This window comes from Plecotus auritus (assembly GCF_963455305.1).
Source record: "Plecotus auritus genome assembly, chromosome: 1".
NCBI lineage: Eukaryota > Metazoa > Chordata > Mammalia > Chiroptera > Vespertilionidae > Plecotus > Plecotus auritus.
This window is the reverse complement of record NC_137770.1, coordinates 226,106,543-226,178,631: the sequence shown is the minus strand read 5'-3', so window position 1 is coordinate 226,178,631 and position 72,089 is coordinate 226,106,543.

The window sequence follows — 72,089 nt, the reverse complement described above, 5'->3', positions numbered from 1 at the left end:
GCCTACAGCCTGTGCCCCAAGCTGTAGGCTTGGGAAGCGGGCATGCCCCGCCTCTCCAATGGCAGGCTCCGCCCCAGGCTGTAGGCTTGGGAAGCGGGCACTCCCCACCCCTCCAATGGCAGGCTCCACCCCAGGCTGTAGGCTTGGGAAGCGGGTACCCCCATCCCCCAAGCTTAAAGCCTCCGCAGGATGGCGGCTGGGAGTGACCTGGGTGCCGAGGAGGTTCCCGGGACCCAGGTATGTATGCAAATTAACCACCATCTTTATTGGGTTAATTTGCATACTCACTCTGATTGGCTGTGGGCGTAGCAGAGGTACGGTCAATTTACATGTTTCTCTATTATTAGGAAAGATGGTAAAAATATCATCCGACTCTTCACATGTGTGCTGGCCTTTAATGCTCATGTTCCAAAGATGTATAACATTTGAATGGCTTAGCAAAACACAACTTACCAAAAGGGAAATCAGTGAATAGAGCCTCTCCTTAATCCCTGTCCTCTTTCTTATCATAAAATTTAGGAAAATTACAATCTCAGATGTCCCTCCCTCTGCCTTTGTTTTTTCTTATTCTAAGATGAAGCAACAGAGTTGAACAGTGTCTGCCTTCTCTCCCTGGTGTTCATGCAGAATACCTCTTGATCCCTCTTAGAGTTCCAGAGTGAAAATTTCTTTTCTATAAGAAGACAGCATAACTGGATATCATATATGAAAGGTTTTATCACTATAAGGATATTTTTTTAATTCATCTTACTTTGTTTCAGTCTCAGTAAGGTTTACCTTACGACATGCCACCTTCTTCAGAAACCCTTTACAGCAAACATCCTAAAAATATATTCTGATTTCCCACATTGTTTCCCTATGCCCATACACTAGTTAGGTTTCAACTCACCTCATACAGCTGAAACTGTTCTTATTAAAGACAACTACAATATCCATACAATAACCTAATCTCATTTTTACGCACTGTCTCACTCAGAGTTTGAACAGGAGACAGAACACTATAAAATTAGTGTAATTCAAGGAAGGTTGAATGCGGGATTTATTTACAAACTGTAGGAAGACTCTAGAGAAACCACAGGAATAAAATAATGCCCAAGCTGTATTAATAGTGGAGCTGCTATTGACCTTAATTCTGGAACAACAAACGGAAGTAGCCTTTTCTAACCAGAAAGGAAAGAGTCCATCAGAGGAATCTACCTTGGGAGGGGCTGTGTCTTCCAGTGGAGGAATATAGCCAGCCTGAGGAAGGCCTTCAAGAAATGAGATAAGGAATAAATGCCTTTACTCTCTTCTCCCCATCAGATCACATGTTAGAGATTCCAGTTTGCTGAATTGACAAAAGCCAGAGATCAAGGAAGCTCTTAATTAGTCCACACATCTCTGCCTCCTGGGACAGTCTGCAGACAGGAGGATAGAGAGTGGATCAGGAAGTTTAAACAGAAGATATCATACATACACCCCCTCCTATTACCATACCTCTCAGAAGCATTCTGAGGAGTAGACCACTCCCTACTTCCTGAAATGCTTTCTTTACTTGTCCTCCATGCCAGATATCTTTCTAGGTTTCCTCTTAAGCCACTAACCACTCTTCTTCATCTCCTTCTCTACTCAAATTTTAGATATTGTAGTATTCCAGAGGTAAATATCAGGCCTCTCTTTCCAACTGACCCTATTATGTGACAGCTTTGTATATTAAAATTACTGGTGATGTGCAATTTATAGCTCCAACCTGAAACTCTTCATTAAAATACAACTAATATACTAAACCGACTTCTTGACACCTCCACTGGATGTATATCTAAGAAACTTCAGATTTAACATAGGGGGAAAAAAAGAACAATTTCCCCTCGCCTCCTCACACCCCTGCCCAAATTGTTACTTTCCTATCTTACCCATCTCTGTAAAAAGAGCCACCATCTATCTACTAGTTCAAGCCAAAAATCATGCTTACTTTTTTCTTTCCCTGCATGCATTGCAACCAATCCATTAGTAAATCATATGTGCTCTATCTCAAAAAGATATACCTCAGGTATTTTTTTTTCTCTCCATACATCACCATTTCTTGTGTAGATTTCAGAAATAGCTTCATAACAGATTTCTCTGCTTGCTTTTTTATCCCGTTCCACTCTCTATATAAAATGCCAAAGAACCCTAGAATGACCTTTAAAAAAAAAGCAAGTCAAATAATACCCCTGCTTGGAATGTGCCCAGACCTTTCCTTTGCATATGGACTCAAATCCAAATGTTTCCGCATGGCAAAAACTTCCTATGTGGCTTGCTGCCTGCTGAGCTCTTTAACCTAACCTATTCTTCTCCCAGTAGTTCTTTGTTCTCTTGTTTCACGGGCCTTCAGACTATTCCTTAACCAGAACGTTTGCTCTCACTGTTTATCCCAATTGATATCTTTGTATTGTCATCCCTACAGATCTTGCTCTATTACATCACTGCTCAAATATACCTCTTCCCTACAGCCTACTCTGATCACTCAAAGTTACCACTCAAGTCATATTGTTTCATTGTCTTTCTAACATTTATCAATATCTGCAATTTTCTTTTTGCTGTACATTTTTTCCTGTTTCCTCTCACTAAAATATCAATTCAATAAGATCAATGATTTTATCTGATATTTGTTAACAACTATAACCCCAGCATTTAGAATAAAGCATGGCTCATAGTAGATATTGATTTTGCTTGATGTGGAATGAATGAATTCTCTAGATTTAGTACTCAATTATAGACTCAAATAAGGGAGAACATGGGAATACTCTGAAAAGAAAAACCACAGGACGTAAGCAGGAAGGAATAATTAAAAATAGGCTTTTGTATTAGATGATCTGAAGGAGAATTCAGAAGAAAAAGGATGGGAACTGTGAAATGTGTCCTAAATTCCCTGTCTAGGTGGAAACTCTGAAGCCAGCAGAAGCTAGAAATAGATGCACATGGGAATTGTTTATCGCTTACAAGAACACAAAATTGGAAAATTTTAAGCATTTTAGAGAAGTGCAGAGTCCTCTGTTGCATTCCAGATGTCATGAGGCAAATGAGGCATTCCCTGTAGAGCAACTGAGGACTATTAAATGTGGCACAGGATGGATATCACAGAGCTGAATCCAACAGAGTCAAAAGCCATACTAGGTGAGCTAAGAACTGCAGCCAACAGAGGGCAAACACATGAATTTGATGAGCCACAGCCTTCAACAACAGGTGGCAGTACCTTGGCAAAAAAAAAAAAAAAAAAAAAAGAAGGCCGGGCTTATTCATCACTAGACTCATAGGAAAGAGAAGACCAGGCAACTTCTTGTCAGAGACTGGGGTAAGGCACCTAAACAATCACGCAACCTTGAGGCCCTTTTCACCTACTGCAATGAGAATATATGATTTTAACTGCAAAGGGCTTTCCTAGGCGCAATAATCCTGAATTCATGAGACACAATAACTTCTTTCTGCAATATATTTATGTAGCTTTAAGAAATTAGACAAGACACGAAATGGCATAGGTTATTCAGCAACAGTACAGAAATAGGTTCAGCATCTGAATATTTCCAAATCATTCTGTCCTAGGGATGTGCATGGTCAGAGGGTGATGATGATGATGTTTAGGTGTATTCAACCTCAGTTTAGGAAATTTAGATTTGGGCTTCTTATAGTTTTTAATCCTAGCTGGTATTCTCAGGAATGCATGACTTCTCCCCTATCTTGTTTAGGTGCATCCCATCAATACCAGTTAGTCATTACTTAATAGTCAATATTAATATTGATGTATAGATGCCTACTCTAGTACTCAGTTGTTGGCCAATTTCTCATTTACCTTGGATTCTGTATCCTTCTATAAATTTCATGATTAAATGTTGCAAGTGATATTTGACCAAAAATCTTTTGGCATTCTAGAAGATAGATGAGAGTAAAAAGAGTCAGCTATTTTAACCCTCCACTTCCCCCAAGTTCACTTACTGATCATTGGCAATATCCAATATTACTATTTCTCAACATTTTCTTAAAACTTGTATCAGAAAAACTTCTACAGGGGTTATCAAAGGTAGATTTACAGTTGTTCATATGGAAAATGATACAATAATTAACAAATAATAATACAAGAATAAACTGTTTCTTGCATACTCACAACTGTAAACCTACTTTTGCCTACCTATGTATTTAATTCATGATAAAAGATATACAAAAATACTATCAAACATTATCATTTGTATATAGTAAATATGAGGCCAATTCAGATTACCTACTCTGACATTACGATTATCTTCTGAGATAGCAATTGGTGGACATTGTCAAGGCCCACCTTAAAAAATCCTCAGAATTCCCACAAAGATTTACATTACTGCATTCTCTGAATTGGGGTGTTCTTAAGTGACCTATTATCCAGGACCCAATTTCCAAACTATACAATAAAGCCATTGACCAAAACCCAAACATTAACCTAGGAGTGAGTGCTTGATTTTTTTCTCCAATACCAGATGTACTTTCCTCATTTTTGATCATTGTGTAGACTTGTCTTTTCCTTCCTCGGCGAAAGTTACACCTTCTTCCAGACAAATAGCAGCAGACTTCTAAATGGCATGACATTTTTTACTTTGAGACTTTCATCAGTCAACCAGGCAGCTTGCTGCTCCATTTTAGCATGGAGAGTATTTAGGATTAATACTATTCATCAATATTAATTGGCCATTTTTCTGGAGATTCTACTGCCTGTCCCAAAACAGAGTTGTGACCTGCCAATGGTGATGGTAAATGGTGGCAAATTTCTGCAGTTCATTTCCATATTATTAGTGGGTTTTGCTGAAATAGTTTATCCTTATTGCAATGTCTCTCTAATATACCTATGACAGAAAAGATATTTTGGTTCTCAGCTTATGTAATGTCTCTCAGGAGTGATGTTTCATCAAAGCCCATTAGCAGGTTGTCATATGTCTCTCAAAGGAGCTATATCTATCCACTGCATCAGTAACTCATGAGCCCAAAATTTCAATAATCACTGCTGTGGGAGAGTGTTAAATTTCTACAGTAGACTCCATTCTCTATTTGTCTGCAAAGCAGTTACTTGCAAAATCATTTGTGCAATACTTAATGATGCTACTTGAATCAACCCACAGCATGTCTGCATATTGCCTGGACCACATTTCAATGTGTGATCTTATGTATCAGGGATAACAGGAGATTCAAGAAAATATCAAAAATTTTATGGGTCCAGCTAAACTCAACTTGCCTGATAATAAATCATGCATTTTTATTATGAGTAGGATGAAATGTCCATATGGTCCCAGACCAGGTTATTCATAAATTTAACTAGTGGGGGTGAGCCCCATCTTTTTAGCCTACTCTGATGATATGCATTGTCAGAACCCTTAAATATTTTATGACATCCTCTGAGAGAGAAACTCATGGCATATCATGATATCAATCAATGTAATGAATCAACTTATTTTGCCATTGATCAAATCTATATCTCCTCTCACTAGGTTGTGACATATTCCTGAAGTAACTTAATCGGAGGATGATAAATGCATACTGGCTTCCTTCAAAGATTGGCATAGAAAGAAAGGCTTGATCAAGTTTCTCAAAACATACCAGTAGACTTCCTGAAAACCAAAACTGTAAATGACTCACAGAGGCTACTTTATTCCAATCAAAAGGCTTTTTAAAATTAGTTTAAAAATAAAGGGAGCAGGGATCTTTAAAAAAAAAAAAAAAGGTTAACATCATAACATAAAGCACTGTAAGTGAAAAGTATTGGATTACTTATCCCTTTGATCCATTCATAATTATGTTCTCTGAGTTATACATGACTACTCCAATTGTCAATCCAATTCTCACTGTTTTTCACTTTCTCTTCAAATGCTTTTGATTAATTTCATATCTATCCCTAAAAATATAAATTACTCTTACATTTAATTGTTAATTTTTTTCACATATATTATCCTTTACTTTGTATTACTGAAAGTCCCATTCTTATTTTTAAATCATCAATTTTATTATTTACTGAAGTATAACATAAATAGTTCTTTAAATACATATGCTTATACAGCAAATAACTTATACACACATGTTATATCTACAATCTTAAAATTACAGTATAAAAAGAAGTGTTCAGAAGGTAAGTATAAAATCAATCAGCATTGTTTTTTGTAATTTTTTTAACTCTTACTCCAGCCTAGAAACATGTGAGATGAGTTCTGAGAGCTAGATAATAAATTTGGAGCTAAAATGTTAATATTCCTTATTACTTTGAAAAGCTATTATGCACTATTAAAATATAAATATGAATAAATATATACATTTTTGCATTAAAAAATAATGGCATAATTGTACATCAAATGAGAAATAATCCTAAGTTTCCTACAGAAGAAACTGGCTAGGAACACATCATTTACTCATAGTCACACAGAGCCCCAAAGAAGGAAAGAAGGAAGGAACGAAGGAACGAATGAACAAAGGAAAGAAAGAAAAGCACCCATGGGATAACTTCCTTCCTCACCCAATTCAGAAACCATAGGATTAATCGATATTAAAAAATACCCTCTCTGTTATTGACAAAATGTTTATACACTTCCAGAATTGTTATGTTGAAGCTTTAGCTCCCAATGTAATGGTGTAAATGGGATCATGTCATAAGGGGAGGCACCTTATGAGAAATGCCCTTATAAGAAGAGACCAGAGCTCTCTTTCTCCTTTCACCCACAAAGAAAAGATCATGTAAGTACCAAGTGAGAGAGCGGATACCTGCAAACCAAGAAGAGAGGCCTCAAAATGAAACCTGCCTTGCCATCACCTTGTTCTTGGATTTTCCAGCCTCAAGAACTAAACTTCTATGGTGCAAGCTTCCTAGTCTATAGTATATTGTTATGGTCACTCCAGTAGACTAAGACACTCCCAGAGATGACTATGTTCTGAGTTGTATCATTGCAGGCTAATGGTTTCTTTTATCTCTTTTAAATATGAGGCTGCTTCCCCCAGTATGAAAGTAAATGGGATGGAAGATGAGGTGATGATGATAATAGTGGCTTCTCTATCTGATTTTCATTATATATAATCTTATAATGAATAACAAAATGTGTGAAGTTTCTGGAACATCATGGACACTCCCTTTACCTCCCATGTAACTTTCTCTTTGAAAATGCTAAACCAATCCTCCCATAATTTTAATTTTTGTTTCTAAAACAAATTATGCCTCTCCTCATTTCCTTGACATATCCATACAACTACCTAAATACTCAGCTAATTAATACAAAAAATATTTTCCTCTCAGGTCAGCATAGAAAAGAAGTTTACAGAGGTACTCATTTTAAAAATCTGGTTTGCATTTTATAACAGATCAAGCAAAATATTTCCCTGATATCCTTAGACATATTAATATTTATCAGTCAAATTGGTAGAGGGAAGCTAGAAGTGAGAGATCAACTAGAAAAGTAAGGTATAAAAAAACTGGGGAATGAAAATCTGGGACACTGACCTGTGTTTCCTTTGTTTGCCCCTTTCTTCAGTGTGAATGTTTCTGCCCCAATTGAGGCAGAATGGCTTAGATGACCAACAACTACTCTGGTGACTTCTATGTATTACAAGGCCCCAAACTGGCACTGCAAACAGAAAGGCATTTTTAAATCTCTGCTCTTGCATTTCTCCTGAGCTTTATTACGTTTTATTTCCAATATCTCTGATGTGTTATATTTCATTACTAAGAATTATTTTATTTTACTATTATTATGTTGCATTATTTTTTCACCTTCTCCAAATATTGTAATATCTGGGCACATCTTATTGTTTAGAAAGATTTTTTGTCATCACACAAGCAACAAATTGCCTCCTAGCACTAACATCAGCCTTGTTCCATGAAGGCATATTTTTATTTTCATTTTTTTATTCCTCTAAAGGGGACAATATTCATGAAAAATAAAGTGAAAATCCCATTTGGGTCATAGCTTCAGATATAAAGAGATGTGAAGAGACAGAACGTGAGACCAACAGCAGGAAGTCCTTGTGTATCTTTTCATCTTTTAGCCTGTCAAAACCAGGCAAGTTTGTACTGCACACAATGTCTATAATTAAAGTTCTGGTTGCCACGAAGAGTTGCTGTGTCTGTTAAATAGATAATTACGACTACTTTACAATTCAAATCTGTGTTCAGTTACCTTGTGAAATCCAAATGAATGCTAATCTGACCTTGTGTTTCTAAAAGGCACTATACTTTTAAACACCTTTTACAAAGTTGTATTACTGAGGGTGACATACTTTCACATCTTCAAAAACAATTTACACATAAAACAAGCACTTCAAACTGCCACTCTGAACACACTAAAGAATTTCAACAAGCATAAAATTTCCCTCTCAAGCACTTAACATTTCCGCATGCTTCAGAGAGGGTCGCTTCCTCTACAGTAAACTTGGGTTTGTGAATTGGTGAGAATCTAGACGGAGAACAGATGGCACACTCAAATTGGGTAATTCAAGATCGTTTAATAAAGGTGGTGTTCTCAAGGGTGAAATGGGAAAACTGGCAGGGTTCAGTGCAGTTCCCTGGGCTGGCAAGTGCCGGAGCCTTACAACCTGTAGGTCTAAATGGACAAGGAGAGGAAGCAGCTATCAGATCCAGGACAGCGGGAGCGTGTGAAGAGGGTTGTAACAGGGCTGTAGCCTTCAATGAAGACATACACTCGATTCCCTGTGACCTGGCGAGAGGAAGTAAGATAATATATCCTCTCACTTCTGACTGCACTTTAATTGATGCCCTCATCAGGTCACACCCACTAGGAAACCACAGGGCTGAAGTGCACTTATGTGTTCTGTAGATGCCTACCTTCTGTGGCGCACAGAAGAACTAAGAAGGATAAAGAATAGAACTGGATTAGGAAAAGTAAAATACAAAGGACAATATATAGTCAATTTGTAAAGCAATTTCAGGTAATACATTACAAATCAATTTCCTATAGCATCATAATCCCAACATTTTTTAAAAGAAAAAGTTAATTTCAAAATTACCCTGGATCATTTATGCAAGGGACAATTTCTATACTATTTTAAAATGTAATTTACAAATATTGCCTCATCTACTATACATAAAAATGAAAAGGTAGAAGGTATTTTTAGCACACAGTGACTCAGAGAATTTCAACATATTGCTCTAGGCCACAGAACCAAGAAAGAAATAAAAAAAATCAATGCAGGATATAATAAAAAATATTGATATGTTTACTAGTGATGGATGATTACTAGAATTAGTGGGGTGATGATACTGTAAGGTATAAAATATCAAATGACTATGTTGTACACCTAAAACTAATATAACCAATGCAATATTTTATATCAACTATACTTAAATAAAAAATAATTTAAACAAAAAATAATGAAAGGGTGAATGCTATAAAATAAATGTTAGTCATATTGCTCTTACTATATGCCAGACATTGTCTTAAGCACGTTAAATGTATGAACTCATTCAATCCAGGCAACATCAATGAATTGAATCAGGCAACATTCAATCCAGGCAACATCAATGAATTGAACATTATTCTTATTATCCACATTTCACAGATTAGTACACTCAATCAGATAGCAAGCACCCTGTGCAAGGTCATACTACTAGGGTCATAATTCATTCTTAAGCCACTTGGTGTCAAAGTCTGTGCATTTAGATAAAAATTTTCATCAGGATTATGATTGCTAAGTGACTTCAGCAAGAAGTAAACATCACAGAAACAAATATTATGTTTGGATTCAAATGTTGGCTGTAAAATAAATAGAAAATAGATATATGTCAGTGTGATGTGAATGGAATCTTTCCAAATTGAATGTACATTAAATTTTATATATCCTATCAAGGGATCATTTAGAGATAATGTCAATAAAACGGTGTTTTGTCACAAGATAATAATCTCTGCTATTACATAACCATGAATGTGAAGTCAAGTTGTTTATTTTCAAGACAGGGAAATCAATCTCAGAATTATGTTCTCTAACAGTGATTTGGGTTCTATTACACAAAATGATGCCTGTTGATTTAATAATTTTGCTTGATGGATGTTTGAGAAGGAAAATGACAGATGTTCCCTGCACCATTGTGAACTAGAGGCATTCTGTCGGGTTAGAATATGCCTGCTGTATGCTTTGCCTAAGCAGAAATGGTCATCCATGAAAGTGATGAGGTTGTACCCCTGTTGTAATCTGCACCTTATGAATGAGATGATTTATGACCTGCTAAGGGTGCTGTGGTTTTTAAACTTTAGTGGTCAACTGTGTAGCCACAGGTCTGGGAGAGCAGGATACATACAGTACTTTAAAATTTGAGCTGACAGCAAAACCGCTACAGAAAAGTCTATTGCATTTGGTAATCGTTCCTATTCAACTTCCGTTTGAACTCCTGATGGAACTGTGGTAATTATTTACACGGGTCCCAAATAGGGAAACCTTTCAAAATTTCACTTAGCCTAGAGTGTACCCCAAAACAGCTAACTCCTAGAAAGACATAATAATACATATCTGTGAGAATATAATAAGTAGCACATTGTATTTTAATATTTGTAATTATTTTCCCAGTGTTTTCTGTATGTTTATTCATTACTCACTTCATGTTCCAGCTACTTGGAGACTTAGATATTTCTATACTGATTAACTGAGGAAATTGAGGAATAGAAAGAAAGAGTGAAAAGAGAAAATCAAAGAGTTAGGTATTCTGATTCCTGCTTATATACTTTTATTCAACTAGACCATGAAATCTTTCTTCTTTGAAAACTATCTGCTTTTAATGATATATGGCTTGCTATAGTTTAATCCTTTTTAAACAATTTTTGCTATATACAGAAAGTGTGATTTCAAATGCATTTCAAAGCTAAGTTACAAAGCCGATTTCACTGCAGATTATTTTCAAATACATGGATATTAATGTTTTAGTAAAACTAAATATATTCTTGATTAAGTAGTTAAAATTAATAATCAAGCTACAAAACTTTTGTTTATAAAATTTTAAGATAATTTTAAAAATAATGATGCTCGAAAACAGCATCCTCAGATTTGAAGTTAATAGCATCAAACTTTAAGCAGTACCCCGTAAGTGGCATGCCTCTTCCCACCCATCTTCTAACTGACTGAGGATTAAACAAGAGAACTGATGGATGGGAACCAAATATTCTCTGATGGGTCTGATGCTGTAGAATAGGGTTTATATATTCAAGCGTTGTCTTCCTGACACTAAACCTCAGATTTACACAAAAGCACTCACCCAATTATAGCAATACAAAAAAAGGAGGGAGCATTCCAGGTGGGAATTATCTCCTGTAAGGCTTAAGTGATGGATGAGGAGAGCTGGTACAGAGGATTCGTTCCAAGAGAAAAGAAAAGAAAGAACTGCAAATGACTTTGTTTCTCCTTTCAAACTCAAAGTATAATTCACTTCATCTCTCCTTAGGCCACGTAAGTAAGGAGGGCATAAAGACAGGATTATTGTGCTATTAAAGTTTCCTTTCCAGGAAGAAAACATGATCTTCCATTATCCATCACTATTCCAGCCATCTATACTCTTAATATTCTCTCTGTCAGAAAGAAGTTGCTCATAATTCTTCAACCTCAGCGTAGGAAATGTGATTTGCTGCATAACAAATCATTCCAAACCCCAGTAGCTTAAATCAACAATTATTTACTTTTCTCACCATTTTCCATGTTGACTGAACTGATCTCTCCCCATGGATTAGGTGTGATCAGGAAAGCCACACGGGATTACCTGGAAGGCTGAAGGAGGTCTCTTTCATTCTCTGGAGCCTTAGTGCTCTGGTCGTTTAGGGTGACTTTACTAGTATTCTCTACCACCTGGTCTCGCTCTACCAGCACGATGCCTCTACCTCCATAACCTTTATGAACGGTGTCTCCCTGTCTCCAGAAATAAAAGCCTGGACATCGTTATGACATGGCAACTAGACTGCGAGAGCAAATGTAGACATTTACAGGTCTTTAAAGGGCTGAACCCAGAACTACTTGCAAAATATCACTTTGGCCAGAATCTATTGCTGGAGGCAAGTCACAGTACAAAAGGAAAGTAAATAGATTCTACCTCTTGGAGGAAAGATATACAAACAGAGATAGGAGGAATTGTTGGCAGCCGAACTTGAAGGTAAGTTTCTACAAATCCCAAAGGAATTTTCCCCATGATTCCATTTTATGCCCAATCTTTTTCCCATCCCAGTCAGAAGATACCCAACCTCACAACAAAACACATTGCCCCTGTTCTTTCTGCATCCAGGCTTTCTTTCCCTGACTCCTCTGCTTTATCCAATATTCTAAATTGATTCCATTTGAGCTGAGAAGCCAGAGGTTACCAGGTTGTTGTGTGTATGGGACCATTCTTTGGAAGCAGATCTTTAGACCCTTTCCCCCTTCTAATGGATATGGCACTCCATCCTGTTTTGACAGATTATTCAACTTCGCCTGAAACTAACTTACTATTCTCAATAGATTGTTTTAGAGAAAAACTTTTTATTTAAATCTATTGTATAATCTTTTAATGTAATATTTACAAAAGAATGAGTTTTGTGTTTTCAGGAACAAAATATTTGGAGCTAGTTTGAAACTCTACAATTTTAATATTTTAGTCTTTATAATCACGGTTACCTTTTCAAATATATACGTTTATTCTGAATTATTTCATTAATGGATTCAAATTGGCAGTCATTAAGTAAACATAATTCTGGTGCTTACAACTTAAGTGAAACTAACTTGAAAGCAATGCCAGCATGTGACACCCAGAATGACAGTCTTCAGAGAAAGGTTGACATCCATATTGAGTGCATATGACGGATATTAATTTTTAATCTGTCTCCATAACTCTGAGGCCCACAATTATTATTTTTTAAGAAAATTAAGAGGGAACTGGCACACACAAAAAGCAGAGTCCCTGAAGGCAAAACAATAAAAAACAGTGACAACAACCACAAACAAATATTGAAGTCTCCTACAGTGACATTTTCCTGAATATAGAATTAATAATGGGCTGTGTGGCAAATCTGATACACAGCTTGACAGTAATATGGTTCTTGTGACTTCCAATAAAGTCACAAATCCAGCACATTCTAATGGGGAGGAAATGCTGAAGTGAACAGTTTTGAGTTCTGCTGCCTGGTCCTCTGATACCTGTCCCAGATTCTTAGTGCTAAATCATTTCTTATCTATCTTTAAGGATTTCAAATGGCTGCCTCTAATCTCGAAGTAGGAACTTCATATCAGTTTTCTCATTATCAACAATATCAGTTACCTGCACACAGCAAAAATTCAGAAGAGAGTGTTCTCTCTTCTGTTATGGTCTTCATTAGTTTCCTGCGGCTGCCATAGCAAAGTACCACAAACAGGGGAACTTCAAACAACAGACATTTATTGTCGCACAGACCTGGAGACTAGAAGTCTGAAATTAAGGTCCTTCTGATTGCTGTAAGGGAGATTCTGTTCCAGGACGACCTCTTGCTTAACTGGTAGCCTCAGTTGTCCCTTCGCTTGTAGATGGCATTCTCTCTACTTCACATTCTCTTCCCTATATGCATGTCTGTCTCATGTCTAAATTACCCCTTTATATCCAGGGGTGGGCAAGCTTTTTGACTCGAGGGCCACAATGGGTTCTTAAACTGGACCGGAGGGCCGGAACAAAAGCATGGATGGAGTGTTTGTGTGAACTAATATAAATTCAAAGTAAAGGAGCGGAGGGGAGAGCAAGAGAACCGGATAGAACAGCCGGATCTGGCCCGCGGGCCGTAGTTTGCCCACAGCTGGTATAGCCAGTCGTATTGGCCCACCCTAAGGATCTCATCTTAACTTAGTCATCTACAAAAACTCTATTTCCAAATAAGTCATATTTACAGGTACTGGGGGGTTAGGACTTCAACATGTTTGGCATGGACACAATTCAACTCATAACCATGATGAGTTCTGAGAAAGTCCAAACTCAGGCATAGCATGGGTGGGCTGTTAAGATCTGCTCTCTGCTTGTTTTCTTTTTTTTATATAATATATATTTTATTGATTTTTTACAGAGAGGAAGGGAGAGGGATAGAGAGCTAGAAACATCGATGAGACAGAAACATCGATCAGCTGCCTCCTGCACACCTCCCACTGGGGATGTGCCCACAACCAAGGTACATGCCCTCTGACTGGAATCGAACCCAAGACCCTTTAGTCTGCAGGCCGACGCTCTATCCACTGAGCCAAACCAGTTTTGGCTCTGCTTTTTTTCCTTAGGCATATCTTTAGCATACTCCACACTTCTATATACACCTAAGATTATTTCCCTGGCTATACATCACACCCTTTTGTGCTAATGTGACCTCTTGTTTTAAAAGTGTTGTTTACAGGCCAATTTAAACAAAAGTTTCTCTTGTGCCTCCCTAACTGTGATCTCTCCAGGTAGCTACATTGAAATAGTTATTTAACTTTTAAACTGTGAATTTCAACAGGATATTCACCTTGGTAGACTTTTCACTTGCCTGGAAACTCACCCCATCTTTCTCACCAGCACCTACCTGCTCACATTGTATTTTGTATGTTTGTTCTAGGTGAGCTCATTTTATAAATGTCCTTGAACCTCTGACCCATAATCAGTAAGAAATTTTAGTCAAGAATTTTAGAAATGATTCTGACCTAACTTGTAAGATGGAAAACTCATGACTTGCCACATATTTTATTATACAGAGCAACAGTTGGCAGACGATGGCCCATGGACCTGGTTTTATATGGCTCATGAACATGGTTTATACATGTTTAAACTGTTGAAAATTTAAGAAAATTCTCGACAATCAAAAGAACAGCATGGATGGACCTGGAGGGCATTATGCTAAGCGAAATAAGTCAGTCAGAGAACAATAAATATCACATGATCTCACTCATTTGTGGAATATAGTAAACAACATAAACTGATGAACAAAAACAGATCCAAAGACAGAAAAGCATCAATCAGACTGTCAAACCTCAGAGGGAAGGTAGGGGAGGGTGGGGGTAAGGGGGAGAGATCAACCAAAGGACTTGTGTGCATGCATATAAGCCTAACCAATGGACACAAGACACTGAGGGGTGAGAGTAAGGGCATGTGCCAGGGGGTAGGGGAGGCTGGGGGGAGGTCAATGGGGAAAAAAGGAGACATATGTATTACTACTTGTAATACTTTAAACAATAAAATAAAATTTAAAAAATATTTCATAGCAAGTAAAATTTCTATTAAACTATAATTGTAGTGTCCATGAATAAAGTTTCATCCAAACACAGCCACACTCATTCATTTCTGCTATAAATGAACAGCCTGGTTGTTTTCATGCTATAGCAGATCTGAAATGTCATAATAAACATATACTCACAAAACCTCAGATATTTACAATCTCTCCCTTTACAAAAATTGTCTGTTGACCCCTCTATAAAGTAACAAGATAAACTAGAACAGTGGTCGGCAAACTGCGGCTCGCGAGCCACGGTTTGCTGCTCTGTTGACTAATGAGTTTGCCGACCACTGAACTAGAAGATAGGAACAGTTAAGAGAGAAGAAAGAACAAGTTTGAGACCCTGAGTGAGACAGAGGGAGGAAGAGAGGTAAATAAAGCATATATGGACTGAAGAGTCTTGAGACATTATGTTATAATAATGTCCAATTCCTGTTGTTCCAAGGGTACAGCAACATTTGTAATCTTGAATTCCATGAAACATGCCAAGTGAATTATAAAAATCAAATTTGTTTATTACAATAAAGAGTGCCCTTACAAATGCACTTGTCTTTGTCCTACAGTTGACGATAAGCTCCTCACGGATATGGGCTAATAATGTATCTCAAGTACATTATTTAAATCACTAAATAAATACTTGTTGAATATATAAATACAGAAACAAATATATATTAGTTAAATTGAACTATAGAATTGGGGTGAGGGTCAGGGAGCTAAAGAGAATGAGGCCCCCTCATTCCTGAAGCACCCCTCTCTCTAAACTGTGCTAGGACGTGTTCCAGAAGATCACTCACATGGCTAAGTCCACGAGAGCCTCCAACAAACAAGCAAGCAAACAAACAATGCAGACGGTTGTTATCACTGCTGACACATTGCAATGCATTCCTGGCAACCCCCTTGGCACTGTGATGAGTCCCAGTGACAGTCTGGTTCTTGCTGTGCCTTTATATAAACTCTGCCTGAATGCTGCATTCTCTATGAAATCGAAGCCATTACTCATCCACCTTCCTACAGTAGGCTGTCTGCGACTCTGCAGACATAAATATTCTGAACAAGAGAACATGCAGTATTGTCACCATCACTGTAAGTGTGTTAATTTTGAACATGAAGTTGCTAGTCCTGGAAGTTCCTTTTTTTTTTAGAAAGAACTACATGCTGACCAAGAGTTGAGTTATCTCCATTGGCAACAAGAGCTTTAGATGCTTGAAGAGCTTCCCAAACCCATCCACCAAGCATGGAATTCTGTGTGGTTCCTAAACATTATCTCCCACTCAGTCATAAAGTATGATGTTGCCACCATTAAATTCTGCATAGGAATGCCACGCTGGTTGAGGGCAGCATAAACAAAGCAGGCATCGCCTGTAGCACAGGATGATTAAACCCCAGCCCCACATAACTAAAATCAAGGTCGGGCCCCACTGAGACTGATGGCACTATATTGCCCTATTATCTCACTCTTTCACAGCTTTACATAAACATTTCGGGGTATGGTTTTAGAGCCAAAAAGATCCTCCTTTAAAACCTGGATTACACTTTAACTATGTAAATTTGGGAAAGTTGTACAACTTTACTTAGCCTTAATTTGCCCTAATGAATGAGCAAATAATATGAAAGTCATAGAATTGATTAGAAATGCAGATTAAAACAGGTAGCAGAGTTCTTAGCACATAGTAATTAAATTTTTACATATACAAGAATACAGAAAGTCAGAGCCTTTCAAATTGCCCATCACAAATGTTCCTAAATATATTAGTATTATATTGGATTGTTTTAATAAAAATGTGACTTCAAAAGCCATGATGAGATTAGCATGGTTTTATTTGTGTGTGGTTTATTTTGTTCTGCTAGATACAGCATTCAAAAAGAGGAATTTAATAAGCAAGTGTGATGTTGTAAAATAAGAAACAGAGAGAATATACAGTGCCACGAGAAATAGTTCGAGAAATTCAAAAATATATAGGTTATTAAAGAGAAGTGGGTCGTGTTAGGTCATTTCAAATAATATCAAACAATGTCTCTGCGTGGCCCAGGGTGGTAGGACAAATAGTTGGAGGCTTAATAAGACATATGCATACTGTTTTCATTTTAATTATGGTAAAAATGTCAGTAAAATTGTGTCTGTAAATGAAAATGCAAATATTAATGTCTAAAGACAAATTCCGAACAACCGCTGTTCAAAGGCAATGCAGCGAGGCCAATGGCTGTGCTTTTCTTCGTATATTAAAAGTCAAGGTGAAAGTTCATGTGGCACCACATCAGTTTCTCAGCACTCTTTCCAGCGCCATTTACTTTCTTGCTCTGTTACTGTGCCCTTTTCTCCCCATGTACTAGCTGTCTCTCCTGCTTCATCTCACCTTCTTTCTTTCAACATTTTAAACTGCTATGACAACACTTAAAGATCGTGGAAGCCATAGAATCTGACTTGAACACTTAGCTGATATTACATTCTCTGAAGGTTCCCATAAGTAAAAAGTCCTAAAAGCCCTCAGTAAAGAAGTCGTTGAAAGACAGCCTTCCTGAAACCCAGAAAAGCAAAGTACAGTTGTTGTTTTCTTTTTATGAAACAGCTAATTATTAAAGTTTAAGTCCAGAAAATGTTCCACTCATTAGAGATTATTACAAGACACAGAATGTTTGAAAACGGCTTGTCCTAACAAGAGAAAGTAATAATCTTTAAGTGTTAGCAAGTTATTTTCATATTTATGGTACATTGTCATGTCATTACACCTTGAAACAACAACAAAATCTTATTAAGCGTAAGGAAAGCTAGCCTCATCTGAAATGCTACCTATTTTCATTGATTCACTAGTGTCTGTTACATTGTAAACTTGGATTTTATGTTAAAAACGTAGGCTAATTAAAATGTCAGCCTGGCCAGTGTGACTCAGTGGTTGAGGAGATCATGGTTCGATTCCCAATCAGGGCACATCCCTGAGTTGCTGCTCAATCTTCAGCTGGGGGCATGCAGGAAGCAGCCAATAGGTGATTCTCTCTCATCATTGATCTCTCTCTCTCTCTCTCTCTCTCTCTCTCTCTCTCTCTCTCTCTCTCTGTCTCTCGCCTTTCCTCTCTGAAGTAAATAAAAAACATATTTAAAAAAGTAAAAGTCAGGGAATTCATAGAAAATGTGCCAGTGTTGGCACCATGTTTTTGCAACATAAAGAGGAAATAAAATAATCAAGTTGCCAAAAATAATTTATCTGCATGAAAGTAAATGACCAGCTATACTAAAGATTTAAACATAATACAGATGCAAAGTATTGAAAGATATTCCTTTATGTTTGCTTATATATTTATCATTCAAATATATCTCTGCCTGAATAATTGCAGTTTACTAGTTTACCAAATACTAGTTTACCAAAGATGACACTCTCTACTGCATATATAAGTACTCTTTGTTTCTTGATTTCTATAATTCAGCTAATGGATCAAATCATTTTCTAATACTTAAGCTCAGTATCCAAGCTATCTTTTAATATCCCCAGTTATTCTTCTGCATTAAATTAATAACCTGATATTTACTGAGTGCCAAGCACCACATAGGAGAAACCAATAAGACAAATAAGGCCCTAACCGGTTTGGCTCAGTGATAGAGCATCGGCCTGCAGACTGAAGGGACCCAGGTTCAATTCCATTCAAGGGCACATCTGGGGAGTGTGCAGGAGGCAGCTGATCAATGTTTCTCTCTCATCGATGTTTCTAACTCTCTATCCCTCTCCCTTCCTCTCTGTAAAAACTCAATAGAATATATTTTTTAAAAAAAGACAAATAAGGACATAGATTTTTCAACTCTAGTATGGAAGACAATTGTTTAGACAATAAAAGTGTGATGCAGTTTCTGGCTCAGAGCTTCTTAAACCCTTGGGATTTCCTAAATTATGAGGGGGAAAAGGTGTCTTTTGTTATGATAATGTGGTGAGTTTTGAAAAGCACTTAAGGGCTGGGGTTGGTTGCCAGAGGAAACAACCATGTACTAATAACTAGAGAATTGGAACTTTTAGTTCACACTCCTCTCACATCTAAGGAGAATAGAGGAGCTGGAGATTGAATCAATGGCCAATGGCTAATGATTTAATCAATCGTGACTATATGATGAAGTCTCAATTAAAACCAAAGACAACAGGGTTCTGAGAGCTTCTGGTTGATGAACACGTGAAAATTTGGGGAGAGTAGCATGCCTGGAGAGGGCATAGATGCTTCATGCCCTTCCCACCTACCTTGCCCTATTCATCTCTTCTACCTGCTGTTCCTGAGTTATATCCTTTTATAATAAACCAGTGATCAACTACGTGAAATGTTTCTCTGATTCTGTGAGGGACTCTGGCAAATTAATCAAACCCAAAAAGGTGAGGACCCCATCTATAGCCAGTTGGTCAAAAGCCCAGGTTATCATGTGGGCTCATAACTGGTATATGAAGTAGCCTGGAGGGGCAGTCTTGTGGAACTGAGCTCTTAACCTGTGGAATCTGATGCTATACTGGGTAGGTATTGTCAGAACTGAGTTAAATTGAGTGGAAGACTCAGCCACCCTGCTGATGCCACAATTGCTTGTTCTCGTGGGGAAATCCCCCTCCCACATTGGAATCTGGTGCTCAGAACCACTTAGTTGATGACCAAGTTAGCCCAAGACACATGATCGTGTCAACAGAAGCAGAATTTTCTTTTGGACAAATTCAATCTCCGTTCATAAAAAAAAAAAAAAAAAAAAGACAGCAAAATCTCAGCACACTAAAGATACATAGGAGCCCTAACTGGTTTGGCTCAGTGGATAGAGCGTCAGCCTGTGGACTGAAAGGTCCCAGGTTTGATTCCGGTCAAGGGCATATACCTTGGTTGTGGGCACATCCCCAGTAGGAGGTGTGCAGGAGGCAGCTGATCGATGTTTCTCTCTCATCGATGTTTCTAACTCTCTATCCCTTTCCCTTCTTCTCTGTAAAAAATCAATAAAATATATTTAAAAAAAAAAGATACATAGGAACTTCCTCAGTCTGCTAAAGGCATCTGAATAACCTACAGCTCACATCAAACACTGATGAACTATTTAACACATTCCCTGTAAAACTGATGAAAAGGCAAGGACATGTTCATTCTTATACTTCTATTTGACTCTCATTCTCTCTGCCACCCTTCTGCACTCCTCCATGTCATTTCCTATCAACCTCAGGACAGCAAATAAAGTCCTGGCCCCATTATCTCCACAGAAAATATGAATGCACTTCTAAATCTATCATCTTTGCTAAGAACTTGAGCTGTTTTAAGGGTACATTATGATCATTATGATTAGAGTTGATTTATGTGGTTCTGAAAGTATTTATGCTTCCAACTTCAAATTATATATATGGTTACTACATCAGTCAGAAACTAGATGACAAAACAATAGTCTGTGAAAGTTGTGAAAGTGACTTCAGTTTTTCTGGAACCACATTGCTAAAGGCATGAAGCTTCCAGAAGAATAGAAGAGGTGCAGGCTAAGAATTTTATGAGCCTCGTGTTAATCTAAGAACTATTCACTGCAATTTTGTGCCGCTGTTTCCTCATTTTGTTAACTGATGTAAATATAAGGTTTTAATAAACAACAAATTAAGATGATGGTTAAGAAAGCAAATTTTACATTATATAGTGATTTTCTAAAATAAAATATAATACTAGAAAGAAATAGAGCATCCATTATCTTCTGTTAATAAAACAAGGGAAGCAAACTAATACTTAGGAAGGACTACAATGTGTCATACATTATGCCAGATATTTTACATATGCTGCTTTCTTAAATCGGAAAAAAAACAACACAACCCTAAGAAGTTGTTTTGATTTTTCCCAAATGAGGAAATGGAGGCTTAGACTAACCAATAATCCATGTTTTGATATTATGTTGCTTATGTTGCCACTAACATCAATGCTTAAGAATTTAAACTCTTAAGCCAGAGTTTACTAGTCAGCCAGCTTACTTATTAGCTGCGTCCAATGGAGACTCGGTTCCATCAGAACATGGAAATAATATTACACACTCGACTTAATGAAGGTGTTATAGAAGGAAATGTCATTAATGTGATTATCATAATCCCTACAGCATAATAAACACTCAAAAGATATTATATTTATCCTTATTAACATAATAATAAATATTCTTTTAAAAAAGAGAAATTTAAAATGCATAATACAAAGAGGAAGAGTGGAAAGTTCTGTCTTATATTTTTGAAAGTGACTGTCAGGCTTGGTATCGATTTCGGTCCCACTGGAAGTGCCATGCTCTTACCATTACTCTATCACATGCATCGAAGACCCTTTGAATCATCATAATAAAGGGCACTTTCATACAACTGTTAACTCCACTGAGGGCTTTCTTGTGGGTTTCATTTTCACAGAAAAGTAATTCCCAAGGGGGCAGGAAGGACACATTGAAAACACAATCTTTGGAAAAGTGACACCGAAGGACACCTTAGGAAACATAAGGGAAAATATTTATCAAAATTCCATGAGTGTTAATAAATGGGAAGGAGTGAGCTCCTATTAAAGAGCAACGTTAAGAAACTTGTCCCTGTCTTTTTTTGGACTCCACTGCACAGGTCTTACTTTGGCAGAAATGTCTCCAGAATTCTCCAGGGACTAACTAACTTTACCCAAACCGAACATTGCAAACAAGCATGCATTAAAGGAGAAGCTTTGTTTATGTTCAACATAAATAAGAGCTAAAACTAGCAATATAAGGCCTATCAAGGACAACATTCCAACTTCTAATCATTTGTATTAATTATTAGTAATTAGCATTTCCCAAGGCTTAGTTGTAATTGGCAAAGTTGTATTCATTAAACACCCGGAAAGGATAAGAATGAAAACATATTGAAAAACTATTTTTACCCTGGAAAAATTACATTCCAAGAGTCAAGAGAAATCATCTCTTCACAGCTTAGTTAAAAACCCAGGGAAATCAGGAAATTGGATGAAATCTGGATATACCTTTAAGATTTTGGTCAGGGTGGTTGATGCAGCCATAATACAAGTTTAAATGAAGATGGTTGCACGGTTTGACATGCATCAGGCAGAGACCTGCTACCAATGGCCAGGCTCATTTCCAGTAGAATTTAAGGAGTTCTGGCAGGCCAACTGAATTTATAAAATGGGAAATTAAAAAAAATAATAATAAAACATTCATCTGTCAGCATACGTCTGATTTGCAAAGTAATTGGCCATTATTTTGTAATTAGTGTCACTCACTGAAATAATGCTTTCACGGTGATTCTGCTTTTAGCCACATTTTCCCAGAGCATTTCCTTCAACCAGTTTTGCAAGTTATTGCTGAAATAGTCTCTTAATGTTAAATCAATCTGTCCATTAGTGATTGCCGGAGCCTACCCTCGCTTCTGTTCTACACTCATAAGCACTCAGGCAGTAGACATTTAACTGTATGGCCATGATGTTTCCCATCAGTCCAAAGCTTTTGGAAAGAGTGAGAGAGATACCCCTCAAATTTTGTTTCTCTTGTATCCCATCCATAAGAAGCAAATCTCAGCACCCTCTATTACGACATCTAATCTCGCTTTGCCCATCCTCAGCACCATTAATTAGCTCAGCTTTTACTATTACAGTTTCTATCTTTTTAAACTTTACTTACCCTATTTTTCCTTGTCAACTTCCTACAGAAATGACCATTTTATTATTAAATAAAGCGCTAAATTGTATTTGTATTTCAAATGATGGTTCAGGCTGCTATGGTTCCATGGGGACCAAAGATAGGGAGCTGATATGTAAGGTTTTGCAGAATGTGCCCTGACAAAGGCTGAGGGGATAAAAATAGCCTGAAATCCACTCCAGCTTCACAGGCAAACCTGAGCACTCTGGCTGAGAGCAGAGTCACACACACACACAAAAAAAAAGAAGAAAAAAAGGAAGAGATCCCTTATTCTTATTCACACAGTCTTGGGAAAGGGAGCTTTTACTACATTGTTTGCTGGCGTGTACAAATGTCAGTTGACATTGAGCAGGTAGCTAGTCATGTTTGGTGTTCCAATAAAAAGGGTTTAAAATCTCTCTCTTAGTTGAACAGTAAATGAAAGAACACTGACACTACAGAAAGAATGCTTAGTTTAGAGACAGTGTGCATATGAACACAAGCACAGCCATGAGCTGTAATACAGGAGAGAATGAAATCTCTCATTGAGGCATCAGTCAATTAAGACTCATGCTGAAAAACCATATGGGGTTTCAGAGCTCTGAAGAATAATGGCAGCTGCCTAAATCTCAATCTCTTCACACATTCCTGCAAAACCACACAGATGGAAAATCAGGGAGCAAATAAAACTAGTCTCTAAAATAACTTGGGATGGAGAATATTATACACTTAAGTTTATACATAAGTCAACAAATCACCATCCAAGTCTTGCAGAGCCATCTCCAAACACAATACCTAAGCAGTCAGGTAGAGGCTGTGTGGAAAAGAAGGGAGCTACTGGAAGCCTAGAGGTGGCAAAAACCCATAAAATCACATGAAAGAGAGGTGCCTCCCTAAAGGAGGGAAAATACTCAAAACATGGCCGCCACCCAGTGAGTTAGAGCAGTGCTAAGGAATTGAACAGAAAGGACGTGAACATGTGCACAATGAGAGTAACAGTCTCCCGAAGACAGTACTTTGATGGTGGGATTAAGGAAAGTACATTGACAGGAAGGCGTCTGATTATTGGAGAGTTGTTGAAGGAAAGAGAAAGCATATGGTGAAAATTGGGACTTTAGAAGAAAAAAGGAAAGTATGATCTTAAAAGCTGGATCTCCTCTTCCAAAAAATAGCAAGGTTTCAATCTTTTAACAATGAACAACATTGTCTCTCCAAATAAGGTACTTATGAACTAAGTGACTTTGTGAACCATGAAAATCTCTGGCCATAAATGCATGGAGATATTGTGACTACTGGATGAGAAAGAGAGATATTTTAAAAATAGGAAAAGGCAGGCAACATTCACATAAAGCTGTAAGAAAAAGAAAACAGAAAATGTAAATCAGAACATATATGAAAGTATATGCCCTGCTGGCATGGCTCAGTGGTTGAGCATCAACCTATGAACCAGGAGGTCACAGTTCGATTACAGTCAGGGCACATGCCCAGGTTTCAGGCTTGATCCCCTGTAGGGGATGTGCAGGAGGCAGCCGATCAATGATTCTCTTTCATCATTGATGTTTCTATCTCTCTCTCCCTCTCCCTTCCTCTCTGAAATCAATAGAAAACAAAACTTGTAAGTATATAAAAACACTGACAGGAACAAAAGATAAAAACAGGAAAATTTCAGTGCAGTACACACTTGGAAAAATTATTAAGCAAACATTTGCAGATATAAAGGAATAACTTCAATAAAAATTTTAGAAATTCAGGAAGCAGACAAAATAAGTCATGTGTGAAATAGCAGGTGAGCTTAGGAAAGAAACTGAAACAGAAAAAATATCACATGATTAATACTAAGAAGACCGATAACTGATGGACAAATATTTGTCAGAAAATAAGATACAGGGCATTCAGAAGAAATAAAAATAATCAAACAAAATAAAATAAAGATAGAATTTTTAAAAAATCAAAAATAAAGGATTAAAAATGAGCCAATAAAAATGTAGCTGAAGAACCGAAAAAAAAAAAAAAAGCAAAACTATGGAACAGAGCTAATAATAAAGCTATAATCTAAGAAAACTCTAGAAATTGATTCTTGATACATGCTCATTGAGCATTTTCCAAAGTAGTTTCATTTTATGAAGGAAATTAATTTATTGTATATAAAAGATTTCTTTTTTTCTTAATCTTTACATGCATAGCAAGAAATAGAGACCAACTCTAATAGTATCAGATGATTTTTCTACCCAAGAATCTGTTGGTTTACTTCAGGTTTAGGGAGAAAAGTGTTGTTACTCTAATACCTGATATTCAGTAACATTTTATGGTCTGTATTTTTCAGTTTACAAGAAACAACTTTATTGGGGTGCCAACTTAAATTACTCAGCCACAGTGGGTAGGAAGTAAGGTTATTTAAGATAGAAAATTTCTTGGGTTGAGATGCAAACATTTCTTTTCTTGTGAACTAGCTTGCTTTTGTCAACAGTTTCTCTTCAAAAGGAGTGTTTATTACAAGATGAAGAATCTTATCTAATAAAAGAATAATATGCAAATTAACCATCACTCCGCTACACCCACAAGCCACGCCAACCAGCCAATCAGGAGTGAATATGCAAATAAACCCAACCAAGATGGCTACGGCCACAGAGAGCAGGAGGGAGGCTTGGGTTTCCCCGGCGATGGAGGAAGCCAAGCTTTCTGCCTGCCCTTGCTGGCCTAGGCCTCCACTCAAGGCTACAAAGTTTCAATGATAGAAGATACATAAAACCAAACAGAAATGGCGGCAGCCACGGAGCTGGAAAGAGCAGGAGGCTAGGGTTGCCCCCAGTGATGGAGGAAGCCAAGCTTTCCACACACCCTGGCTGGCCTAGGCCTCCGCTTAAGGCTACAAAGTTTCAATTATAGAAGATACATAAATCCCAAAAGAAATGGCTGCTGCCATGGAGCAAGCAGAAGGCTTGGCTCCGCTCCAGGCAACAAAGTTTCAATTGTAGAAGATAAATAAACCCCAGATACCAGGACCTCCGCTTGGGTCACTGTGGGGCTTGGCCGACCTGCAAACCACCACAGGCCCCTCGCCCAGGCCACCCCACCCACGCCCCAAGGGAACCCCCAACCTGATCTGGGACACCCTTCAGGGCAAACCAGCTGGCCCCCACCCATGCACCAGGCCTCTATCCTATCTAATAAAAGAGTAATATGCAGATTGACCATCACTCCAACACACAAGATGGCTGCCCTATGTGGTCAAAGATCCTGCCCCCATGTGGACACAAGATGGCCACCACAAGATGGCCAGCAGGGGAGGGCAGTTGGGAGGGACCAGGCCTGCAAGGGAGGGCAGTTGGGGGCGATCAAGCCTGCAGGGGAGGGCAGTTAGGGGTGACCAAGCCGGCAGAGGAGGGAAGTTGAGGGTGACCAGGCCTGCAGGGAAAGACAGTTGGGAGGGACCCAGGCCTGCAGGGGAGAGCATTTGGGGGGGACCAGGCCTGCAGGGGAGGGCAGTTAGGGGTGACCAGGCCTGCAGGGGAGGACAGTAAGGGGTGACCAGGCCTGCAAGGAGGGCAGTTAGGGGAAAACAGGCTGGCAAGGGAGCAGTTAGGCATCAATCAGGCTGGCATGGGAGAGGTTAGGGGGTGATCAGGCTGGCAGGCAGAAGCGGTTAGGGGCAATCAGGAAGGTAGGCAGGCGTGCAGTTGGGAGCCAGCAGTCCTGGATTGTGAGAGGGATGTCTGACGGCCCGTTTAAGCGCAGTTGAACATCCCTCGAGGGGTCCCAGATTGGAGAGGGTGCAGGCTGGGCTGAGGGACACATCCCCTCCCACCCCCGTGCACGAATTTCATGCACCAGGCCTCTAGTAATTCAAATAAGTTTTACAATTAAGTAATTAGCTAATTCGTTTAGGATAACAGTGAAATGGGCAATTATAATCTAGTATTAGTTTAGTGAGCAATGAATGATCTGCTTAAGGCACCAAATGCATGCCAAATACAAAAGGGAAAAATAAAGCACATTTTATTATGTGTAGAAATAAAATTAGAAAATGCTGATGTATAGAAACCAAATGTAGAAAAATTTTATTTAAAACAGCAATTGTATCTCTGCCCCATACAGTGGGAGTAATCTTCAATTTAAAAGAAATAAATTAAAAGTATTGTTTTAAAATACTTGAAACAAAAAAAATAAATATTGATTAAAAACTGATTTTACATGTTTAAGTTGGAACTTTGAGGTTTAATGACACAGGTAGTGAAAGAAATTCTCCAAATTTCTAAAGTTTTACACAAAGATAAAAGAATATTCAGAAAAATTAAACATAGGCATATCAACTGAATTCCATGCCAGATATCATATTGAGTTAAGTTAATTGTAGACCCATTAAACATTTCTAATTATTTTGACAAATTCTAGAAGCATTAGAATGATATCAAAAGACTGGGGGATGTAGATAAATCTTCATAAATAGAAATGACTGATTAAAACCAGTGAAACAAAAATAGAAGTGATATGCATATAAATGAGATTAGGAAATGTCAGATCATTTAATGGTGGTTTAAAAAAAAACACATTTCTATACTACTATGTATGCATTTGATATGAAGGAAATGTATGAGAAACAGTAACATTATCATAGCAATGGTCATGCTACTAATTTTATGCTTGAACATGTCTCAATTATTTCATTCTCACATTAACACTTTGAGACTACTTATTCTTACCTTCACTTTACTAATAACAAGTTAATTACTTCATCTAATTACTCATGCTCTCTGGATAATATCTATCTATATAAAACCCTAATATGCAAATCAACCGAATGGTGGAACGACCGGTCACTATGACATGCACTGACCACCAGGGGGCAGATGCTCAATGCAGGATCTGCCCCCAGCCCACAGGCCCTGATCAGCGGCAGCAGTGAGGGGCGGGACCAGCGAGCAGGCAGCACCAGACCAATCAAAGTGGGTGCCAGCAGGGGCCCTCAGATCACCCCACAGTTGCCCCACAGATCAGCCCTGATCACAGGCCAGGCCTAGGGAACCTACCCAGGCACCAATTTCTTGCACCAGGCCTCTAGTATATTATGATCTAAGGTGTGCTGCAGATTTTGTACTTTCTTGTAAATGTTTTGTGTAATGTTTTGTAAATTCTGATTGGCTGTTGCTTCAGAATGCTTTTTATACCTTGCTTCGATATGCACGATTACAAATGCTTCTATGTTTTCCATAGAGACTATGATATGTATTGTCAACACCAACATATGGGCACCAGAGAAGGTTGCTTCAAATGCAAAGACATCTAAACAGACCCTCTTTAGAGATGAAGGAGTAGGGAATGGTTCTTTGAGAAAACGGAGGTTGTGTAATTACTCCATGTTTAACTCTGTTTGTCACACCAGACAGGCATTCCTTCTCCCCTAGGTGGCCCAGAAGGAAGCCACTTGGCAGATTTGCTTCAATGATGGGGCCCTGCCTGAAAGCATTCCACAAGAGTTTGTCCAATGGTGTAACATTAAATGAGCCACGGTAGTTTTTCTACTGCATTCATTATAAGTTCTAGAATCTTCGCTGAATTTTTAAAGTCCCCATAGAAATGTCTTTGAGAGTTGAGCTCTAAGGCAAGGGTATAGAAATATAGCTAACCGAGCCTAATGCTAATTATAGTAACAACAATAATAGTTAATACAATCTGGCAAACACTGTTCTAATTCATTTAATTTTTACAATAACTCTGTGTGATAAATACTATTTTGTTCCCATTTTATATATGAGGAAACTGAGGGGGGGGTAAGTAAAGGAGAATGATAATGCTTAATCATTTGTATTTTTGTATTATTAAATATATCTAATATTAGATAAAAATTCACAGCTACATACCATCTGTCCGTCATGTAATAAGCAATAGCTGTTTTGGCTGCTATTGATAATGTAACAAGGTTGTTAAAATGCACAGTTATTTCAAATAAATATATCCATTCAAAAGATTTATTAGTAATTACATTATATTATATGTTCATACACAATTGGTTTTATAACTCACACCAGAGAATACATGATAATCTACAGGATCTTACTATTGTTGATTCTTTAAGTATCTTTATAATTGATATCTATGGATCAAGTCATTAATTATAACACTCAACAATAATTTATTACTACACTAGAAGCCCGGTGCATGAAATTCATGCATGGATAGGGTCCCTAGGCCTGGCCAGTGATCAGGGTCAATCTGTGGGGCAACTGGCAGGCAATCAGGGGGCCCCTGCTAGCACCCACCTTGGCTGGCCTGGGGCCTGCGGGCTAAGGGCAGCTCCTGCATTGAGCATCTGCCCGCTGGTGGTCAGTGTGTGTCATAGCTACCGGTCATTCCACTGGTCGGTCAATTTGCATATTAGGCTTTTATTATATAGGATATATTCAGGATAAGTACAATTCCAGGCCCTGGGAATATAGCCAAGAATAAGGCAATTAAGCCATTGTTCTCATGGAACATACCTCTAATGGGGAAGAAAAATATAATAAACAGACTTCATTAAACATCAGGGCTCTCCAGAGACAAAACCAATAGATGATAGGTAGATAGATGGAGATAGATGATGATAGATAGATAGATAGATAGATAGATAGATAGATAGATAGATGACAGATAGATGATGATAGATTAGTTGGATGGATAGATAGGTAGGTAGATGATAGATAGATAGATAGATAGATGATAGATAGATAGATAGATAGATGATAGATAGATAGATAATAAGGAACTGGCTCATGCCATTATAGAGACTGGCAGGTCCACAATATGCAGGGTGGACTGGCATCCTGGAGACCCAGGAATTTCAGGTCAAAGGCCATCAGGCTGGAGAACCAGGAAGAGTTGATGTTTCAATTCAAGTCTGAACGCCATGTCCTGGAGATTTCTTTTGCTGGGGTTGGGAAAGGTCAGCCTTTTTTCATTCAGGCCTTCAACTCATTGAAACAAGCCCACTTACATTAGGAAAGATAATCTGCTTTACCAAAATCCTCTGATTCACATGTTAATCTCATTCAAATACACCCTCACATAAATTTCCAGAATAATGTTTAACCAAATATCTAGACATCCCATGGCCCAGCCACGCTGACACAAAATTAACCATCACACAGTAAAATAACACATTCGAGGGTTTTGGGATTTGAATGGTCAGGAACTCCTCCCTTGGGAGGTGATGATTAAGATGAGATCTGGATGACTAGAAGTGGATATCTGTGGGAAGGAAAACAGCTCTGTGAAGGGAAGAAAATGTACAGTCAAGGAACAGAATAAAGGCCTATGTGACTGGAGCATAGGGACAAGGAGAACAGGAATGGTACCAGATGGGCTAGAGAAAAGTTGTGCAGGCGATGGTCTGCAATTTAAGTTAAATATTGAGTTGGATGGAAAGTTTCTGCCTGGTTCCAAGGGATGGGCAGCCACTAAATCCATGAAAAGAGCATCGGCCCCAGCAGAATTCTCTCTCACAAGCTATTTGTATTGTTTGAAAGAATATTCCTCTACCTATGATCAATTGCTAGCAGCCCACAGACATTTATTGAGTACCTAATACATATATGCCAATGACTAATCATTGGGGATCAAAGAATAATGAGACATCACTCCTCCTCTCAGTATATTTCAATACCAGGCATAGAATATTGCAAAAACACAATTTTTCTTTGTATGTATTCCCTAGACAGAAATTCTCTTGTGACATAAATGCTTCTGGGTGATACATGGGATTGCTAATTCTGGAGAACTAGTGGTGAATTTTCTTATGCTGACAAAACCAAAGATAAAGTTATTAACAGCTTACTGTCTAAACATTTTTTTTTGCATTTATTGAAAAGAGTTTATTTGAGTGCATTATGTAAGGCAATGAATTTTACTACCTATGAATATCTAAGATAATAATTTAAATTAAATCACACATATAATGAACAAAACTAAAACACAAATAAACCTGAAACCATAAGCAACAAATGCTGGCTTTAAATCAAACAGAAACTTGCTCTCAATTTTAAAAAAGTTTCAATTTAACAAACGTTATATTAGTAAGGAGTGACTCAAGTATTTTAAAGCCCTATTTTATAGACACTACTATACAAAAATAATCTACTCAAATAATAGATAAATAGGAAGTTAGAGTTATACATATGGGCATTTTTACTGACCTCAATACAGCACACATGCTTCTTTTTTATTTGTGATTGCCAGATCAGCACTTTCCTATTTCTGTATTACACATCTAAATTCCAAATCATCACAGGAGCAGGGTCTTAGCTTCCCATTCGTAACATCTCCTGAATATTCATACAAATTGCCTTTGAAAATACTCTCATTAAAAAAGAACTGTTAAACATTAAACAATAGCACAGTGAGTAATGAATTTAGGTTTATGGCATGGCCAAGGAAGAAAAATATTTTCATATGAAGCATAAAAGGACAATAAAAAGAGATTCAAGGAACAAAGCTACATGATGCTACAGAAAAAAGAGTACCAAAAGACATGCCAGCCGTATTGCAAGAATCTATCTGGTGTGTAACTTTAATGTCAATAATACTAGTAATGACTAGAGTAATGGGGATGGGGAGGAAAGGCATTTAATCTATTTGAAATGAAGGCCCTATAAGGGGTAACCTCCAATTATATTTTTAGTCACCCTGTTTATGAAGATAGTGCAGTATTTGAGATTTCTTTTAGAAGACATGCAACAATTTGACTCACTTTATCACCTTGAATATAAAATAACCTTCTTGAAATCTTCTAATCAAAATGGCTTAAGGTTTCCACTCTGTCATCCCTCACTCAACTAGCAAAGCTGTCCTTTTTTCTCCAAGTCACCTTTCCTCTGCTGATTCTAAGCAGTTCAAGTTTTTGAATAGTTATTTCTATTGAGAGTGCATTCTGGCAGCTCTCACTTTGTTCCTGGATGACCCACTGGTGATGGCCAACTCTTCTACAAATTCCAGTCTGAGAAAGACCCTCCACTTCTCATCTCTCTGGTGCTGAAATGTAACACTGAAGTCAGGACCTCTGGATGCCACTGTACCTCTGGCTTGGATTGGACCTAATACTCTGGGTGATCCTGCTCAAGTCATTCAAGGACTGAGAAAGGATAGTCCAGCCCTCATGGTCATGCATGACCATTGCTTGTACTCTCAAAAATATTGCCTTTGAAAAATCATCTGTGTGGCCACATCATTAGCCCTGGCCAGTTTGGCTCAGTGGATAGAGCATCAACCCATGCACTGAAGGCCACGTATCTGGGTTACAGGCTAGATCCCTGGCCCCAGTCAGGGCTCATTAGAACCCAAGTCCTCCCTAGGGAAAGTTATTCAGGTCAAGTTAAGGTATCCCCAGCTTATGCAGTCAGAGCCACAGTTATCCTTAGACAATGCAGTACTGTGCAGGCGCAAGCACAAGTGATAACCATGCTGCTTTATAAAAACTTCAGCATCTTCATTGATTCTCCCTCTCACTGCGTCTAGGTCAGGACAAACCAAGTTCATGCTGACAGGGCTACTTAGCTTTCAGGAAGAGAAAAGGAAGTTCTGTTTTATTCCCTAGAAGACAGTCTCTATACTCCACAAGCAAATTTGCCCATTCCTGTCCCAGAAGCTTTCAGGGTTCTTATGTTAATTTTTTTCTCACACACACACACAAGAAATGCTTTTAAAGTTTGGTGTTTGTAGTCCCATTTACATGCTTTATTGAATTATATTATAATGTTACCATACATAAATATTATACCTAGTATATCATTTTAATATAAATTATATCTATAAGGGATGCTATAAATTCTCACTGAATCTTCAATAGTATATCTTTGGGGGTTATACTGATAATTATCAATATTGTGTGTACAATAAAATTTTAATTCATTAATTTTGAGATACGTTCTAGTATTATATGTGTGTGAAAGGTAATTATGAACAGCACTCTAGGGCTGGATAATTAGCACATATAATGCTTTAATCTGTATTTTAAAATATTTTTTGATTGGAGAAATGCACCATCTAAAGGACATATATTCCGTTAGAAGCCATTTAACAGGACTTGCCTCCCTTACATGAAAACCAGCAACCCTATTCTTCTAGGCCAGCCATTCAAGGCTTAGAGCTGGTTGCTCTTGCCTCTGTCCACTCTCTGTTGCCTCCTGACTTGATTACAAGGCTTATCTATCTTCCTGTGGGAATTCCAAATGCCTTGGTAATAAGCCTTTCATACAAAATGGCAATCATTGTTTCTGAGCCAGAGAGAGCTCTACTCTCAGTTACACACAGGTCTCAGGATCTCAAAATTATATTTGCCTTCATGTTAATGTCTCTTCGTTTTGTGGAGTTGAATGTAAGGTTTTATTTAATTATAACTTACTATATAATACTAAGCTTGGTAGAGGGATAAATATGAGGTTCTAAATTCTTTTAGCCTATACCGGACTTTAACCAACAAACGACTAATATTCACCAAAACACACTGGGGCAATCTAAGATAAATTTGCCTTGTGACCATTGTATGTACATCTCTAGATGGCAATAATGGTAGCTTATGTTGCTAAACTAAGAACACCGTTTTCAGAGCAAGAGAATTGAAACTGAGTAGCAAAATGTTTGAAATAAATCCATGAATTGAATATATTTATTCATGTTGAATGTTAGCTGCTTAATAACCATTTAAATGATAGAGACTGAAACATTAGTCAAATAAGTATGTTTAAATTAATCTATATATCTATATATATAAAAGGCTAAGTGACCTGCCGACTGGCCGAACAGCCAGTAGGTATGACGCGCACTGACCAGCAGGGGGCAGATGCTCAACGCAAGAGCTGGGGAGCGACAGCAACTTTGCAGAGTGCCCTCTCGCACTCCTGGACCCCTTGGGGGATTCAGACTATCAGTTTTGGCCCAATCCCCACAGGCCAGGCCAAGGGACCCCACTTGCCAGAGAGATCCCGCTCACTCTGCAGATGCCCTTTAAGCACTGGGGCCACCCCAGGTGTGGCTGGTGGGTAGGGACCATGAGAGGTTAGCTCCAGAGCATGTCCAGCCCATCTCGCCCAATCCCGCCCTGCCGGCCACCTTCTAATTAATTTCCTTTCAATGTGCACAAATCCGTGCACTGGGCCTCTATCCTATCTAATAAAAGAGTAATATGCAAATTGACTGTCACTCCAAGTCACAACATGGCCGTCCCCACGTGGTGAAAGATGGTTGCCCCCATGTGGACACAAGATGGCCACCACAAGATGGCCTGCAGGGGAGGGCAGTTGTGGGCAATTAGGGGTGACCAGGCCAGCAGAGGAGGGCAGTTGTGGGGGACCAGGCCTGCAGGGGAGGGCAGTTGGAGGGGGGACCAGGCCTGCAGGGGAGGGCAGTTGTGGGGGACCAGGCCTGCAGGAGAGGGCAGTTGTGGGCGATCAGGCCAGCAGGGAGGGCAGTTAGGGGTGACCGAGCCAGCAGAGGAGGACAGTTGGGGGAGACAAGGGCAGCAGGGGAGGGCAGTTGGGGGGGACCCAGGCCTGCAGGGGAGAGCAGTTGGGGGAGACCAGGGCAGCAGGAGAGGGCAGTTGCGGGGGACCAGACTGGCAAGGGAGGGCAGTTAGGTGTGACCAGGTGGGCAGGGGAGGGCAGTTAGGAGCAATCTGGCCAGCCAGGGAGCAGCTAGGCATGGATCAGGCTGGCAGGGGAGTGGTTAGGGGGTGATCAGGCTGGCAGGCAGAAGCGGTTAGGGGCAATCAGGCAGAGGCAGGAAAGCAGTTGAGAGCCAGCAGTCATGGATTGTGAGAGGGATCAGGCCTAAACGAGTGGTCGGACATCCCTCAAGGGGTCCCAGATTGGAGAGGGTGCAGGCTGGGCTGAGGGACACACCCCCCCCCCCCCGTGCATGAATTTCATGCACCGGGCCTCTAGTTAATAAATAAAAGAAAAACCTAAAGTCAGAAGAAAAGGCAAGATTATATGAGAACAGAAGAGACAGATTTGAAAAAAAAAAAGAAAAACTTTTAGAAATAAATGCACAGTTAATGGGTTGAAATATTAACTGTATAGATTCAGCAGTACATTGAAGGTAATGAAGAAAGAGCTAGTGAAGTAGAAGATTTATGTGAAGAATTACCCAGAAGGAGGCACAGCCATGAAAAAAAGACATTAGGAAAGCATTAGCTACATGAAGGGTAAAATGTAAAGTTCTAACATATCAGAGAGATTCATAAAGGAGGGGGAAATAGCAATATTATTGAAATTATGAAGGTTAAAAAAATTCCAGAGGTAACAGAAGATTTGCATTCTCAAACTGAAGAAACTTGTTTGGGTCTGGGAAAAAAAAATTCATAGTACTCTTAACTGCAAAATACCAAAGACCATTAAAAAGTATACCTAGAGTATATACCTAGAGGAACTGGATATATAATAAAGATAATCCACACACAAAGAAAGAAAATCCTATCTAATAAAAGAGTGATATGCAAATTGACCATCACTCCAACACACAAGATGGCTGCCCCCATGTGGATACAAGATGGCCACAACAAGATGGCCATCAGGGGAGAGCAGTTGGGAGGGACCAGGTCTGCAAGGGAGGGCAGTTTTGGGCGATCAGGCCAGCAGGGGAGGGCAGTTGGGAGGGACCAGGCCTGCAGGGGAGGGCAGTTGTGGGCGATCAGGCCAGCAGGGGAGGGCAGTTGGGAGGGACCAGGCCTGCAGGGGAGGGCAGTTGGAGGTGATCAGGCCTGCAGGGGGGGGGGGCAGTTAGGGGCAATCAGGAAGGCAGGCAGGTGAGCAGCTGGGAGCCAGCAGTCCTGGATTGTGAGAGGGCTGTCCGACTGCTCGTTTAGGCCCGATCCTACCGGGATCAGGCCTAAACGGGCAGTCGGACATCCCTCGAGGGGTCCCAGATTGGAGCGGGTTCAGGCTGGGCTGAGGGACACACACCCCCCCCCCCCCGGCTGGTCCTCTAGTAACAAATAATGAGCAAATGAGAAATCTATATCTTGCTAAAGATTGATTGTGAATATACTTTTAGATAAACAAAAACAGTGTTTAATCATAACAAATACATGCTTTAAAAACCACTGGAGAATGAACCTCAAGATAAAGTGTGAAGCAGGAGGTACAGATGAATATTAAATTTGGATCGGTGGCAGAGTATTTATAAAAACAGGATGGAACTGTTGGCAAAAGAAATAGACTTCCTTCCCTCTCCTTTGGCAGAGAGCAAGAATCTCTGGGCCTGGGGGTAGGCAGGACCACACCCCTGGACAGCAGCAGGAAGAAGCTGCAGAAGATGAGATCTCCATCCGTTTACCCAGAGTCCTTGAGGTGGGGGGCAATGTTAGCATAGGTAGCTACTTAGTTATTAACAAAAGAGAAGGGCGATAAACTGGCTAAGCCTGATAAAGTCTGGAAGCTACAGCTTCCCAGACACCCTGGGGGAGAGCCACTTCCTCTGCCAAAGGGACCTGAATTCCCCAGCAGGCAGGAAAGCCTCCCAAGTCTCCCTGGGAAACAACCAGCCCTTTCACCAGGATTGGGGGTGGGAGAATAAACAGGAAGGAGGAAATTCCTTTGCTGGGAGGATGCACAGGAGGACCTAAGATGGTGCAGGGGGAGGTCCTTCTACTAAGCATATGCATAGTAGAAGCCAGAAGACAAAGTAGAACTTTGAGGCAAGTCCAGATGATACAAAATGGTCACTATAAAACTTCTCCCACATACCTATCAATAGTGGAATGGTTGGATACATTGAGGTTCAGCAATAGTTTTATATCAGTTGATTCAAAGAGATTTGTAAGAAGTATGGTTGAAGGCAGAGAGCAAGGTAGCAGTGTATTTGTGAACTCACATAGTAAAAAATAACCAAAAATTTCTACATACCTATGTTTTTGTATAATAGGAGCCAAGAAAAAGTTATGAAAAGATTCATGAGATATTGTTAACTTAGGAGTTTGGGAGAAAGTTAAAAATAAAAAAAAGAATTTTTTTAAATGAATCATTTTCATAAAAATCTATGTATATAAAAGCCTAAGCAACTGGTTGACCAAACAACTGAATGACCAGTCAACTGGTAGCTATGATGCACACTGACCACCAGGGGGTAGATGCTCAATGCAGGACCTGCTCCCTAGTGGTCAGTGGGCTCCCAAGGCCAACCTCCAGCGGTCCCTCCCCTCAGCTGGCCAACCTCCTGCGGTCCTCCCCTCTGGCCAGCTGGCCCCAATTGGGAATGGCGAGAGGACCCCAATCGCTGGCCAGACCAAGAGACCCCACCCATGGACGAATTCATGCACCTGGCCTCTGGTAAATAATATGAATATCTACATCTGTACATATAAAATATATGAAAGGTGAATTTCTAAAATATCATTAGTATTTATATAAGAACTAGAGGCCCGATGCATGAAATTTATGCATGGGTAGGGTCCCTAGGCCTGGCCAGTGATCGGGGCCGATCTGTGGGGTGACATACAGGGCAATCGAGGAGCCTCTGCTGGCAACTGCCTTGGCTGGCCTGGTGCTGCCTGCTCGCCAGCCCTGCCCCCGGCCACTGCCGCCAGTCACCGTCCTCTGTGGGATGACCAGTGGGGCAATCGGGGGAGCCCCCACTGGCACCTGCCTTGGCTGGCCCGGGGCCTGGTGGCAGCTCCTGTGTTGAGCATCTGTCCCCTGGTGGTCAGTGCATGCCATAGCGACTGGTCTTTCCACCGTTCGATCGATTTGCATATTAGGCTTTTATTATATAGGATGGTAGGATATGGTATGGCTTCTATACTTCCTCTAGTTATTTTTATGTTGTTTCAATGTTGCACAATGAAGATGTCAAAGGGAAGAGAGAAATAATAACTTCAGGAAAACAAATACAATTTTTATAACCCACAACTGTAGTTCAGAAAAGTATATGGACTTTATACTTAAGAGATATAAAGTCTTACGAGGTAATTTCCCTTCTATGCAGCATTTCTTTCTACAAGTAGAAACACTTTCAAAGGCCATGTCTCTATTTTTCCATACAAACTGTTTATCTTTGGGGTTTTCATCTTCTGTTACTGGCAGGGAGGAAGCCTGGCTTTTTCGAGGCTGCAGGCTCCTGATCAGCAGGAAGCCTGTAGCTATATGTTTCCATAGGTTTCTTGGTCTTACACCTCAGTCTACACCTCTGAAACCAAATGCCTATGGGTGAGAGAGTTTTCTCTTTTTTGTGAATTATTAATTACCTTTTCAGAAGAGTCTGACAGCTCTCAAAGTGATATGCACTCACATAGACACAGTTTCTTTTTCTTTTGTTACATCTTCAGAATTAAAGTCCTTGAAGGCAAAAGTTAAAATCTTGTCCTGACCAAATAATTACAAAAACTAAAGGAGATCATTTTTAAAACTGCAATCCATAACCCACATCCTGACATGTTCATTGCCTGCATTATTTTCTTTTGTTTCAGGGGAATATTAATATTTTATAAGAAATGAAGAGCTGACATACATAAATATGTATTTAGTACAAGAGAAATTATTTTGCCTTATTGTAAAATTTAAGTTCTTTCTGATCTAAGCTATTGAATTGAGGCCAAAAATAACATTTTGGTGTTTTTGTTTTACTTCAATAGAGATTTTCCTCAGTGTAGATATTGTCTTCTTTAAGCAGATGAGGGTATTTTTCTCTTGACAAGTCAGACTCCAGAACACAACAGCAGCTTTTAACTTATTTTAAACCGAATATTATTATCCAGATTTACTATCAAAGCAATTAATGGTAACAACTGAGCATAATATTCAGCTAATAAGTGTTATGCTTTATAAGCCACAGAGGAATAAAATCTAACACAGTCCAAGGTTGAAGGAGACAGAGGAATGAGACCACTCTGGCAGCATTTACTGTCACACTGGTATGAAGTGTCATGGATATGAATCCTATGTCCCCTCCCTCACCTCAGATACAAAGGAACTGCTGGTGGTTTGCAGTTTTCATTTTTATTCTGTAAACCTTTCTTTAATAAAAACTGTAAATATCATCAAGGAGGATAAACATGTGTGTCACAAATAGTTTGGGATGCTTACTGAAGACCTATTTTCTAGATTTATTTTTTAAAATATGTTTTTATTGAATTTTAGAGAGAGAAAAAGTGAGAGAAATAAAGAGACAGAAACATTGGTGAGAGAGAAACATCATAAATCAGCTGCCTCCTTAATGTGCAAGCCCCTGCTGGGGATCAAGTCTGCAACCCGGGCATGTGCCCTCCCCAGGAATCTAACCGGTGATCTCTTGGTTCATGGGTTGATGCTCAACCACTGAGCCATACCGACCGGGTAAAAATCTCATTTCTATACTTAAAAGCAAATAAATTCTAAAAACTTTCAACCTTATTATTTTAAAACATATGAGTCAAATATTGAAACAGCTTCTTAGATTCCTGCTGCATAAGCCTGAATTATAGTTGCCAAAATCAAACATTAGCTTGACTCAAAATATATATGCTTTAAGCCAATTTACAAATATAACTGAGACTTTTTTTGCATAAATACCTCCCTCTAGAGTGGTTCCTTCTGTCTCCCTAACACACACACATGCACTCTCACACAAACTTCTTCTCTGCAACACCTGTAGCTTCAGCAAATTCAACCCCAAATTGTTGAGACCATAAACACTTAAAGTTGAAATAGTTCGATCTGAATTACGATGCTCTATTGTCCCTAAGCACCAAAAAGCATTTGGAGCTCATTTTGAAATTTCCTAGAACATATCCTCCAAACCAGAAATAATTACTCCTTTTTTACTCCATGCTGTAGGACTTAGCACATACCACTGTGTTATCTGTATTGTAAACATGTGTTTACATGGAGTTCATCCTGTGAGGAGAGTCTTCCCATATTAAGTATCTATGTATCCCCAGTAACTAAATACTACAGCATCTTTTACACGGAAGCCAGTCAATAAACATGTGCTACATGTTTAGTTGAAGTCTAAGACCTGAATCCACAGGAAAGTGGAACAATAACAAAGTCTTTCAGTCCACTTTTCATCTTCCAGTCAGTAATAAAATGCCCCAATATATGGGATGCACACTTCCCAGTAGTTCTTAGAAATAGTGTGCTTAGTGACTTTTCTATTAACACGTGGAATAAGTTGGGTGAACTTAAAGGATCTGTCTTGTTGAGTATCCTTTATCAAGTGTAGCTTTAAACAAAATGAACACTTTGCCAAAGAATCTGCTTTAAAAAATTCTCTAGACTAAATCAAGAAGACCCCTTAATCCATTATCTGACAGAATGACAGATTCACTGAGCACATCACTATTTTTTAGTGGGGAATTATTTCAGTTTCCCAAACATCCAGGTCCTAAAGCTAAAGTGATGTGCACTGAGATTAATTTACAAAAATTCCAGGAGACTTTCCTTGTGATTTTTGATGCAATACTTACCACTGCCTGCCATGTACACATTGAATATATGACCTAAGAGGTCTTAAAGTGACTTCTCTGTAATCTCCTTTGAGACAATCTTTCTTTTTATCACCAACCCCCTCCCCAAAAATATCATATAGAACAACCTGCCCTTAACTAACACATTGACCTTAGCACTGATTTTAGGTGTAATACAGGCAACCAATGAATATTTAATGGGAACCTATGACGTTGTACCAGGTACCATAACATATAGCAACGCAGATTTGAGCAGGACTTTGTGCTCTCATAAAGCTTAGGCAGGGGGAGAAGGGAACAGCCACTAAATAAGTACATAAAGTTAAGTAATATGATTTTAAATAAAAATCAGTACTGCTTCGAAGACTGTAAGAGATAGTGCATGGCTGGGGGTGGGGGAAAGCAGCATTTTCTATATTTTGCTCAGTGAATTCTTTGAGGAGGGGGTATTTTAGCATTGAATGGAATTTAAAATCCATACACAAGAGGAGAAGCCAACCAATGAGACTAGATACAGGAATGTGTCATATAGGAGAGAAATAAAGAACCAGAGGTTACTTGATGGGAGTATGTCAATGTTACGTTTTGATTTTTAAGACTTAATTATCTTTTAGTGCCTTAATCTTAACTATTAACAAATAGCCAAGAATCACCGGACATTTGACAAAAATCTCCTATTGAGAGAGAAATGCTCAGCTAAATGGGAAAATAGAGCATATCCAGACAATACCAGGAGTAGAAGTCCTCAGAAAAAATCAATTGGTACTCTCAGATAATTCAAAGAAGATATTACATCCAAAAGACATATACAAGCATTTTAGTACTATTTGGTTTATAAAGTATGAACATATGTGCATTAACAAAAATTATGAACTGATTAAGAAATTCCTTTGTATAGTATGATAATTATCAGGTAGTCTTGAATGGTTAAAAATAGAAAGTATTTTGGTTTACTGGTGTGGCAGAAAAAAATGAGGAATTGTGGCAGAAAGATGACAAAACAATAAGAAATAAAACAAAATATTTGGAGGATCATTATATTGGTCTTTTTGATATAGGGATTTCTCTGATTATCAACTAAAGTACCATGGTTCCAATTAACAGAAACACCAATACATACTGACATAAAAATAATGAAGTCTGGAGGTAAGGTGGGTTTCCTGAGGGTCAGCTTAATCCCATGGTTCTTATTTTATTGCACTGCTATTTCCTTGAATGTGCCTTTTTGCTGAGGGTAGAGTCAGGTTTCCCTATGCAGTCTGAACAGAGGTTTTCTTAAGAACAAGGTAAGTTAAGGAGGGTAATCTATTACAGCCCCCCTTTACCTTGGGACATTCTTAGCATAAAAAGCATTCAAGCATATGCTACCACTGTCCTAGCACAAAGTAATTACTTAAGAAACACCAGTTCAATACGTAAAGGAAGGCATGGAAGCCATAATAGGAAGGCTCTGTGCATATAAGAACTGGTGAAATGATGCTAGAAGAAAACAACATTCCAAAAGTTCATACCTGAATGTAAATTCGGTCTGAAGGACCAACGTGTTTGCACTTGCAGGATGGAGTTCTTAGTTCCCGAAGCTCAATAGTAGTCTACACAGCATGGCAGAAAGACTACGGGAGGGGAGGGTTCTGTTGTATCATTTAAACTGACTTATTTGAATAACTAGTTTAGTATTCCAAGTTATTGTAAGGTTTCATAAAGCTAGTATATACCCTCTTAAATGCCTCTCTAATTCTCAGAAATGGCCCTTCAAATCAAAGAAGGTTTTTTTCTTTTCTTTCTGTCTTTCCCTAAATTGAGTTTTCTAGAAGATGGGATTAACAAGAATTCAACTTTCATTCAGATGGTTCACTGTGTGAACTCCCTTTGTGCTTTATTTCTAGTGTTTCTAGGACATTTAAAGCACCTTTGCTTTGTTGATAGATATTGAACACCAGTAATTGTACTACCTGAGCTAATTAGGCAACTAGAGCGTGTTTACCATGCCTATCAATTTTCTGTCGAGTGGAATATCTCAAGACCAGTTAACAAGGAAAGACAGTATGAAATGCTTGCTTAATTGTGTATACAGTATTCTCTAAAGCTAACCAATGACCTCAATTAACAAATCAAGGTTAGGATTGTTCATTTCACTGTTGTTTTTCAGCCTTCTGCAACCGCTTCCCCCAAATCAAGCCTCTATCTTGCAGAAAAGCTTTTACTGGGTTTGCACTAAGCAAATGGTGAATTGTGAAACCATGGAGGAAATTATGCAGTTGTGGGTTTAACTTAAACCTGAGTAGCACCACAAAGAACAAAACAATTTTAGCATGTTATTTTTCTTTTCAGAATGCTTTAAGAATGTATGAATAGGGAAAATGGGACTTTATGTCTTCATATCATAGACTTCTTTGGGGGATATACAAGAATGTTAATAAAATTCTAGGTATTATACATATAATTTTCCAGTGACAGGAATGTATTCTCTTTGCAAGCATTAAATAAGCTATGCCATTATTGTGCACATTAGCTCCATAACTTAAAATAAACTTTGAACATAGTTTAGATATTTTCAGTGGTTAGAACCTATCATAAAGAAAGAAGGGATGGGATAGTTATTCTTTATCCGAGTATATTTTTATTTGTGGAGAGTTAAAAAGATATACTCAGATTGTTTTTTTTTTACTCTTTCTGTAAAACCTAACTTTTATGAATAAACAAAGACAGAGGGCAGCATTAAAGAGAAAAAAAATTTAAATCTTATTAAAATCAGACTACATCAAATAGTTATTTTAATATTTTTTACACATTGAATAGAGAATTAGTTTTTCATATTCACAACCAACCTTGTCATATTCTCCTCACACTGTACTTCATAAACCCACACATGGTATTCAATTGCCATTACTAGCTCCTTCCAACTCTGATTATAATGAGGAGAAATTGTGGTGCCTTGAATTCACTCTAGAGAAAAATTAAAATATCCTGCTATCATCATTGTATTATCTGAACAAACCCCGTTTCATTTTTATTACTTTTTTCTATATGCCAGGAAGGCTTTAAAAAAAAAAACCAGTATAATTAAATGATGGTGAAATCTTTTCATTTTTTAAACAAAGCAACAAAATATTCTGTAGATAGTTTTAGGTAGGAGAATAGATAGAAAAAAAAAATGGAGATATTGCATTCCTATCACTTATGAGAGAAAGGAAGGCGATTTTTCTAAAAATTTATCTCCACTATTTTAAATATTTTTGGGAAATTTGATATAGGAAGTTGAAAACAGCAATTTTTGTGTTAACCAGAATATATATTTTCTTTGATTTTGCCACTATTCATTAAAACTCTGTTTTCTTTGTTTTTATTCTCTGCCTTGAATAATGCTTGTCTATTGTACTTAATATCTCTATTAACTAGCTGGTTGAAAGTGACAATATAAAGGATAATTTTACTCACTATTTATAATAATAACCTTTCGACCTCTGCTTCCTAATAAGGGATGATTTTAGAATATGGGTTCTAGAGTGAAACAGAAGCTGGCTTGCTTCAGTTTGTATTACCTTTAGCTATATAATTTTATGTGAGTTACTTTTCCAAGCTTAAATTTCTTCATATTTTAAGTTAATAATAATGTTTACCTCAATTTTGTTTTTTGAGATACTTCTTAAAACAGTGTTTATTTTATTGTATCGACTAACTACATATTAGCTATTTTGTTTTTATTGCTATCATTATCATTATTAAGGATTCAAAGTGAATACTGATTTCCCAACAGAAATCTACTAGTAAGTCATAATAAACAAATTCAAAACCAATGTTGATTAAGGATCTGAGACATGGAGCTCTATAGATGTTTGTAATCCCATGGACATTAAGAACATTATTATAAGATAAAGAGATATTGCAAGGTAGAAATCTCCTATTGTCAGTCTTGAACTCTGGGTAAAAACCATACCATGTATAAAAATAGTTCAAAATTCATGGTTTTCTTCTACTTCTTTAACCCATGATAAAATAGACTTCAGTTCTTTTAACTAGTCTTACCTAGCTCTTTTGTTTGTTGTTGTTGTTAATCTTCATGTGAAGATATTTTTTCCATTGATTTTTAGAAAGAGTGAAAGGGAGAAAGGGATGGGGGAAAGAGGGAGAGGGAGAGATAGAGACAGAGACAGAGAGATATAGAGATAAAGACAGAAATAGAGATATAGAGATAGAAAGACATTGATGTGAGAGAGACATACCAACTGGTTGCCTTCTTCAAGTGCCCTGACTGGGGCCGTGACCAGGTACATACCCTTTACTGGGAAGGGAACCCAAGACAGGCTGATGTTCTAACCACTGAAATACACGAGCCAGGGCTCTTACTTAGCTCTTCAAAAGTTATTATTTTATTTACTAATTCTCTAGAATAGCAATTCACTTTTCATGGATTAGCTCCAAGAGATCCCTAAACTCATTAAGTCAAATGCAAATATTGGTAAGTATAGTTCCCTACATTGTCTGCCAGAGCCACGCTTGTCCTCAACCTGTTTTCTTTAAATTTTTCACTGAAGCTAGAGAAAATTTTTTAAATAAAATATACATTAGTTCAACAAAACCACCAATACACCTTGTTGACTAAACCATATTATTTTTCTCTTAATTTTTAGGAGAAATGTCAAAACCTTTGACCTGAATTAGAGGACTTTGGATGGTATGAATTTTATCTATCAGAATGGTCACATTTGTTTCCTTCTAGTTCCTAAAATATACCTACTTCTCCTCTGCCACAGGGCCTTAGTACATGCTGGTCATTCTGCCAAGATACAGCTCCTCCTCCCCAAACACCTCTAGTTCATTCTCAAGACCTCACTCAGAATGTCTTTTCCTAACCTCTTTAATTAGGGCAGACACCCCTATCATACGCCTTCATAGAACAATGTATCCCCCAGTGTAATTTTTAATACAGTTCAGTTTAAAATGTATATATTGATCTCACTGATTTTTGTTTCCTACACCATACTATAAACTCCTTTTCAAAAAGTATTTGGTCTACATCTGTTTACCTTTAAATTGTCATTATTTAGTACAATGCCTGGCAAAACAGATACTTGTTAAATGAGAGCATACATTTGAAAAATGAATGAGAAAGTTAAAAAAATATATTTCTATCTCCTCTGCTTTATCACATTATATTGTCATCTTGAAGGCAGAAGATGTTCCTTATTAATCTTCGAGGTCTTGATTGTCTCAACTAATGCCTAATACACAAAATTTAATCAATAAACCATTGTTAAGTAAAGACTAAAATAAAGCCTAGTACAGGGCTGACAACAGAGTGATCTCTTAATAATTGTTAATTAATACTGATATTATTCTTATTGTTACTTATGGTAAACTATTATTAAAATAATCAATTACCCAGAAGTAAAAACATGTTTATTCAATATATGTAAACATACGTGAACATTTTGGAATGCCAAGTTTATCCTTTGCTTTAAATAAGAATTTTTAAATATTTTGTTGAGACATAAAAATTGAGATTATACTGAAATTGTAATCTTAGCATTTGATAATATTTTCCTCACTTTTAAATAATGTTTAATATATTTATTAATTTAACTAACTGCATCAAAAGTATAGTCTGTTAATATTTCTTTCCCCAGTTTAAAAAAGATAAAGAAATAACTGTTCAAAAGAGCATTGATAGTCTTGGTCAGTATTGCTCAGTAGTTAGGGTGTCAGCCTGCACATGGAATGGTTCTATTCCCCGTCAAGGGCACATAACTGGGTTGCATATTCGATCCCCAGCCCCCCTGTCAGGGTGTATGTGGGAGGCAACCAACCCATGTGTGTCTCTTTCATATCAATCTCTCTCTCTCTCTCAAAATCGTTGGAAAAGAATATCCTCTGGTGAGGATTTACAAAACAAAACAAAAAAAAAGAGCATAGATTCATGGAATAGACTGACATATGGCCAAGGGAAGCAGGTGGCAATGGCCAGGAAAAGATTAAGCAAAGAACAAAAACTCATATATGTATATCCATGGATACAGACAATGTGCTAAAGGCCTGCGGTGGGGAAGGAGCTTGGAGGTGGGGGGAAAGGGGAGAGTGGAATGGGGGACATGTGTAATATTGTCAACAATAAAAAAAGTTTTAAAAAGAGTATACAATGGTATTTCTTCCTTGGAAACTGAAAAGATAAATGCCTTCTTCAGTCTCCTATATTGAATATAGATATTACAATTTATCTTGAATATCAACTTCAAATTTAATTTTAAATTTCCCTCAACGCAATAAAAGAAAAAGAAAAACTCACAGAACTCTGCAACTCTCTAATACTTTTAAGAAACCTACAGTACCTAATAACTATTGAATCAAAAAAAGAAATCAAGTAAAGTACATCATGTAGAATAAAGTAAAATATATAGACTTACCAATTAATCCAAAAGAGTTAAGATTAGAAGCAAGACTCTAAATGAAGGACAATAAGTAACTTTGGTGTTATGCAATGATGCATATGGAAAATTGAGTTAAAATACTTGAGGGAAAAATAACACTTTAGCAATTGATGCAATTAAAATCTACTTATTTTACAAAATCTTATTTCTAATTGTTTTGCTTGATCAACTTCCTGTCTACTTTTTTCCCCTTAAGAAACAAAAAGCTCAGTTTTGACATGATGCCCAATTGAACAGTTTAACACCAACATTAATAGAGTAAAATAAATAATTTTCTCTAAATGTTATTTCATCGTTGAGTGAATTTCTATGTTGAGCAATTTCTATAGCTTTTGTAAGAGTTCCAATAGTGTTGCTCATGGCTATTCTAATCTTTTGCTCTTTTCAGATTTTCACAGGGATAATCAGAAAACCAGATTTTTACCTCTCCCACTGCTAATTGTTGATTGATGTTTGTGAAAATGAAAAAAGCATGATAAGGCTGAAATGAGACTATTTCAGAAATAAAATAAAGCTTTCTTTTAGTAACAAGATAAAGGAGAGAAATACGGAAGTAATTTATTACCTTGATATATATTTCTTATTTTATGCTCTGCTATATGTAATTCAGGAAAAACTTTCACACTAAATTCCCAGAATCAAAATTAAATACCAACCTTTAATAAAACAAATTCAGGCAAAACTTGCAGATTGGATTCCGAGAAATAAAATGAAATATTGATCTTTACTATAACAACAAACAGAAATAAAATGACTTCAAGACAGAACCATTCACTCATGGAGTTTTCTGTGGAGATACTATTTGACAATATACCACAGCTTTTGTCCAACTAAACTTTTTAGAAGTTCATATGTATTGACTGAATAATCAACGTTCAATTCTATGGAAACAAAAGCAAATTCTCCATAAAATGTCACTTTCATTCTGCAACTTAAATTATACAAGGCTAATGAAAACGTATGTTCAAATTTGTTAACTACTAGAGTATCTGAGTTATGAGTTCTGTTGTTCTGGTTATTGTTCTGACTTGCAGCACCAACCTCTGTTTTGTGATGCTGGGGCTGCAACTTGCCAATTATATTTCTGCTTTATTCTACTGGCTTTTGTAAGTCTGTTGACAGAAAGTTCTAGAAAAGCACTGGAAGAATTAAGAAAACACACACACACACACACACACACACACTTCTTCCTTTTTTTCCTATTTGTTTCCTGCACCTGATTTTGCTTCTTGCTGCTCTCAGAGTCGCTACAGCAACAATTTTTCGCCCTGACGTGACATTTCATTTCAGTAGCAGCAGTTGAGCTCAGTTTGCACTTTTCCCAGCACTTTCAGAAACAACCTCATCACACCTCCTCCAAGAGCTCAGCCTCGCCGAGTGACTCCTCCTTAGACAGTTGAGTTGCCAACACCTGTTTCAGCTCTGCACATTTCCTGCTCCATCTCCAGAGTGTTAATACTTTCAAACTTCAATTGCCCAGCCTTAGGATGGAGTCACCGTCCAGTAGCTACTTTCCCTCTCTGCCTTTCTAGTCCTCCAATAACTAGCATCAACTCTTTATATTAAATAATCCTGATCAAAACCAAAAAACAAACAACAATTAGAAATAACAAAAACTTCTGTGCCTTCCAACTCCTGACGGGACCCTGAATGATACACAGGTCATGATTACAGAATAAGAAATGATTGCTTACATCCTTTTGCCTACATATCTTTGTTTATTGACATATCCAATCAATGTGTGAATTCTTATTTATTTTTCAGATGAATATAAATCCCTAGAGGCCATTGATGAAGAAATCAGAGTTGCATGTAAACACTTTGCTTTTTAAAGTTAAAATATAGGTCACTCTTGGCATTACCAACTCCATGAAGACTGGTTCCAATACTTTTAAGTCAGCAGCAGCAGAGCTGCAGAAATGATTGCCCTCTCACACATTCAGGCAGTCCGAATGAGCAGTGCCCAATGCCTTCACTTCTAAATCTTTAGTCAATTGCATGCATTTATCTGTCTCCCCCTTAAATACACTCCTGTATGCATAACAGACACAGTGCCAAACAAAACAAAACAAAACAAAAACAGGATTTTGAACTTAACAATGTGAATTTCCCTAGAAATTCTTTTTCTTCCAATGGAACACTAGATTTCTTCTGTGTTTCCATGTCATCAAGAATATATCCTACCCTTTAGTTTTCTGCCTCTTTAACTGCACTGTGAACTTCCTGAAGATAGACAGTTGTATTAATATAATTCCTAGAGATAACAATTCAGTTAATACAATGCCAAGCTCTCTGAATGCTTTTAACAAGCATGAGATGAATAAATGGTTTTAATTAAGTCATGACTTGTCCTCTTGTATTATATAACACTTGCCATATCTACAAATTTCTATGATTTGAATTTTAATGATATTAGTTCCCCCAAAATATAATTTAATCATTTACCTGATTTCTTACTGCATATGCTTATATTTGTTTTATATTCTACAGCTGTTGAATCTCATTTATTTATGTAAAGTTTATTTCTAGTGAAATTTGTAGTCATTAAACTGATTAAATTGTGTTTGATTTAAATTAGTGTTAAGTATATTCTACTGATTGGAATGCTTTGGAAAACTGGTAATCCCCCTGTATAGTATATGTGATAATTGCTTATTAATTTAAAAAAATCTGCTAAACAAAGGCAGTGAATTCCCTCCCTACAACAGATAACACTGAGTTTATTCTATAAAGAACTCTCTGTCAAAGTTCTTAAACTAATTTTATCTTAGGTTCTTTCCTGAGATGCTTTGGCTATATCTGTGGTTCTAGAAACCATCTGGTACAAATCTTGGTTAATGTCTATATTTGTGATGTCATTTTCCTACATAAAATTATACTTACCTATATTTTACTTTATTGTAAATATGTTTTGCTATCTTCTTGCTATTGGTCCAAAACCTTAGGAGCTCCCTGGGTAAAACCTGAAACCAGCCATTGTACGTGGAAGGCAAGGAAGAGACCCAAGAAAAATGCAATTCACTGCACATTGCTAGGTGGCAGGTTTAACTAATCTATACTAACAATAGAGGAATAGGCAAATCATCCAAGTAACATCATGACCGCTCAGCAGGCGCATGCACAGCAGGAACAGGGGGGCAGGGACTGCTATCACCAGGAGGGACTTCATGCAGCCTGCCCTCGCGTGGCCCGGTGGCCACCCCTGGCGGAGGTGTGCGCATGGCCACCGTGTGGCTCAGGGGTAGCCCCCAGTGGAGGCACACAGAGGTCTGCCCAATGCTAACGTGACGCTGCCCGCATGCGTCCCCACCCAGCGCTGACATGAAGCTGCCTACCTGCATCCCCGGCCAGGGACATGACTCTGCCTGCGTGTGTCCCTGCCCAGCACAGACGTGACACTGTGGGTGGTCAGGGCTTGACAGGTGTGTAACCGGCCAAGTCTCGGTCTTGCCCAGTGGGGGTGGGGCCGGCCGGGTCTGGGTCTCAAGTGATTTCTCAGCATGCACAGCTGTGTGCGGACTTGACTCTGGGTCCCACGGCATGCCCCAGACTCTGACAGGAGGGAGATTTTCATATACACTTTACTAATTTTTTTTCATCTCTGACACTTCTATTATAGAGAAAGGGCAAATAGCAATATTAAAATATTTCCTCTAATTAATTCCCTTTTAATGTGCACGAATTTTGTGCACCGGGCCACTAGTGGAACTTATAATATACTAGAGGCCTGGTGCATGAATTTGTGCACCAGTGGGGTCCCTCGGCCTGGCCTGAGAGATCGGGCCAAAACCAGCTCTCCAACATCCCCCAAGAGGTCCCAGATTGCAGGCAAGGACGAGGGGCTCCCCTAGTGCAGGATTGGGGTCGAGAAGGGACACAGGAGGTTGGCCAGCCAGGAAGGGACTTATGGGAGGGCTCCAGGGTGGACAGAGGGGCCCTTAAGAAGGGTGGCCGTTGCTTTCTTTGGCTTGAGGCATTAAATAGGCTGGAGACCCTCCTTTTCTACTGTGGGACCTTAGCCCTGTAATAAGCTCCTATGACCCCCACATCTGCACTTTTCCTCCCATCTCGCTCAGTCCCAATCTCGCTCAGTCCCAATCAGCCAAGCTAACCTACAGGTTGGAGCGTCTGCCCCTTGGTGGTTAGTGCACGTCATAGCGAGTGGTTGAGAGGCCTTAGCATATCATTAGCATATTATGCATTGATTGGTTGAATGACTGACCAGTCGACTGGACACTTAGCATATTAGGCTTTTATTATATAGGACAAGGTTTGTCTTAGGCAGCTGCAAAACAAGTTCCACACCTGCCTGCCAGAATCTTAATAGTTTATATAGAAGCTCAGTCATGTATACCACCCAGATGGTCTCAACAACACACTACTGTCTCGAGGCTGTGTCCTTGAGGCAGCTTCCAGTTGGAGGAAGGCAGGTAGACCCTATTTTCCAAGTGAAAGGAGTTTTAGAGGTAGAGTAGGCAGGTTTAGGGAGTTTTAGGGATGAGGATGGTCCATGGAGAGGAATATATACATGGAGACTTGAAGATGCCAGGGTGTTCATCTTACTTGTACAGAGAATAGAGAAATGCCACCAGCAGATAGAAATTTTTATGGCCTAAACAATTAAAAGAGCCATAAACCATGGACAGACAGGGGTATCTCTAGCCTGAGCAATTAAAAGTGACCATAGGTTAGACCAAAAAGTAGTCCTGATCTGAGTAGCTGGGAGAGCCAGAAGATAAGGATTTCTTTGCCAGCACAACTGGGAGAAGACCATGGAATAAATCAAAACTGACTCCAACCTAAACAGACAAGATGACCAAAGGAGGAAAAGTGCAGATGTGGGGGTCATAGGAGCTGATTACAGGGCTAAGGTCCCACAGTAGAAAAGGAGGGTCTCCAGCCTATTTAATGCCTCAAGCCAAAGAAAGCAACGGCCACCCTTCTTAAGGGCCCCTCTGTCCACCAAGAGGTACAGAGTTTTAGGCTTAGAATTTAGAATTAAGGTTTTAGAGATAGTGTTTGCTTGCAATAAAGATTCTGTACTTTTCACCTATCACCTTTTGTTTGTGGCTTCATTCTTCAAATCCATCTGGACAAGAACCTGGGAAAGAAATCACCCTGCTCAATAAAACAACCCAAATCACAAGGACAGGGGAATGGGGAGGAGCCTATGATTTCCCAGGTCCAGCTCCAGAGTCAACCTGCTGTCACATCCCCTCAATGACTCCTCAACACTTGGCATATGCTTTATTTTTTATTTTTTTTTATTAAGGTATTATATGTGTACATATCTTACCATTGCCCCCCCCACCCCACTCCCAAACATGCCTCACCCCCCAATGTTTTGCATCCGTTGGTTACTCTTATATACATGCATATAAGTCCTTCAGTTGATCTCTTATTTCCCCCACCTCTCCCTAACCTTACTGCTGTAATTTGACAGTCTGTTTGATGCTTTACTGCCTCTGTATCTATCTTTTTGTTCATCAGTTTATAATGTTTTTCATTATCCCCAAATGAGTGAGATCATGTGGTATTTTTCTTTCATTGACTGGCTTATTTCACTTAGCATAATGTTCTCTAATTCCATCCAGGTGCCTACAAATGGTAGTAATTCCTTCTTTTTTATGGCAGCATAGTATTCCATTGTGTAGATGTACCATAGTTTTCTGATCCAGTCATCTGCTGACGGGCACTTAGGCTGTTTCCAAATCTTAGCTATGGTAAATTGTGCTGCTATGAACATAGGGGTGCATATATCCTTTCTGATTGGTGTTTCTAGTTTCTTAGGATATATTCCCAGGAGTGGGATTACTGGGTCAAATGGGAGTTCCATTTTCAGTTTTTTGAGGAAACTCCATACTGTTCTCCACAGTGGCTGCACCAGTCTGCATTCCCACCAGCAGTGCACGAGGGTTCCTTTTTCTCCGCATCCTCGCCAACACTTGTCGTTTGTTGATTTGTTGATGATAGCCATTCTGACAGGTGTGAGATGGTATCGCATTGTCGTTTTGATTTGCATCTCTCGGATAATTAGTGACTTTGAGCATGTTTTCATGTGTCTCTTGGCCCTCCTTCTGTCTTCTTTCGAAAAGATTCTATTTAGGTCTGTTGCCCATTTTTTTATTGGATCACTTATCTTCCTTTTATTAAGTTGTATAAGCTGCCTGTAGATGTTGGAGATTAAACCTTTATCAGTGATAACATTTGCAAATATGTTCTCCCATACAGTGGGGTTTCTTGTTGTTTTGTTGATGGTTTCTTTTGCTGTGAAAAAGCTTTTTATTTTGATGTAGTCCCATTTGTTTATTTTCTCTTTGGCTTCCATTGCCCTAGGGGCAGTATCAGTGAAAAAGTTCTTTTGGCATATGTCTGAGATTTTGCTGCCTGTGGATTCCTCCAGTATTTTTATGGTTTCCCATCTTATATTTAAGTCCTGTACCCATTTTGAGTTTATTTTTGTGTATGGTGTAAGTTGGTGGTCTAGTTTCATTTTTTTTGCATGTATCTGTCCAATTTTCCCAACACCATTTATTAAAGAGACTGTCTTGACTCCATTGTATGCTCATGCCTCCTTTGTCAAATATTAAATGCGCATATTGGTTTGGGTCGATATCTGGATTCTCTATTCTGTTCCATTGATCTATATGTCTGTTCTTGTGCCAGTACCAGGCTGTTTTGAGGACAGTGGCTTTGTAATACAGCTTGAAATCTGGTATTGAGATCCCTCCTACTTTATTCTTCTTTCTCAGGATTGCTGTGGCTATTCGGGGTCTTTTTTTATTCCAGATGAATTTTTGGAGAGTTCTTTCTAGGTCTCCCAGGAATGCAAGGATGGTTCAATATCCGCAAATCAATAAATGTGATACATCACATAAACAAATTGAGAGATAAAAATCACATAGTCATATCAATTGATGCAGAAAAAGCATTTGACAAAATCCAACACCCTTTCTTGATAAAAACTCTCAACAAGGTGGGAATAGAAGGATCATACCTCAACATAATAAAAGCTATATATGATAAACCCACAGCTAACATCATACTCAATGGGCAAAAACTAAAACCATTTCCCCTAAGAACAGGAACAAGATAGGGATGCCCACTCTCACCACTCCTGTTTGACATAGTACTGGAAGTATTAGCCACTGCAATTAGACAAGAAAAAGAAATAAAAGGCATCCAAATTGGAAAAGAAGAAGTAAAGCTGTCCTTATTTGCAGATGACATGATATTGTACATAAAAAACCCGAAAGACTCCATCAAAAAACTAACAGACTTAATAAATGAATTCGGCAATGTAGCAGGATACAAAATTAACACCAAGAAATCTATGGCATTTCTATACACCAACAGTGAACTTACAGAAAGAGAGACTAAAAAAGCAATCCCATTTTCCATCGCACCAAAAAAATTAAGATACTTAGGAATAAACCTAACCAAGGAGGTAAAAGACCTATATGTGGAAAACTACAGGACACTGAAAAAAGAGATAGAGGAAGATGTAAACAGATGGAAGAACATACCATGTTCATGGATTGGTAGAATCAACATCATTAAAATGTCCATACTACCCAAAGCAATCTATAGATTCAATGCACTCCCCATTAAAATACCAACGGCGTATTTCACAGATCTAGAAAGAACTCTCCAAAAATTCATTTGGCATATGCTTTAAATGACTAGTTGTCTTTTTTTTCTTTTCTTTTTTTTTTTTTACTATTCATCTTCTGAGAATATGTATTTTCTCATTAAAGTGGAAAGCTAAGGGCCTTGGTCTATGCCAGTGGTAGGCAAACCACGGCTCGCGAGCCACATGCGACTCTTTGGCCCCTTGAGTGTGGCTTTTCCACAAAATACCATGGCCTAGGCGAGTCTATTTTGAAGAAGTGGTGTTAGAAGAAGTTTAAGTTTAAAAAATTTGGCTCTCAAAAGAAATTTCAATCGTTGTACTGTTGATATTTGGCTCTGTTGACTAATGAGTTTGCCGACCACTGGTCTATGCTATAATATTAAGATATTATGGGAACATAAAAATTACTAGAGAGGTTAAGTCAAGCCCCTTAACGTTGGAAACAGTAGTTTCTTACGTGAGTATGAGAGGGTAATACCTTTTACTTGCTACCAGTGTTTTTGATAATATAAAACAAAATGATTTCATTTATATGTGGAATCTAATGAGCAAAATAAACCAGTAAAAAATAGAAACAGACTCATAGATAGAGAGAACAGACTGACAGCTATCAGAGGGGAGTAGGAGTTGTGGGGGGGGCCTGAGTAAAAAGGGTGAAAGGATTAAGGGGGAAATAACAGACACAAACAACAGAGTTTTGCTTACCAGGGGGCAGGTAGAAGAGGGTAAAGGGGGAATACATGGTGATGGAAGGAAACTTGGCCTTGGTGGTGAACGCACCATACAATATACAGATGCTGTATTATAGAAATATACACTTGAAACCTATATACAGTTTTACTAACCAATGTCACCCCAATTCATCCAATAATTTTAAATGATAAATTTAAAGCTATTGAAATTTAATGATAAAAACTTCCTAATTTTCAGATTCAATCTTCCCAGACATAAGGATATTCAGTTGCCATTTCTTCTCAGCACCTACGTACTGACTTTGTAATTTATTGCTATTTTTTTGTTTTCTAGCTGACTCTGGCGATGATAAAATTTTATTATCCAAATAACTTTCTAAATGACAGTGAGATTCCTAAGGGAATCTTTTTTCACAGATATAAACAATTGAAAATTGCTCCCACAGCCATTCAATTGATATGCTATAATTTATCCAACTTTAATAAACTCTTTCTTAATCCTATATCTGTTATCTCTTTTAATAGCAATAACATACTTAGGAGTTTTTGATACTTGCTGAATTTCATGATTTTCTTCACATTTTCTTTTGAAGCAATTCTATTCAGACTTTCTGCCCACCATTTTCGTAACCTGCTTTTGTCAAAAGTCACCATATCTCTGCATTGCAGATTACAATGGCCAATGATCACTGGTACTTTACTCATCTTTGAAAGAATTTCTTCACTGGGTTCTCAGTACAATCTCCTGATTTCCTATCTGCAGTCTACTGTTCCCGATTCCACTTCTATCTTCAACCTGTAAATGCTGGGAGAGCCTGAGGGGTTTGTCCTGAGACCCCTCTCTTTTCTATCTACCCTACTTTTTTGGTGATTCTCCCAGTCTCTTTGTTCTAAACATCATGTATATGCTGACAACTACTAAACATCTATGTCCAGCCAGGAGTTTGTTGGTTCATGTAATCCACTCTCTAGTCTACATTTCCAATCAGATTAGTAACAGAATTTTAAAAAGTATCACATCTACATAGGACTCCTGCTAGTGCCTCTTCTACTCATCTTAGAAAATGGCAATTATATTTTTCCAGTTTTCCAGGTCAGAAATCTTAGATCCATCCTGACCCTTCTATTTCTGAAATGCCTAGATTGTATCATCCTTGTTAGTTTTAACCTCAAAATAAAACCAGCATCTAGTCATGTTTCCTCACCTGTGAAGTTAGTCCCTCATCTAAGCCAGTATTAGCTCAGTGCCATATGATCCACTTTTCTACTTGTAGATTCACCTTCTTCTAATCTATTCTCAACAATAGCAGTAAGGGGAATTTTTCTAAAACTGAGGCTATATGTTTCACTAGTCTGCACAAAATACTTGAAAAGCTTTACATTCAGAGGGAAAGACCATCTATATACCGTATATAAAAGCCTAAGCAACCGTTCAACCATTCAACTGGTAGCTGTGACATGCACTGACTACCCGGAGGCAGACGCTCAATGCACAGGCATGGAAACATGGAACAGACTGATGAATCTAGAGGGAAGGGGGGAGGGTGGGAAGATATTAACCAATGATCTTGTATGCATGGATTCATGCACCAGTGGGTCCCTTGGCCTGGTCTGCGGGGGTTGGGCTGAAACCTGCAGTCTGACATCCCCTGAGGGGTCTCAGATTGTGAGAGAGTGCAGGCCAGGCTGAGGGAGCCCACTGGTGCACGAATCCATGCATGAGGCCTCTAGTATCCTAATAATGGAATGCAGATCCTTATGTGATTTGGTCCCTGTTACTTCTTTAAGAGCTCATTTCTTACCACTTCTTCAATGATGTCCTCTGTCCCAGTTACATGGCCTCCTTGCTATTCCTCCAATACATGAAATTCACTTCTGCCCCAGGACACTCACACTTGCTTGAAGCTGTGCTTGGAATCCTCTTCTCTGAGATTATCTTAAAGAATATTCCTTCATTTCTCATGGTTCTTTTCTGAGGAGTGAAACCTTCCCTGTTCACCTGTAAAAATGGTAACCTAAGTACACCCCCCATCCATTTGTTTTCTTAACTTAAAACCCATCATGTGTTTTGTTTGACTACTCTTGTATTCCCCTACTGAGATACAAGCTCTGTGTGGGTCAGGCCATGCTCTGTGTCACTGACTGATGCATCCTCAGCATGCAGTAGGCACTCAATAAATATGCATAGTAGATAAAGCAACTCAATAAGTACTTGTTGAACAACTAAATAAAGCAGGATTGAGAAATAAAAACCAAATGTACCTAAAATACTAGAAATTGCTCTATTTGCCATGATATTAGTAAGTATTCCTGTAAATAGAAGCATAGTATGTATTACAAATTAGCTTGATCTTATGGATATAGGTTAAAATGCTAAGGGAATTGGATCTCTAGAAGAGAGGACATAAAACAAAATACTGTACAGAGGAAGATTTTCCGTGGACAGTGTATTGGGCTAATTGCTTCCTATCATGCAAGACACTTTTGGAAGGCTCAATAGTAGATACTTCAGGGAATCCACAGTGGGGAGAATAAATGCTAGAAACTCAGGTTAAGAACTATGCTTAATGTCTGCAGTTTCATTTAGAAGAGGAAGAAGCATTCACATATAAAAAGGGGCTTTCAAATGAAGAAGGTCTCTATGGTTAGGAAGTGTGTATGTAAAAATGAGGCAGGGGGGCGGTAAACTTGATTTCCACAGTACCTGCTGCTACACATGCACTTACTAAATATTTACTATATTCATTATTCATTTAATTATAGTGATAATATAATTCTATAACAAGAACCTGGTATGAAATAATAGCACACTGAAGAGCATTGATCTTTAAAAGGAAAACTATCATATATAATAAAAGGCTAATATGCAAATTGTCCCCTCGACTGGGAGTTCAACCAGGAGTTCGACCAGAGGGCAGGGCCAGCCCACCAACTGCCCACGGCCCCTCCCCCAGGCCAGCCCAGCCCAATAGGCCCCAATTGGGGCGGATGGGATGGACCCAACCTGTGCACAAATTTGTGCAATGTGCCTCTAATATGGTATAAAACTGGCTCTATTTATTTTGTAAGAATAATATTTTCTGAAAGTACCAGTCTGTATTACTGAATACATTGCTTCTATATTTTCAAGATACCTAAGATCATCTAAATGGCAAGGTGTGAATGAAGATATCATAAGGCAGCACTCTGAATATAACAAACATTATGAGCTAAATATGTATCCTTTCATACATTAAAATAGTTAAACTATAAAACTCACAATTCTATAATGGGTATATATATCAATATCATTATATTTATCTTACTATTTTATCATAAATCCTTATTTAAAATATTTGTAGAATTCTAAGGTGGCTTAAAATATTTGCCAATTAAATTTCATAAAACTATCATGAGAGATTGTCAGACTACTGCTATGTGACTGCTGAGAACTATACAACTTTCAGAACAAATGACACCCTTCAACCCACCAGGCTAAGAGAATCGACCAGACTCTAACATAGCTTCCATTGGCTCAAAACCGTTTTCCTAGAATGAACACAGTGCCACCCCACCCCCATTCACACCTTAAATATCTACCTGAGAGCCCAGCCGATGTGGCTCAGTGGTTGAGCATCGACCTATGAAACAGGCCATGGTTTGATTCTCAGTCAGGGCACATGCCCAGGTGTGGGCTTGATCCCCAGTAGGGTGTGTGCCAGAGGCAGCCAATCAATCATTCTCTCTCATCATTGATGTTTCTATCTCGCTCTTCCTCTCCCTTCCTCTCTGAAATCAATAAAAATATTTTTTTTAATAAATGTCTACATGAGAAAGCTCAACACTGCTGTGATGGTTTATTTTATGTGTCAACTTGACTGGGCCATAGGGTGCCCAGATATTTGTGGAGCATTATTCTGAGCATATCTGTGAAAGTGTTTTTGGATGAGGTTAATATTTGAGTCAGTAGACTGAGTAAGGAAGATAGATCTCCCTAATGTGGGTGTCCTCATCCAATAAGCTAAAGGCCAGAATAGAACAAAGCAGCTCACCCTCCCTCCCTGGAATAAAAGGGAACCCCTTCCTCCTACATGATTGCTGGAACATCTTTCTTTTCCTGACTTGGAACTTAAACTGAAACTTCGGCTATTCTTAGATCATGAGCCTGCAGGCTTTTAGGCTAGAACTTACACCATCCATTCTCCTGGTTCTCAGACCTTAGGGCTCAGAATGGAACTGTATCATTGGTTCTCCTAGGTCTCTCTCTAGCGTACAGACTGCAGATCTTAGGACTTCTCAGCCTCTATGATTATATGATCCAATTTCTTCTTTTTTTTTTTTTAATCTTCACCTGAAGATATATTTTTGCTGAGTTTAGAGAGAGAGGAAGGGAGAGAGAGAAACATCGATGTGAGAGAGAAACATCAATCAGTTGCCTCCCATGCATACCCAACCGGGGATTGAACCCACAACCTTTTGGTGCATGGGGTCCATGCTCCAGCCAACTGTGCCACCCAATAAGGGCACCAATTTTTTATAATAAAGTGTGTGTGTGTGTGTGTGTGTGTGTGTGTGTGTGTGTGTGTGTATGTGTGTATCCTATTTGGTTCAATGTCTCTAGAGGATACTGACAAATGAATTTACTGTTTGTTCCAGCCCAAATCTGACTAAATCCCTGAACTCCCTTTTTTTTAGGGCAGTTCCTTTAGGCAACTTATAATCCTTAATCTATTCTCTATTTCTTTAAGATGTAAGTCTTCTACCACCCAGAAATGCCTCCTCAAGGACTTGGTGACCATCTGCTTGAAATGTAAACATTAAGGTGAATATCTCTCCTGTCTCCCAGTTCCTGTGAGAGGGTAGCCTACTTGTTGGGTGCCTTCTCCAATTTGTAAAACTATCCCCTGACCTAAAGATATGAAAAGCTTGTGTTTTCTCCAGATAAATGCCAATTAACAAACACAGATGGCCCAGTCACTTTGACCAACCCCTCTAAATGCCCTTCAGTATTTTTCCTGCAGCATACCCCAGCATTTGAAAAGCCTCCTGGCCTTTTTTTGGTAGAGTTGAGGCAGGTTTGCACTGAAGTCTTTCTCCCCTACTTCAGTAGTCTGAACAAAATCTGCCTTGCTATTTTTAACCAGTGTTACATGAGTAATTTCTTTTTGACACTGCTTAGTCACTCCATAGAACAGGAACTATCCTTGGAAATACATTTAGGAACAAAAACTATAATACAAACTCATTTAAGCTTTGTTTTTTTCTGCTTGTTGAAGATGGGGCCCCACACCTTCATTTTTCAATGGGTTCCACAAATTACTGGTATGTAGATGGTCCTGGTAGTATTAGTAACAGTAACAGTAATAGTAGTAGTGTTGGCAGCAAAAGCAAATATTTATTAAGTGATTTCTCTAGGCTAGGGTCTGGTTTTAGAGTTCTATGTGTATCAATTTATTTAATCTCATAATAGTGATAAGATATGATACTAATATAAGTCCCTTTTTATAGTTAAAAAACTGAGGCAACAGAGAAGCTTAGTACTTACATATTAAAAACAAACATAGGGGTGAAACAATGAAAATGAAATGGAAAGAACAGATAAAAGAAACAGGGTGGAAATAGAATCAAAAGGAAATAATGAAAGATTTTACGTTGTTTGGTCTCTTACTTTTTGTTTTTTAATCTAGGGGATTGATTGCTTGGTTTTGAAGAATAAGATGATAAGTTTAGCTTTAGTAAAACTGAGTTTATTTGAAGATGCCTAACAGGTATCTGGAAATATGGGTCAGTTGCTCAAGAGAATAGTGGGAGCTGAGTAATGAAATTTTGAAAAACAATAAGATGATATTTATCTTATTATAGATATAATTATACATATTATTTATATATTTATATTTATTAATTATATATATTGTATTGACAAGAGAAAGAAACCTAAACAAGGCCAGAAAAGGAGGTAAAAATGGGGTTTGAGAAATACTTTTTCATCATTATCTCCAGAGAGGGAAGGGCGTTTACGTAAGCAAATTTTCAAGAGTTCTAAATGTTTTAGAGAGTTCAAGGAGAGATGAGAAATTATTAAGAAAAAAATATTGGACTTAAGGATAAATATTGTTGACTATCGAGAAAATAGTTTCAGTGTAATGAGAGGCAGAAGCCAGATTGGAAATGTTTACAGAGAGAATTGTTGGTTAGAAAGTAATGGTTATTTGTTCTTTTCAGGTCCTAGAGTTGAAGAGGAGAAATGAACAGAATGGTGCAACAGAATGATAGAGTGAAGAAAATCAGTTTATGATCAGAGAGATTTTCCTTATTTAAAAGATAAAGGTGCAGAAATTGTTGAGAAGGAAAGATATTATTTATAAATAACTGTTTTTTTCACCCTTTATTATTGCAATCTTTTGATCTCTTTTTATTGTATTTATTTATTAGGCATATTGGGTTTTGCAACTTTCAAACAGATAATCTTCAGCAATAGACTTCTCTCTGCATCGCATTTCCATCTATAAAATGAGAATAATCATAATAGTCTTTGTCTGGCTTTCCTAATAGGTTTACTTGCTCAGAAAGTCCAAAGTAGAAATGTTTAGAAAACAGCTTATAAAATGCATAAGCAAAAATTAAAAACTAAAATATAATTATATAGGAAGTTTAAAACTTAGTATTGTCATTGTTTGTATCCTGTTCCTTGTAAGAATTCCAAGAAGTGCAAGGAAAGTTCTCTTTGCCACCATCCATGGACCTGCCTGAAACTCAACCTCACCTGCTTCTAGCTATAGATCAAGTTTGCTGCCTCTCCATTCAACTGTACCTACATCCTAAAACTCTACGGGCATAAATTTAGCAAAAATACCAGTGAAATAGCTGAGGCTTAGTGCTAATAGAAAAGATTTTGCATTTTTCATTTGTGTATATGAACTGACATATTTGCACCTTCATTTCCATTACTCAGAAACCCATTCTGATCCTTAAAGTCAGTGTACTATGGTTATCATATGATTATGTGTGGCATCAATTTTCCTTCCTGCGACACTCTCTTTTTACACACTCTAAGCATCATAAAGTTAGGAGATTTTATTGGAAAGTCAAGGTGGCAGCATGATGGAAATGACTCAGAAATGATGCTTTGCTGCCGGAACAATGTTGATTTACTTGTAATGCTAAACACACTCCACTAAGTCATACACAGCTCTTGGGAGAGGGATGACTAATTAGCTCAGTGACTTAGCCGCCCACATACTCTGCTGATTCTGATACTTCAACGCATTTTATTAGCCTGCAAGTTCAGGAAATCTTACTGTGTGGGTCGTATTTCTAAAAATGTAATAGCAATAGCCTGATATTAGTTCCTGTGCATCTATAGATTGAAAATAAATTCGCCAAGATGAATAAACTCATATACTTATTTCTTAGAACTTCTTTTCACACAGAGTTTTCAACAAATATTGAAATTTTAACAGAAAATAATTATTGACATTGACAAAGTCATATAATTAATTATTCAGGTTGACAAATAAATTTAGTTGTCTAAAATCTTAGAATTCCTTAATGTTTTATATTCATTATACTTTTCAATCTGAGATAAAGACTTGAAGTTTACAGGTATGTGTGTGAAGTGCCCTCTTTTAGTATTTCCTACCAGTAGATTATCTTCAGCAAATATTTCCAAAGAATGACATGTGTCAGGATATGAAATACGTGGCTGTCAAGAATATAGCTACAAACAGATCCAGAGTAACTGAATCTTCTAACAGCGGTCTGTAATCATAAGTGACATTAGTCTATATTTAATCTATAGCAGACAGAAAACAGACAAATTGAAATTAATTTCTAACATCCCCACCATAATCATTAATTCAACACAGAAATATTACTTTAAATTAGACTACTGTGGTCCATGTTCACTTGCAAGAATTATATGCATCTTAGTTTGCTAGCATTGATATCAGAAAACAATGTGAAACAAGCAACAATCTTATTTTAATAAGTCAAGTACACGGTCTTCTTTACATGCAAAAGATGGCACCATTTATTTCTAGGTAGATAACTGCTATTTCTGCTATTCACTTAAATATTCCATACGTTTGATTAACATCTTTTATAGCAAAAGGCACTGAAGCAATAGGGTTGTGGGAAAAGGGAAAATGATAGGAACCAAAATGAAGCCATAAGGCAAAGAGTGAGTTAGGTAGTTTATTTTTGTATGTAAAAATAAATAGATTAACCTAAAGCAGGAAATATTTAAAGTTCACATATTTTGCAACATTTTAATAAGTGTGATATTGTCCTAAATAACTACATGTTATATAAACACGCAGTGGGTGTTTTGTTTTGTTTTTACTTGATCCTCATTTTCCACTTAATTTCTATATTCTAAAGATTACCTGTGATAAAATGTAAAAATATTTAAGATGAGAAAAATACAAAAATGGACTTATGTTGGAGGTGGTCAACAAGAAGGTATGACTGCCAGTTAATCCTGTGAGCTGGACCTGGGTAATTGGAAGCTCCCCATCCCCTCGCCTGCCTTTGGAATGCATGCTCCTCTCGTCTTACCCACTCCTAGAAGCTACCCCACAGATAGAGCTAATAATCTGGACGGAGTGGTGAAAAGACTATCTGGACTGAGTACATGACTAAACCCATTTGAAGCCCCTGAGTGCATCATTGACCCCAGTTAAACCCCCACATAAATTTTAAGGTTGGGTGGGCAGATGAGGACAATCTACAGGTCTTTCAGTCACTACAGACGAGCCTCATATGTAAATTCCCTTGCTTATTAAAATGGCCACCTACCAATCTGGAGTGGCCTAGCTCTTTCTTTGGTCTCTTCCTGCCCTCTGTTTCAGATTGTGGCCTAGAAGCTCCTGAGAAGGTTGCACACTAACAATTTAATAAATTAATTGCTCATAAATTTTATGTATAAGATTATAATCCTGCAAACAAACTTGGTTCCCCAAATCCTTGGGCATTAAACATTTTTCTATGCTACAATTCACACTTTTCCTCCCCTTTTCTATTTTTTTTCATTTGACACTTTTCACTCATACAAAAATGATGCAATCATTTTATGTGCATATTTATTCCCTCAAGATGTACAATTTTGATAATGAATGTTGGGTTCCAGTTGTGTCCACATTCTAAACCAGTGGTCAGCAAACTCATTAGTCAACAGAGCCAAATATCAACAGTACGATTGAAATTTCTTTTGAGAGCCAAATTTTTTAAACTTAAACTTCTTCTAACGCCAGTTCTTCAAAATAGACTCGCCCAGGCCATGGTATTTTGTGGAAGAGCCACACTCAAGGCTCCAAAGAGCTGCATGTGGCTCGCGAGCCGCAGTTTGCCAACCACTAAACTATTCAACTGTCCAAAACTATACGGTTGAAGAGAGGCAAAAATGCCAGTGAAGAAGCTTTGAGTCAATTCTAATAAAAATGTTTCACTCACCATCTTTATTTATGTGTATAACTGACATGTTTGCATCACTTTGGGTAGAAAAGAGCATGAGGAAGAGTATGGGCTACTGGAATGTCAGAGATCTGAGTTCCCATCTCCAGGTTCTGCTATAAACCTTACTGTGTAACCTTGAGCATCTATCATACTCTATCTTAGCATCAATTTTTTGAGCTGTAAAATGATGAGATCAAGTCGATGATCTCTAAGATTCCATTTAGCTCAAATCTTCATGACTTCTGCCCATTCACATGCACCCACATTCTCAGTACGTATGCAAAGGGAATGTGGAGGAATTAAGCTTTCAGTGTATGTGGAAAATCTACTTTTAATTACACTGACATCTGTATTTAAAATAAAAAAATCAATTAACATTTAATTCAAGTGAAAAAATATGTTCAACATTCTTGCCATAGATAAAGGAAGTCATTTAACTTTGAACTTTACTGTCTAGTTAGAAAAAAGTCACCCTTCCTTAGAGGAGATGGGAATATTTTACCTAGCAAGTCATCTGGGCATTAAAAAGCACTACACTGAAATAAGAATTCCCTTCAGAAAGCCAGAGCTGTGCTCCACTTCATGTAATATCTATACTACATCTCTATTAAGTCCCAGAGTTTTATTAATCTCAATGCTTTTCATGTACATTTTACTGATTGAGCTAAAGTTATGTGGCCCCAAGACTGTTAATATCCATTATACCTACTTAAACCTAGCTGAATTTCTTGAAGCCACAATAAAGAGTTATTTTTTAGCACATAGGAATGGATTTTAAAAAATTTCATTGAGCTAGATTTATAAAGACGGAAGAAATCATGCAGCTACACAATCATTCTATGAGTAAAAAGAACACTAAGGATAACAAAATGAACATATTATTCATATCAAATATTTTTCACTAATAGAGCAGTACATTAGAAACAGTTTGCAGTTATGTGAACAAGAACTGAGTCACTTATTACATGAGTAATTGATAGAATAAATGCCTTCTCATGTGTAATGAAAGTGCCCAAGCTTTGTGTCAGCTACATACCCACAGGAATCTCTCCCAAGTTTGGATGCCCTCCAAGTAAACATCCCCAGCATCCAGTTGCAGGAGAGACCATGATGTTTTCACCAAAAGGGAAAAGAGGCTCAGGATCTGAATGCTTTGGCCAAAGAAAAATGATTAGCCAAGGCCTTGTTATAAAGATTAACTTCTGGCCTAAGGCCATATCCATTCCCAGGAACTCACCCAAAATCCTGATACAGGGAAGAGGTTTTTAAAACAATGTTTTTCTTTATCTATATTACTAAAATATGCTTTTTACAACATGTAATGTATAGAGAGGTGAATAATACTAAACTGCTTTTCCAGAGAAATTAGTTTAGGTTATTTTGAACAGAATATATAAATGTGTAAGAGGACTAACTTTTGGAGAATAAATGTGACAATTTGTCTGATTTTGCTTCAGAACAAAGGAGACCTTCTGGATTTCTATCTATTTGCAATTACAAATGTAAAGTTGGATGTTCTCTTATTATCAATAATGTGAACTTCTTCATGTCCAGGCTGGTTTGAACTGGCAAACATAGGTTATACTTGGGAGGAAAAACAAAATAAAACCAAATTAGATAAAACCCATAAATCCAAGTTTTCCTTTTGTCCTCTATGAAAGATTCCCTCAAATTGGTTATGAAATGAATTTGTATTGCTTGTTCAAACAGTAATGATTAAGCCCTAAGCTATTTTCCAATTTAGAAAATAATGGGCTTACTCTAATGGAATATAAAATACATTTAAAGAAGGTACATATATATTTACATTTCTTCTCTAAAACTATTCCATATACCATAAGAACAATACCATTATATATACATACACATATATGTGTGTGTGTGTGTATATATATATATATATATATATATATATCCTATCTAATAAAAGAGTAATATGCAAATTAACCATCACTCTGCTACAACCACAAGCCATGCCCACAAGCCACACCCACCAGCCAATCAGGAACGAATATTCAAATAAACCCAACCAAGATGGCTACGGCCACAGAGAGCAGAAGGGAGGCTTGGGTTTCCCTGGCGATGGAGGAAGCCAAGCTTTCCACCTGCCCTTGCTGGCCTAGGCCTCCACTCAAGGCTACAAAGTTTCAATGATAGAAGATACATAAATCCAAACAGAAATGGCGGCAGCCACGGAGCTGGAAAGAGCAGGAGGCTAGGGTTGCCCTGGTGATGGAGGAAGCCAAGCTTTCCACACACCCTGGCCAGCCCAGGCCTCCGCTTAAGGCTACAAAGTTTCAATTATAGAAAATACATAAATCCCAACAGAAATGGCTGCTGCCACAGAGCAAGAAGAAGGCTTGGCTCCACTCCAGGCTACAAAGTTTCAATTGTAGAAGATAAATAAACCCAGATACCAGGGCCTCTGCTTGGGTCGCCAGGGGGTGTGGCCAGCCTGCAAACCACCACAAGACCCTCACCCAGGCCACCCCACGCCCCAAGGGAACCCCCACCCTGATCCAGGACACCCTTCAGGGCAAACCAGCTGGCCCCCACCCGTGCACCAGGCCTCTATCCTATCTAATAAAAGAGTAATATGCAGATTGACCATCACTCCAATACACAAGATGGCTGCCCCCATGTGGTCAAAGATCCTGCCCCCATGTGGACACAAGATGGCCACCACAAGATGGCCAGCAGGGGAGGGCAGTTGGGAGGGACCAGGCCTGCAAGGGAGGGCAGTTGTGGGTGATCAGGCCAGCAGGGGAGGGCAGTTAGGGGTGACCAAGCTGGCAGAGGAGGGAAGTTGGGGGCGACCAGGCCTGCAGGGAAAGGCAGTTGGGAGGGACCCAGGCCTGCAAGGGAGAGCAGTTGGGGGGACCAGGCCTGCAGGGGAGGGCAGTTAGGGGTGACCAGGCCTGCAGGGGAGGGCAGTTAAGGGAAAACAGGCTGGCAGGGGAGCATTAGGCATCAATCAGGCTGGCAGGAGAGTGGTTAGGGGGTGATCAGGCTGGCAGGCCGAAGTGGTTAGGGGCAATCAGGAAGGCAGTTGGGAGCCAGCAGTCCTGGATTGTGAGAGGGATGTCCGACTGCCCGTTTAGGCCCGATCCCAGTGGGATTGGGCCTAAACGGGCAGTCGGACATCCCTCAAGGGGTCCCGGATTGGAGAGGGTGCAGGCTGGGCTGAGGGACCCCCCCCCCCCATGCACGAATTTCATGCACTGGGCCTCTAGTATATATATATTCTTTTAAAGGTGTTATGCTTTCATGTCTCTATATAGAATATGTACTTAACTGCCTCAGTTTCTTGAGCCACAAAATAAAACATGAAGAGATCAAACACAATATTAATTTATGTCTTATGCTATAGCCTGTATAAGTTCAGGTTCACAGGGCTGTGAAGGGGAACTATGGCATAAACCAGAAAGTAGTGATGCGTCACATGCATTTGTAATCCTTTGGCCTATTGAATCATCAGTTCTGAATTTAAACCACCTTTGAAAATAGGAAATGTGAACATCACTGAATTTAGACCACAGGAATAAGTGCTGCATTAAATACTTAGCAAAAAATAAGTAAACTTCCTGCAATAGGGTAATAATACTAAACACTAACCAGGAATCTAGATTTCTGAGATGTACATCTCCTTTCCAAAAGTGACCCACACTCTGCCACAAGCCCTTAAAAATTAATGGACAGAAACTGAAGAAAATGACAACATTTCTTATTATTCTTCAGGTTGGCTAAGTAATTTATATCATAATGTCTTTTTAAAGTACTTTTCCTGCCCCTAGAGCATTTGGAGTCCTATACTCATTTAGGAATGACAAATAAAAAACAATACTATTCTTGAAGGCAGAATTGCAGGGAGATTGAATACTGTCTGATCCAAAAATGTTAGTGCCATCTATTCGTTAATTCACTTATTTACTCACTCAATAATTATTTGTGAGCACCATGATATGTCTGGGCACATCACCATGGATACAAATATATATATATAAAAATTCTTGCCCTATGCTCTCAAGAAGCTCCCAGTCTGGTCTGTTCTGTATATTCATAAAAAAAATACAATAATGTGAATGAGGAAAGTAGAGGCACAAAAGAAATGTTTCTCTGGGGTAGAAAGAGAGGGGAGTGTTTGGGATCATTATATCAAATCAAATATTCTTTGCTCAGCCACCAGATACACCGTCCACTTGGTACCTAAAGAAAAAAAATCCTATGTTCAGTACAATGCCAGGTTACTACTAAGAGGTTTTGACCACCTCTCAAGCTCTTCTGTGGACCTCCTGACCCTGACAAGCTTTTGAACCATAGGAAGCTGCAGGATACCTTCTGCCTACACCTGGAAGGCCCCTGGGGAGTAAGGTATATATTTTCTTCTCATGACCAGGAGAAAACAATCAAATGAGGAGCAACATAACTCCCATTCATATGTTCAGTTCTACTTAAATGCGTACAGTGCAATTGATGAAACCAAATTTGCCTACAGAATCCTAGCTGCTAGTGGAGATAATTTTAGTTTTCCAGAATCTGCAGCTAAAGTAGAATGGAGTGGATGATTAGATAGATGCCTCAGCATCCACTAGAAAAAAATTAAGTCCAAAAGAAAATGTCATGGAAAAGTTAGAGCTCTTAACCTTTTCCTTTTTTACAGATAAAGCACCTCTTTCACTCTTTTCAGCAGGTGGTCAAATTCTGCTTTTAGTCTTTGGTAGGTCATTATCAATAGTCTTTTTCTACAGGAGCAGTGTATATTGGGGGTAGGGCTTGGGGTATGGAAAAAGAGAAAAAGACATGATCTCCCATTGGTGGTGTGTTTCTCAGCCTTTCCTTTCTACCTTTGAAAGTTTCCTTTAAAAATCCCATTACTTAACTCTCTTTCCAATCCTATTGTTTAATATGCTTAGTATGCTCTCTAGGTGAGAAATTGTCACAAATCAATGTACATAGTGAATTCTTTTTGCATTTTTAAATGATTCCCTTGCCATTTTCCCATTAAAATTATTGCTCTCTCCACATCCATTCATGATAAAAACTCTCAGTAAACTAGGAATAAAGGGTAATTTTCTAAACTTGGTAAATAAAATGTAAAATAATCCACAGATAATATACTTAATGATAAGAAACTCAGACCTTTCCCGCTAAGATCAGGTATAAGGCAAGAATGTCCCCCATCATCACTCCTTTTCAGCATAGTACTGGAAGCCCTTCTTCATGTCCAGACTGGTTTGAACAGGTGAAACATAGGATATACTTGGAAGGAAAAACAAAACCAGACAAGATATAACACGTAGATCTAAGTTTTCCTTTTGTCCGCTATGAAAGATGCCCTCAAATTGGGTATGAAAAGAATTTGTATTGCTTGTTCAAGTAGTAATGATTAAGCCCTAAGCTATTTTCCAATTTAGAAAATAATGGGCTTACTCTTATGGAATATAAAATACTTTTTAAGAAGATACATATATATGAACATTTCTTCTCTAAAAGTATCCATGAGAATAATCCCATCATGACATATACATATATATGTATACATATTCCTTTAAAGGTGTTATGCTTTCACATCTCTACACAGAATAGGTAGCTTAACTGATTCAGTTTCTTGAACCACAAAATGAAACATGCAGAGATCAAACACTTAATATTAATTTACATTTTATGCTATGACTAATTTTCTTTCAGTATGTCCAAGTGCCTGCTAACCTGGAATTAAAGTGCCCAGTGATCACTCTTTCAGACAGGGTAACTGTTGCTAAAAAAAATAATAATAAAATAAATAAACAAAAAAAAAACAACTAAAACCTAACTACTCACTGAGATGTGAAAAATTGAAAGTCACTGATGTTTAAAGTTGATGTTCTTACTAATTTAATTATGTAAAATAATCTACAATGTATAAAAAATGAATTAAGCTAGCTTTAAAGAAAAGACCAAAATATATTAATTTAAATCCTATAATGTGTAGCAATAGAGGAGTGATACAAATTAAAAAGTAAAAATGAAGCAATGAAATAGATCCCTCTAGAAAACTGAGAAATACCAGTTACTTTGATCCTCTAAAAACAGAATGGACAAAACACTTGAAAACATACTGCAGAAAACCCTCTATAGGCCTGACTTAAATCAGTCCCATTATTCTGATTATCTTGTAGTTTTCCTCTAGTTGACTCAGTTATTTAGAGATGCTATCTTTGTCTATGCCTCGAATTCTTTCCACAGTATAGTATTTTAATGAGTGTAAACAAATAATTCATTATAATTTTCCACATCCATTAGAAATAATCAGAAAACTAGAAGCATAGTCAGATTTTACTAAAGAAAATGTGAGGAAAGAAAAGTCAGTATATTTCATGAGAATTTTATAAATAAGCCGAGCATGAAATGAAAACAGTAATGGAGCTGATGATGTCAGTCTAAAAGAAGTAGCAGATAACATGTCTGGCTCTAAACGACCAACCTAAAATGTATTTTCACCTTATAATATTTCAGGGTTTCTCTACAAGAGAGAAAATCAGAGTGAGTAAATTTTAAAAATCTGAATTCCATTATGCTCTTAATTTTTTTGATGGAAAAATTTTTTATCGATGCAATGAGTTAGTATCTCCTTTATATTTCCCAACTTGATAAACATATATTCAGGATTTTTCTTGCCTTTGAAGAAGCAAGTCACCAAAGTTATTTAAACTTAGTATTTTATACTTTAAAAGCCCTGTAGGTACACAGTGCTAAAACTTTTAACCTGGAATTCTTGTGCTCTGTATGGATTTCCAAGAGTCTACAAAATCCTGAAGTTGGTTGGAATGATTCATGTGAATATGTGTATATTTTAAGAGAAGATAAGACTCACTGATTATTAAATACTAGAGGCCCGATAAATGAAGATTCGTGCAAGAATGGGCCTTCCTTACCCTGGGTGCCGGCACCACCTTCGCTCCGGCTGGAGCTGCCTTTTCGTTCCAGCCAGGAGCTGCCTTTCCGCCTCCCCACGCTGCCCAGAGGCCTGGAGTGGGTGGGGTGGTGCAAAACACCTGCATCCTCACCATGGCGACGACGCAAGCATCCCACCCTACCCCCGGCCGCTCAGCACCTGCGTATGCAAATTAACCTTCCATCTTTTTTGGTTAATTTGCATACTCACTCCTGATTGGCTGGTGGGCATCACAAAGGCACGGTCAATTTGCATCTTACTCTTTTATTAGTGCAGATGTCAGTATTAGGGTTCTCCAAAGAAGCAAAAACTATATATGGCGAGAGAGAGTGATTTATTGGCTTATGTGATTATGGACACTAAGCATGGAGATTGAGAAGTCCCACCAGCTGCCACTTGTAAGCTGGAGACCCAGGAAAGCTGTTAGGGTAGCACAGTTCAAGTCCAAAGGCCTGAGAACCAGAGGACCAGTGGTCCCAGTCCAAGGACAAGAGAACACTGATGTCTTTTCACACAGTCAGATCGGGGAAATAATTTGACATTTCTCTGCCTTTTTCTTCTCTTTTGGTCTCATACAGATGGGACGATGTCCACTCCTATTGAGAAGGGCAATCTGCTTTACTCAGTCTATCAATTCAAAAGCTAACCTCTTCCAGATTCAACTCCACAGACACACTTGGGAATAATGTTTTACCAGCTATCTTGGCATTACTTGACCCAGTCAAGTTGATATAAAATTACCCATCACAATATCTATGACCCACAAAATAGTAG